The sequence below is a fragment of the Lissotriton vulgaris genome, chromosome 6 (genome assembly GCF_964263255.1).
Source record: "Lissotriton vulgaris chromosome 6, aLisVul1.2, whole genome shotgun sequence".
In the NCBI taxonomy this organism is placed as follows: Eukaryota; Metazoa; Chordata; class Amphibia; order Caudata; family Salamandridae; genus Lissotriton; species Lissotriton vulgaris.
The window spans coordinates 168,003,555-168,075,643 of record NC_141694.1 but is presented as its reverse complement, the minus strand read 5'-3'; the positions used below and the strand labels follow the sequence as shown (position 1 = coordinate 168,075,643).

At 47.1% G+C, this 72,089-nt stretch overlaps 1 protein-coding gene across 1 annotated transcript; it reads right to left on the bottom strand.

The window, feature by feature from the left end:
- Positions 1 to 15,537: 15,537 nt before the first annotated feature.
- Positions 15,538 to 20,377, bottom strand: LOC147706964 (uncharacterized). The gene is made up of 2 exons (XM_086925151.1): positions 19,636 to 20,377; positions 15,538 to 16,139 (listed from the first exon to the last, which is right to left on the bottom strand). Exons 1-2 carry the CDS (start codon positions 20,375 to 20,377, stop codon positions 15,538 to 15,540), a joined length of 1,344 nt encoding a protein of 447 aa, XP_086781277.1.
- Between the last annotated feature and the right edge of the window lie 51,712 nt (positions 20,378 to 72,089).

The window sequence follows — 72,089 nt, the reverse complement described above, 5'->3', positions numbered from 1 at the left end:
GAACCCGCTGGAGCTGCAGAAATTCTGACTGGTTAACCCCCGCCAGTAGGGAGCTGGCATAGTCTAGCCTGGACAGCACTGATGCTTGGACCACCAGCTGTCTTGTGGGTGCATCAAAGACTTTGAGGATCGGTCGAAGTCCTCTGATGATGCCATAGCAAGAAGCCGCCACCTTCTTGGTATGACAGATGAAACTCAGAGAAGGATCAAGCCACACCCCCAGGTTTTTTATCTCTGCCGCTGGGAGGGGAGTCACACCCAACTCCGAAGGCCACCATTTGTCACCCCACAAAGCCACCTGTATACCAACCACCGTAATCTCTGTCTTCTTGGTGTTTAACTGGAGACAGTTGGAGTTCATCCAGTTAGCCACTTCCCGCAGACCATCACAGAACCTGGGAGCCTCCAGGTCTGAGTCCCCACTCAGTGTGACCGCCAGCTGCGTGTCATCTGCGTAAGAGACCATGGTCAGGCCCCACTGCTTGACGACCGCAGCCAACGGTCTCACATACAGATTGAAAAGGGTGGGACTCAGTGATGACCCCTGTGGGACTCCCTGGTCTAACGGGTAGGATGACGACTTACCGGGCGGGATCGCCACCTGGAATTACCTATCCGTAAGGAAGGATCGAAACCAGTGCAAGGCGGAGCCAGAAACGCCCACCTCCTCAAGACGCCGAATCAGAATCCCGTGCGAGACCGTGTCGAAGGCGGCACTGAGCTCTAATAACAATAGTGCCGCCGTCCGACCAGAATCCAGCACGGAACGCAGATGCTCGACCATCAAGAGAAGGGCCGTCTCCGTGCTGTGACCCGCACGGAACCCGTTCTGGGTAGGGTCGAGAATGTTAAGCCTACCAAGATGGTCTGTAAGAGTGGCATTCACATGGGCCTCTGCTATTTTCGTGGCCCAAGGGAGAAGGGAGATAGGGCGGTATCTTTCAGGTTTAAGGGGGTCAAGGGTCGCCTTCTTCAGAATTGGCGTGACTACTGCCTGCTTCCATCTGACGGGAACCACTCCAGAAGAGAGGGACAGGTTGATCAAGGACAGCACCGGGGTGTGGCAAACCGGCCCCAGGGTCTTGAGTTGGGCCAGTTTCAGCGGGTCTGCCGGAGATCCAGACTTGATTTTGGCGCTGAGAGAGTCAAACACCTCCAAAGATAATGGGATAGCTTATCCCAAATTACAGTCCTCCCTGCTGACTGCATGCGTGAAGACCTCAAAAGGATGAAGCATGTCTGTCAGGCTTTTAACTAGCTCCCATTGCTTCACCTGTATCCTCAGGTCAATCATAGGTGTACCCAGTTTAAAGAAATACTGATCGACTACCGCATACTGCTCATACAGACGTTCAAGCATGTAGAAGGCTGAGTTCCAACGTGTTACCACCTCCTGGATGAGTTCTTTCACTGGCACTTTACATTCATGTTGCAGCCACCTCAGCTGCTTCCGGGCCTTAAAAGAATGGTTGAAATGTGTGCACATTCTTCGGCAGGTGGTCAGTAACTCGTAGACTGGACTTTCTTCACTCAAGAATTTTTTAACAACCAGGTTTATACAGTGCGCCAAACACAGCACTCTGAAATAGTTACCCTTATCCATGGCCTTAATTACATTGGCGCAATTATCCATGGAAACATAACCAATCATGCGTTTTCTTGGGGACAGCCATTGAAAGACATTTGTGTTAAACTCATGCAAAATGTTTTCTCCTGTATGATTTTTCTCCATGGCAAATATGGCTAGTGTTGCATGTTTCCAAGCAGCTTTATAAACTTTGTCCATTTCAACACCTGCGCTTAGCTTTGCTGTAACCACTGAAAAAGAGACCCAGTGTGCAGTGATGCACATGTAATCAAGGGCTTGGCAACTGGTCCACATGTCTATTGTCAGATGTATAGTGTGAACAGCACTCTTCTGCAAAGCTTCCCCAATCACCTCCAGCACATCTTCATGTAGTGCTGGAACCGCAACTCTGGCAAAATAGAACCGGCTAGGAACCTTCCATTTAGGGCAGAGCGTTGCCACTATTTCATAAAAACCCACCCCTTACACAAAACAGTAGGTGCGGACGTTTTCTCTGATGAGAAACACTACCGCCATTTTCTTTGTACAAAACAAAAAGGGTGAAGGTCCAGCGCTAGTATTTTAGCCAGCTTAGTGTTATACAGACGCGCCATTGGGTGGTTGTGTTCAAATGGCGCATCTGAAAACAACATGCTTCTAATGGTGGGCTGGGCCATTTTACGGGATGATGATGACTTCTTCGACCCAGTTACGCTCAGTGATGATAAACTTTTTCGCATTGGTGTCTCACTCTCTCCCACACTCTTAGTGTGGCTCATATATCTTGCAGGGGGTGTGCTGCTGACAGGGCTACTGGGTGTAACTGAAGAAATGTGTGACGCTTCTTCCTCCTCGTCATCATCAGATGAAACATCAATGGATACAATTTGCTGACTTGCAATTCTGGCTGACTTGATCTCCCTTAGGTGCGCATGCCATTTGACAGTGTGCTGTCTCTCAAGATGACCTCTCTGGCCTCCTGTACCATAGTTGGTACCAAGCTTACCACGGCTAACTCGAACCTTACAAATGGTACAAATGGCTATGTTTTCCCTTGTTGGGCTAACACTAAAGAAGTCCCAAACTGCGGACTTCAAATGTCTGTGGGGGGCGGAGAAGGCAATACTGGGAAGGCTAATGCCGGATGAAGTGGAGGATGTGTGTTGCCGAAATTTACTACGTTGTGCACTTACTAATTGAGGAAATGGAGGTCGAGGTGGATGGAGGTCCCTTCTGGCGAGAAAATATGGAAGCTGTAGGTAGTGGTGTACTAGTTAACTGCATTGGTGGTGGTCCCATTGACACGTCGCCAACATCACGCTCAGCAGCATTTCGGGATAGGGTAAAAATGTCTGTTTGCTGCATGCCCGCTGAGGCTGGAGTGGCGTCTATGATGACTGCGTCGTCGTCGTGAGAGTCTTCATCAGCAGGAGTATACGCCACTTCTTGTTCAGCGTCATCATCACACTCCATAACTATGAGACTTTCGGGGACCTTCCTTTTACGCTTAGCTACCTTTGTCAGATCATGGTGTGCCTCACTCTCAGACGGCACTGGTAGTTCGCAATTTTCATCCATATCATCAGACGGCTTGAAGAAGATGTAGCCACCATCCTTGATCTTTTCCTTGCTGGGGATCTGGAAGACAATGAATCATCAGGAGGAGTGGCTTCCTCAAATGATACCTCGGCTTGAATGTCGATTTCCTGATGTGCCCCTATTTCGGGAGGAACAACTATTGTGGGCACGTGTGCCGCTCCATGCACCTCTGCTTGCGCCTCTCCTTGCGCTGCCTCTCCTTCCACATGTACTTGGGCTTGTGGCACATGTGGTTGTTGTTGCGGCTGTGGTTGTTGAACATTCGTCAGATGAGTTACAACAACCTGTGTTGATTGAGGGATGCTGCTACTTTCTTGCGATGAGCCAACAACACTGGTCGATGGTGATTGAACAACTATACTGGCTGCCTCTGCAGCACTCAAGGGCTTGGACCTAAGTTGGCGTGGTGGTGGTGGCACTGAGCCCAATGGAGCTGAGGTGCTGCTCCCAGCTTGGTCTCCAGCAGACCCCGCTGCTGCTGCAGGCATACTTTTTCCCCCAAAAATGCGGCGGTCGGCACATCAGTCTCCTTGGTAAGTGGCGCCACTTGCTTCTTCTGCTCCTTACTGGCAACTTTGTTGCTAGAGGAGCTACGGGCAACTTTTTTTGGGGCCATCCTCTTCAGATGTCAGAACAGCAGGCCGCAGTTGCACAAGTTGCAGAGTTGTCTGTGGCCACACGTGACGTTGTGCTGCACACACCGCAGCAGGACTTGTTCCGGGCACTGATGAGGAACGATGAGGCTGATGATTCGTCTTTTTGCACCTAAAAGCAAACGAAGCCAGAGGAACATCAGTTAAATAAATGTTGCATTTGTAGTGCTTCGATTCATAGTTTGCAAGTAAGCATTTTTATTATACCCACCCCCCAAAATGGAAAGACCAATAAAATGCACAACTAACAGAGTACCCCTGGGCATAATGGATGAAAGCATGGCAGACTGGGTGCAGGCCTATGGCACAACAAAGCACACTGCCTGGCTTCAAAATGGCCCCTAGACCCCCCCACCCACATGGCCAGGCCCTGCCTGGACCAGGCCTCAAAATGCCTGGTCCAGGCAGGCCCCAACACCACCCCAAAAAATCGAAAAACACATAAAAATCACCACAATCCAATGCCATCCATGCCCTCAATGATGTGTACATTCAAGACACCCCACAGAAGGACTAGGCCCATGCACCACTGAGTAACCCTGGGCATAATGGATGAAAGCAAGGCACATTGGAAGCAGGCCTACGACACAAAGCACACTGCCTGGCTTCAAAATGGCCCATTGACCCACACCACATGGCCAGGCCCTGCCTGTACCAGTCCTCAAAATGGCCCCCACCCACATGGCCATGCCCCATCAACACCCCAAAAATCACCACAATCCAATGCCATCCATGCCTTCCATGATGTTTACATTAAAGAGACCCCACAGAAAGACTCAGTCCATGCACCACTGAGTACCCCTGGCCAAAAGGCCCCAACAGCCAAAAAATCGGAAAACACACAAAAATCACCACAATCCAATGCCATCCATGCCCTCAATCATGTTGAAATTCAAGACACCCCACAGAAAGACTCAGTCCATGCACCACTGAGTACCCCTGGGCATAATGGATGAAAGCATGGCAGACTGGGTGCAGGCCTATGGCACAACAAAGCACACTGCCTGGCTTCAAAATGGCCCCTAGACTCCACCCACATGGCCAGGCCCTTCCTGGACCAGGCCTCAAAATGGCCCCCACCCACATGGACAGGCCCCAACACCACCCCCAAAAATCTACGCCGCGTCTACGTGTTCGCAATTGTTTACTCCCGCGATGCGTGATCACGGGCCTTTATGACGTACTCGCGTTGACAAACTCTCGCTGTGCAAGGTGGCAAGCCACGATGACGTAATCGCGGTCGACAAACTCCCGCGGGATCCCGCAGCAAGATCCAAAATGGCGCAGCACACGCAAACATGGAGAAAAACAACTCTTCAAACGCTGAATGACGGTAAGTGAACGCCGCGCGCCGCAATATTGTATTTGTCAAGCGCGACCAAGCAAAAAAATCTGCTGCGTGCGAATTTGCGAATTTTCGGCAAATTCCCGAGAATTCGCAGATTGCGAATTTGCCGAAAATCCCCAAATTCCGCGAGCGGAACGGATTTTACGCTCATACTCTTTTCCTGAAGTTTCTTCCACTTCAAAATGGGCAGGAGATTATAAAAAGGACCTTCAGTCCCACTCTTCAGTACACTCCTGTACCTGTGGATACTATAGAAAAAGGGATGTCCTGCTGCTATAAGGACTACTCTGCTGCTTGAGGCCTTCCCAGCTTGCTGAGAAAAAAGACTTGACCTGCTTCAGGGACACAACAAGCTCCAGAGGCCTCTCTGTAACTACTCAGCTGACCTGCTGCAAAGGGGTCTGCCTGAACCTGTAAACAGACCTCTCCAAGCCCTGTTTACCCCTGCTATAGTGAGTTTCTGATCCCCGAAGGTGCTTCCCAGCTCCTAGACCCTTGGTGTGGCATCCATTGAGCTCCTCCTTGAAGAAAATGAGAAATCATGAAGTTTTGGGCTCTTTGTGACCACAAATGGGCCTGTTATTGCCAATAACTTGCCATCCATGCCACCTGCCAACGTGAAGCCCCGGCGAAACCGACTGTTCATGCTACAGCAACCACCAGCGATGACCAGCAATGTGAGATCTGCACTTTACACCACAGCATCGCCAGCCACACTGACCACCAACGGGAAGCTCGAGCAATGACCCTCTACAAAACAATATATGATCTTTGCCCTACAGCAACGACTGTCCGCGAGTCTCTCCCTGCTCCTCGTGGCCCCTTCTACCACAAATGGAATGCTTTATGCTGGACTTTAGAAGGTACCTTTTTCTGCTGGACAGACCTGGGCTTTGTATCCAGCTCATGCTCCATTGCTATCAGCTTGGACTTGGGACTTTCACCCAGCCTCACATTACCAGATAGCCGTGAGTGGTATTTTGTGCCTCCAAGCAGTATATTTACCATAAATCTTTGAAATTGCATATCTCCGGTTCTACAGATTGATGTTTGTCATTTTGCTGAGAAATACAATATTATATTTTACTCTCATTTTATGAATTGGTGTGGGATTTTCCTTGTGTTGTCTTTTCATTTCATTTCGGTTTGTGTTCTACATAAATACTTTACACATTGTCTCTAAGTTAAGCCTGAGTGCTTTTTTGTCAAGCTTACAGAGGGTAAAGCACAGGTTTATTTAGTAACTTTTGTGGTTCCCCCTGGGAAGGATTGCGGCTGTTGCTTGAATAGAATTTCACCCCCCTCAACTAAAACCTAGCATCTTACAGTTGTATTTCTTCACTTTATTATTGTTAGAACGATTGGCTACATTGAAATTAGAGAAGGACGAATACTCTGAATAAAGTTCAACATAATATTACATAAACTATATATTTTCAATTGAAGTGATCCAAATGTAATTCCTCTGATTGTGGGGCCACAAACCATGAAACCTCATGATTTTTAAAGATTAGCTGATGTTTTACCTGCTTTATCACCCTTGGATAAGAGTTCTACTTCTTTCCAGTGTTAGCAGTCCCCCTCGTTTGTCAATATATATAGATATTTTTCATAGTTTTATTATTTCATTTTTTTAATTATAAGCAGGACACTGTTAGAAAGAAAGGTATTTCGTAAGGTGTTTATTTTTTGTTAACAAGTTATGATTTCGGATTTGGTTTTTATGTTTTGTTCTACTGTTGTGTTGGCACAGGTTCCTCTGAGATGTGAGTTAAAGGCATCCATTCATTTTGTAGCAGCAGTTTACTAAATAAACATGTTTTCAAAAAAGTGCTGGCGGTTATATTTATTAGAACAGTTGTGGCTCTATTCCTCACCAACTTTTATCACTAATGTAGCAATTGCTTAAGCAAATATAGACTTACAGAATGTACCTACCGAAGCACCTTCTCTTACCTCTTATCTGATACTCTAAGACTGGCAGTGTTTTAAATGACTTCTCATCACCTGATTTATGCTGAAACTGGGCAGCCAAATGGAAGAAAGGATAGAGGGAAACTGCCTGCAAAATTCTAAACAACTACAACATACCAGCTGTATTTTCTATTTACAGTTCTCCACCACACAAAACTAACTGATTAATTATTTACAAGTCATCACCACATGTGACTAATTGAATTAGATGGTGTACCTTGCCCTAACCTGCTTTCAGCTGCAATAGTTTTGCCCATTCAGGAACATGAGTGGAACAATTAATCAGCACCCCACCACAACCCCCCCAGCGTCAAATTCATAAGCAACTTTAATGTTTTGTCATGCAGATTTGTAGAGCGCACTGTCACCCAGGAGGGTATCCTGGTGCTAAGGTATGAGCCTAGCAAAATCTAGGGCCTAGTGGAACTACTTTAAAAGCCAACCTTCAACCTATGGTGGAATTCAGAAAGTGAGGAGGAGGCTCGTACGAGTAGTAGAAGGTAGTTTCACACTTTAGAACCACTGGATCTGGTTTTCTATGTGTGTGGGATGTGTGCAAGTAGGAGTCCAGATTAGTGGTGTTGTCTGGAATGTTTTTGTGATCAGATTCTATTGTTGTGGTATTCTGGCTCAGTGCTATGTAGCACCTTGAAAGTGTGTCAAATACTGCAGAGAGGTCCAGGACGATGCCACTGTGTCTCCTCTGTCCTGAGTCATGTGGATGTCATCTGTGGCAGTATTGAGGTCAGTTTCTGTGCTGTGGTTAGGTCTAAAATCAGACTGAGTGGTGTTGAGTGGTTGGTGGTCATTGAGGTATTCAGTGAAGCATCTGTTGGTCATTATCTCTAAGACCTTGCCCTTGAATGGTAGCAGGGAGATCAGCCTGTAATTGCCAAGCGTTGAAGGATCTGCAGAGGCTTTCTTCAGTAATCGTCAAGTGTCTGTGAAGTTAGCAGAAGACCTGGATATATTTAGAAAGTGTGTGAGCATGGTGCTGAAGGGTTGGAGTCCTCTGGAGTAGGTGTGGTAGAGGCAAGGTTGTTAGCCATTGTTCTTGGTTTCTAACTAGTAAACTCAGGAATTTCAATTGAAGCCAAACTGAATTTGTAGATCACATATTACTTTCACTCTTCTTTACCTGAAAGTGACCCACAAATACTCCCCATTCTAAAGTGGGTTCTACTTAGACGAATGAGGGACAGGCTTATCTTTTTATGTGTGGAGTACTCAACCCTGACTGGAGTCTCTGCTCTTGTAAACTTACTATTACAATTAAAATGCAGTTATGTGAATACTGAAAAACCGTAAACTTACACAAATGTACAACTTTGCTTTGTGAATCAGGCCCTATATGTTTAACTTGGAAAAATCTCTCACACCTTCCCTCGCTAACACCATAATCCGATGCATGTTGTCTGAATGTAAGATGTATACAGACAACTAAAAGAAGACCCCCATTACACCGTTCTGACTCTTGTTGTGAATGTAGTCATGTTGATCGATCAATCATTTGGACTTTTTTAAAGGCAATTTCCCTTTTAACACCTTTTTTTGTTTCTTGTAGGGACACCAAAGGCTTCTATTCACGGAATTTGGCTCAGCCCACATGGTGGTCGATTTTTTAATTTGTAGCAATATAGAAGCAATATTCTTGTGCTATCTTGATGGTGTTTTGAATTCTTACATTTATTTTTACGATCCGTCATGGTTCAAAATAAACTATGTATTGAATTTGGTGGCCTGAAACTTCGCTTCTAGTAAAATCATGCCCTCTTTTTAACACTATCTTGACCAGGGTTGTGCATCATTGCAGTCGTGGGTGTATGAAAAGTTTACAACTGTGCAAATATTTCAAAGGTTTTTGCTTTACCACTTCTCATGATAACTGACCTAAATTATTTTGTTCACATTGTCATTTAACTCTAGGAAATTGGTTCTACATAGGATACACTTCACAAAAAAACATTAGTGTTCGTTCTGCTGTGCAATGCTATTTCTCAAAAACATTTGGCTATATCACAATGTGGAACAATGGAAAAATATGGAAAACTTACAAATGTTGAAAGGGTAATACTCTTGCACTTCGCAAAACTGCAAAAGAAAAGCGCATTTCATAATCCCAGAACTCTCAAATTACTTATTCCTCATGTTCTGACAAAGGAGAAACAATGTTTCATTGTATACTCTGTATTACACCTGACGTCCTTGGTGTGATATTACCCCAAACTATTTGCCTCCACTTCCCCTAGTTTTCTGAATTTGGTTTTGTTAGCTTTAGGACTCTGTGCACTTTAAAACTGCTAACCAGTGATAAAGTGCTTGTGCCCTCTCTTATAAACATGGTAAAATTGGATTATACACAATTGGCATATATACTTTAATTGTAATCCCTGGTAAATGGTACTACATATACCAATGACCTATAAATTAAATGCCACTAGTGTGCCCGTAGCACTCGTTGTGCCACCCACTAAAGTAGCCTTTTAGAAGATTTATCAGGGCTGCCACTGCAGCCTGTAGTGCAGTTTTAAAGTACCATCAAAACCTAGAAAAATAATAATTTTGTCAGGTCTAAAGCTTCCTTCTAAATACTTATAAGCAGGGCCGCTGGAATTATGCAATTCTGTGGCCATGGCGCTTTTCACATATTTGTAGATTTACTACATTTGCCACATAATCTATCATCAGCCACATAATTTGCAGATTTTAACAAACAAAAAATGTGTTTCAGCTCAAATGGTTCTAAAGTTACTAACCTACAGCGACACGTGTTGCTAAGGCAGTGCAAGGTCCTTTGCAAAGGTTGACTGATAACCTTTCTGTAGCTTATTGCTATATTTGAGTGCTAAACTAGTACGAATGAGGTTCAACTAAAGCCCAGGCAGTGTTAACAAGTATAAAAAGGACAAAATAATCAAGTAATGCTATCACAAAATGGGCTGCATAATGCCTTATAATTTGCCTTTTCTTGCCCATAATTTACCCAATGCTACCGCATAACTTGACTCTCCTCTGCCACATAATTTCAGTTGCCCTGCTTGTAAGTCACCCCTAAAGTAGGCCCTAAAGGCTCATAAGACGGGTGTATTGTATTTAAACAGTAGTACATATGGATTTTTCATGTCCTGACAGTCAAAAAAAAAGTCCTACTGAAGAACTGCCATTGAGGCTCTAACCGGCCCCTCTCCGCTCTGTTGGGTCAAACCGTTGACATTTCGCAAAACCTGGATTGGATTATTCTTCTATAAAAGGGGCAAGTGTGATTGAAACTATTACTCCTATACAATGAGATCACATTTCTGATGTACAAATAAATGTAACAGACAGGCTTCTATATAATGCCTATGTTATATGTATAACTTCCTCCTTTCATTCATTGACCAAATTTCCTAAACGGCCCCTCTTTTTGAACACATTCTCTCTCTTATCTTTCAATCTGGAGCGACCGTTTGCAAATAATGTAATTAAACTGTCAAGTTGCATATAAAAAACTCATACATCTTTGTGTATGATAAGTATTGTTTTTTTGTTGACTATTTTCCTTATTTACAGAAGTAATTGGTTACCCCCTATCTCAAGAGTGAGGGCGGTGGAAATTATGACAAGCTAATTAGTTTAGTCTTATCTTTTCTGTTGGTCTCTCCGATTGGACCACTGTTGCACAGTACCCAGATCCTTCGGGTTAGTGTTGGGTTACCCCATTGATATGTAATTGGGACTTTTAGAAAGTCGGGATTTGCTTGTCATAACCCTTAGTGCCTTCTGCCAGTCACCTAGGTCACGTGACTGTGAAGGGTTTGAGCATTCCTCCCATACAGTGACACAAAAGGGACTAGGGGCCTCATTTATGAAAAGTGACGCATCGCTGCGTGAAAACAGCGATGCGTCACTTTTCACTGCGCACTCCTTGCGACACCAATGATGCGTCATATTTAATGTATGACGCATCATGTCGCAAGGACTTACAGATACGTCAGTATTTCTGACGCATCTGTAAGCGCAAAAGTGACGCATTGCTGGAGTGTGTCACAAAAGTGACGCAACTCCAGCAATGCGTCCTTTCACATGGGGAAAGCCCCATGTGAAAGGGCTTGCGTCAGTCTTACGCCTGCTGTGAGGCAGGCGCCAGATTTTGACGCAACAGCATCATAAAAGTGACGCAGTGAAATCTCATAGATTTCACTGCGTCACTATTACGAGGCTTTTTGCGGGGGAACGCCCCCTCTGCATACATTACACCTGACGCAGGTATAATGTGGCGCAGGGGTTTAAAAAGTGACGCATCTACCTAGATGCGTCACTTTTTAAATATGGCGCAACAAGGCGCATTTTGTACGCCGCTGGTGCGTCACAAAAAGTGACGCACCGGCGGCGCAAAACTCACGCAAGGCCTCATAAATAAGGGCCTAGGTGTGGGTAGGATGGGTCATCCTGCCAGGATAGCTGGGGGCAGAGCTGTGCCCTGCCCCACTTGCACTTCAAAGGGCTTGCCTCCAGCACACACAAAGGAACCTGGCTCCAACCTTTTGTCACTCCAGGCGTCTTGACTCCTATACGGGAGAATGGAAGAACTTTCCAAAACCAAATGTAGGGCTTGTATAGGGAACTCCTACACACAAAGGTTGACTTCAGTTACAAATATTGGACATCCAAAGCCACTCTACAGAACACTCCTGAACTTGTGTCCTTCTTCTTGAGGACTGCCTTTCTGTCTGAGAAGGAAGACAGGACCTACATACCCTCACCCCAGGCTAACCAGAATGACTCCATGGGTCAGTTGGGTGACCTCCTGTATATGCTACAGGGACACACGAAGCTGCAGAGGATTCCCAGCAACTGCCCTGCTGAACTGCTGTAAATGGATCCACAACTGGACCTGCCTGAGCCCTGCTGTTCTCTGCCGGAATGAATCCTTGATGCCCACATGGTGGCTCCCTATGTACTGGACCCTTGGCCAGCATCTGTTAAAGCTCTTCGCATAAAGAAAAGGGGAAATCCTGAAGTATAGGCTCTTTGTGACTGTGAGTGGGCCCCTTGGCGCTGAGACTCTGCCACCCACGACAGCCACCAATGAGGGCTCCATTGGAAACCTTCTCTTCGTGCTACCGCGACTGTAAGCGACAACCAGCAATATGAGATCTGCACTTCACACTTCAGCAATGAAAACCCACGGTGACCACCAATGTGAAGTGCCAGCAATGACCATCTATTTTAATGGGAATAACCTGGTTCCCTGTATCCGACCCGAACTCCATTGAGTTTGACCGAAACTTGTGGCATTCCCCGGTACAGCACAACCACATGAAAGCAAGTTGCACTTAGTGCTTTTTGGTGGTATATTACCTTAAAACTTTGAAATTGCACATCTACGGTTCTACAGTTAGGTATTTTTTCGCTCTGCCATCAATTTATTTATTCAAATTAATTTATCTTATTTTTCAAATTTGGTTTGGGATTTTTCATGTATTGTGCGTTCCCTTCGTTTGTGTGCTGTATAAATACTTTACACATTCCTCGACGTTCAGCATCACTGATTTTGAGCCAAGCTACCAGAGGGCTAAGTATAGGTTAATTTACTGACTTTTGTGATCTTCCCTGAAAAGGTTTGGGCTTGTTGTCTGAGTGGGGCTTTCACCCACTCAACCAATAACCCCATTTCTTACTTTTTCACTTCCAGAATCCTTAAAGATGCTGCCTGATGAATACTCGTGCCCTGTGGTATGCCCTTTCTAGTCCCTCATTACGAGTTCCACACTCCACACAGTGGCAGGGTGCAGACTCATCAACTATACTTATCACTACCATAAAGTAACACCCTGTCACTGAAGTGCCTGTAGACCCCATGGAATGGGGAATAACGATGTCATTAATGCTGAGAGGTTTAACAATTTCCTTTACCACCTATTTTGAGCGGGTGGAAAATGGTAGTATGGGCTTCTTTGTAGGGAGGAGGCTGAGAGTGGGGTGTGGGAAGGCCTTGCATGCTCCCCCCTTACAAGAAAAGAAGGTCAGGCAAGGTGAGGGACAAGGCCAGGCTGCTGTAGCAGCCAAATGCAAATTCGATTTTAGCGGCCATTTTCTCCGGCCTGTAAAATTAGGTCTAGTGTACCTGCCCCCGGGAAAACCAGGTGCGAAAAAGCTGGACCGTTTGTGATTGTGGGTGGAAGAACCCTCGACAGGAATTCAGCTCTGCCCCAAGGGCTCTTCCAGTTTTTGGTATCATTTCATCCCGCCATTCCCATTCAGTGCAGGTGCCTCTCAACCCACCTTCAACCATTGTATGCTGCAAAAGTGCTACAGATGTGTTGTGCACCCTGTGTGGGATGAAACTTGTGCACAGGACTGTACAATTATGATACACATAAATGGAATCAAGGGCACTGCACATCCCTTCAATGTATTTTAATAAACAATGGTTATTAAACTCCCCAACCGCCGAAGTCAAAAAGCAAAGCGAACACAGGTACTGGGATGTGTGATCAGACATTTAGCGTGTTCACTTTGACATTGTAAAAGAGGTGGCTTGATTTCATTTCTTACTGTAGGCTGACTTGGTTTTGTATCAGAAACAATAATGCTGCAGCAACTGCTGAAGATCAAACGCTGCTCAGATCCCATTTACAGCAGGAGGAGCGCGAGGAGTGTCCCCGCGAACGACATGCAAATTAGCAGAAAAAGTAATTCAACTTCAGTCGGCTCCGCAGATGAATGGAGCATCCTTAATTCAACTTTCACTTGGAATGCGGATTCTGCCGCCTCTTGAAAGGGTTCTACTTTCATCCATTTCTAAAACGTCGCCTGTGAAGCTCCTCTCTGCACCCGAAAGTCAAATGCATTTGTCACCACCATGTTTCACTTGGGAGGGAGGGCGAGGGGTGGGAGAAAAGTAGACCAAAAGTTGTTTGTGTGTGTAAAAGGCCGCTTTATTAAGACACAGGTGCACATTACAAATACAAACCTTGGCAACGCCTTACAAAACTAAACCTCACTAAATAAATAAATAACTACAAACTCAGCCCCCCGAACCCTCCCCCACCCCTAAAACATTTGAGCCCTCCCCCTCCCAACAATACATCAATAAACAATATAACAGCATTATAACATTACATCATCAATAAAACATTACGTCATCAATAAAACATTTCGTCATTGATCAAACATACGTCATCGTTAAAACTTTATTCGTCAAACCACAATTGCAATAACAACGGTCAGGTCCTCCATAACCATAAACCCTGCCTGACCCTGCACTCCTGAAGATACCCCCCTCACAAAACTGAACGGTCAAACCATGACCAACATACCCCAGCACTTGTCAAAGAAATACTCGAACTAATACTCAACCAGCAATCTGCCTAAAACCGTAATGATACACAAAAACACCGCACAGCACCTGTGTGTAGCGACGAATACAAATACAAGAAAAAAAACCCTGCACACCGGTGGCCCACAAAACAGCCTTTTTCTTAAAAAAGAAAAATGGAACAAAAAACACCAAAAATGGGAAAAAACTAGGAAGCGAGGGGAAAAAAGAACATTAATGCAAAAAAGAGGGAGGGAGGGTGGGACAAAAAAGCTACAAGCCCTCCTAGCCACCAGGTCACCAAACCTAAAATGGTGGCTGGTAGGCAGTGGGAGGGAGATTTATAATTGGGCTATGCTGGTCCTACTAGACCAGCCCAAATCTGGAACATTCTGGCAACTTCTTAAAGAAAAACCCCTTGCAGCCCTCCCAAACCGCCCGGGGGAGGGGACCTCCCGGCGGTCGGCTCCCTCCCCCAAGCCCCCCTTGGGAGGGAGGGCGAGGGGTGGGAGAAAAGTAGACCAAAAGTTGTTTGTGTGTGTAAAAGGCCGCTTTATTAAGACACAGGTGCACATTACAAATACAAACCTTGGCAACGCCTTACAAAACTAAACCTCACTAAATAAATAAATAACTACAAACTCAGCCCCCCGAACCCTCCCCCACCCCTAAAACATTTGAGCCCTCCCCCTCCCAACAATACATCAATAAACAATATAACAGCATTATAACATTACGTCATCAATAAAACATTACGTCATCAATAAAACATTTCGTCATTGATCAAACATACGTCATCGTTAAAACTTTATTCGTCAAACCACAATTGCAATAACAACGGTCAGGTCCTCCATAACCATAAACCCTGCCTGACCCTGCACTCCTGCAGATACCCCCCTCACAAAACTGAACGGTGAAACCATGACCAACATACCCCAGCACATGTCAAAGAAATACTCGAACTAATACTCAACCAGCAATCTGCCTAAAACCGTAATGATACACAAAAACACCGCCACCCAGAAAGGTAGGCGGGGAAGACACGCCTCCCTTTCTGCCCCCCCAACCGCGAAGCGAAAGAGAAACGAGAAAATCAGCGCTGCATGGCCAATGCCCGGGCTAAGACCTCACGAAGCTCCAACAAGTAAAGATCCATGCCCACACGAGACAAATGAACTCCATCATCCCTAAAAAACTCAACAGACTCAAACTTAATGTCCCTGTGTGAAATCCTGCTGAAACCAAGGCTCCTACAGCAACGAGACACCGCTGAATTCACTTTCTTCCTAGCCCGATCGACAGCCCTGGGGTTCACAGCTCCTCTCCATATCCTACGAGGTTTCAACTCTGTCCAAAAAACATGACACCCAGTCCACAGGTCCTTAATGAGGCCTAAATCTCGCTTCATAGCTCGTAGCAAAACTACACCTTTCGTAGCACATAGGTCATTTTCTCCCAAATGAATAACTAAAATATCCGGGCATAAACCGCCCACCATGTTGTTGTTCAAACAAGGGATTAACTCTCTCCAGAGCATCCCGCCTTTACCCTTCCAAATAACGTTAAACATCCGATCAGTGAAACCAAGTAGTTCTCCAAAGTAACTCCTCGCTGCCTGGACTCTGGCCCACTTGACAAAGGAATGCCCCACTATCCAGACCGTTACCACCGAGGAGCGAGGCCCAGCAACGGATCCTGAAAAAGAAAAAAGAATTAGAATCATGTTAGGGAGGACGACGCATGCGCCTCCCCTGCAGAGCTACTCACATACCGCTGGAAACAATTGGAAGACCAGCGCCCCAATCGCATAATATCCCTCTCCGTCCAACCTCTGTTAAAGGCCTCAGTAGCTGCACCTATTCGGAAAGAGTGAGTCCCATAGAGATTGCCATCGAGACCTATGTGCTGTAGAGCTTTGCGCAAGACCATTCGTAACTGATAAGGTATTACAGGGGTGCCATTGATATGCTGGAAAACAAGAACTTCATCACCACCCCCACATAATGAACGCCAGCGCCGCGCCAGCAGTAAAGGGCAAGTAAGCTTCGGAGTACGTGCTTGTAACCACACACCTTTTCCCTTACCCGTCTGATCAGTTTTGGAGCTTGCCAACCATACATGCACTCCCTCATCATAACAAAAAACGTCCTTCCAAAACAATCCACACTTATATTTCGACCCCAACAACTCCGATACCCTAAAAGCTCCAAAAACATGAATGCCAACAGCATTGAGAAAACACATGCCTCAAAATCATCTAAACAAACTACAGGTAAAACTGTGATTAGTCTGGCAAGAACTTGCCAAGACAGGGGGGCCCTGGATCTACCAACGTGCCCTTGCTCTCTGGCCCAACCCTCAAGCATCCTCCTACCAATGTCCCCTGCTGACGGAGTGTAGCCCCACAACAACTTCCCCATGAAAGCAATCCCCGCCAGTTTCCCAGCAATGGTTACTTTGGTTAAACCTTTATCCATGAGGTCCAGTATGAAATTGACCACATCGTCCGACCGACGCGACAGATCCTCCCTTCTGACAGCACCAGAGTCCAGGAATTCCTTCCAAGCAAGGGAATACGCAGAACGCGTAGACACAGACAAAGAACCTACCACCAATTGTACGACCCGACCTCGCCGACGTGCCACAGATGACTCGGCATCGGACTCGGGGATCTGTCTGCGTCCCTCGCCAGTCCACGGAATCTCCCCCACTGTGAACGAGACAAAGCATCCGCAATGTCATTGTCCACTCCAGGAATGTGTAAGGCACGAAAATGAATATCGTGTTTCAAACAACCCAGCACGAAGACTCTCATAAGTTTTAACACTTGTTCGTCCCTGGCCGACTGTCGGTTCACTATCTCAACAACAGCCATGTTGTCTACACGAAACAGCACTTTCTTGTGTGCCAATTCCTCCCCCCAGAGGGTCAAGGCGACCAATAAAGGGAAAAGTTCCAGAAAAGTGATACCACGACCACCATTCAACCATTCATCAGGCCAACGTTCCGCACACCATTTGCCATTCCAAAAGAGCCCAAAACCATCGCTGCCTGCAGCATCCGAAAACATTTGTACATCCCACTGAAAGTCAACATCTCTGACCAAGGGGACACCATTGAAGAAAATCAGGAAAAACTTCCACATTCTCAAATCCTCCTTAACACCGGCAGACAGACGAACACGATGGTGCGGCAATTGATGACCTGCCAAAGCCCTGCCCAGTCTTCTACAAAAAGTCCTGCCCGCTCTCACCACTCTGCAGGCAAAATTCAAATGACCCAACAGCACTTGAATCTCTTTCACCAACACTTTTCTCTTTGCCAACATTACGTCCAGCAGTTCGACCATGTTGACCCGTTTGTCCTCGGGCAGGCGAGCAGACATAACCACAGAATCTATTTCAATACCCAAAAAGGAGAGGACAGTGGCAGGACCCATTGTTTTCTCAGGAGCCAAAGGGACTCCCAGATCCTCCATGAGCCCTTGGAATGTGTCCAGAGCCTTCTGGCACTCCGCGGAGCCCGGGGATCCGACAAAGAAAAAGTCATCGAGGTAGTGCGTTACCAGTGAATGACCGGACTGCTGGGAAAAATACCATTGCAGAAAAGTACTGAAACACTCAAACAAGGCACATGATATTGAGCAGCCCATCGGCAGAGCCTTGTCCACGTACCATTTACTTGCGAATTGTATACCCAGAAGGCACCAATCGTCCGGGTGGACAGGCAACAGCCGGAAAGCAGACTTGATGTCACACTTAGCCATCTCAGCGGCTGCGCCCGCGGTCACAACAAGTGACATGGCCACGTCAACCGAAGAGTAAGATACAGACACTGCCTCAGGGTCAATGAAATCATTAACAGACGACCCTTCAGGCCAAGACAAATGTTGAATCAGTCTAAACTGCCCCGGCTCTTTCTTCGGGACAACTCCAACCGGTGAAACAATCAAGTTAAGGATCGGCCAATCATGAAACGGGCCAGCCATCCTTCCTTCATGTACCTCTTTATCAAGTTTTTCTTGTACCACTGTGGCGTGTTCAGAAGCTGATTTTAAATTGGCAGACCACCTCCGTTCCCGAGAGCCTAGGTAACCTAACCGGAAACCAAACTGGAAACCTTCCAATAGTGTAAATTTTGCTGACTCGTCTTCGTAACCATGTAAAGCAATGCGCAGCCTCTCTAACTTAACTGGTGTACGAGCCCTTGGACCCAGCACCCTTAGCACCTCTGTATCCCCTTCCCCCTGAAAACTGTGAGGTCGTACTTGAAGTTCCTGAACCCGTTTGCTTCCCTTTGGGGCTCTCAGAGGGTTGGTTGTCCCAACATTTGGACAACGGATGTTTCCTACCACAACCTGAGCATTCATGTTTAAATTTACAATACTCTCTGGTGCAGGAGCCCCTGTTAAATTCCCAACAGAAACCAGACCCCGAGTGAATGGTTGCATTGACCCCCACCCCTCCCCGGGTGGGCTTCCCCTGAAAGGGCCGGTAAACTAACGGCAAACCACTGGCCGTGAAAATGGTTTTCCCCCCTGACGCTGACCCCATTGTATGTTGCCACAAGTCATTATCCAGCTCCCCCCACTTAGCCTCGGGATCCCAAGCCATCCTGGCCCTAAATTCCTCATCATACTGAGACCAAGCAAAACCACCCCCGGTGATCTGTGCCTTACGAATGACGTCCGTGTATTTAAAAAGGGACACGCTGCGCTCAGGGAACTTTTCGCAATATACACTGGCATAAATCAAGAATGCCGCTGTCCAGTTTTCGATAGTCAAGGGCACTCTAGGGCGTTTAGCCAGTTCAAACTCCTCCTCCTTAGATCCCTCCTTAGACCGGACTTCCCGGTGCAGTAGCTTAAGGAGTTCCACATACTCACCATTCCAAATGCGTTCCTTGGTGCTTAACATTAAATGAGCACCTAAAGGTTTCGTAACCCCCATATAAGGCAATTTTTTGATTTTTAACTCCTTACTGGCCACTGGCTCTTTAACATTGCTGGAAGCACCAGCCATAACACCACTTTCAACTTTATTTGTAACTTCTACCACATCATCTGTACCAACTGCAGTGTCTTGTACGTATCGACCTTTGACCAAACGGCTAGCACCAATATCTATTTCTGTGTCACCACCAGTACCCACAGACACCATCATAGGTTTGGCCTGTGTGGCTGATTGCTCACCTGGCAACAGAGAGACCACTCTCGATGGCTCCGCCCGTGGCGCCGAGGTCAATGCATCCGGTCTGCGAGGCGCCCTACTCGATGGGCCGTGCTCTCTTCTCCCTTGCACTTGACTCTGGACCACTGGAGCATGTAAAACACTACGAGAAGCATGAGAGGGCACCCCCCCTTCCGTATCCCGCAATTCACCTTCTTCAGGACTCTCTTCATCGTAGTCCAAAACCACTGAATCCACACTGGTATTCAACAAATCACCACGGGTCTTACCCAACCCGGTATCAACAACTTTACATTTCAAAGATTTTGGAACTCCATGAGGGGGAGCAGGCTGTACGCGCCTGTACCTCCCCGCGTGTTGACTCTGCAGCTCCATAGCCGCCGGCAAGGCCTGCCACCTATACCTGCTACTCGTTGGGGCCAGCGGGGTCACGCCAGACCCTCGTGTGCTGGCCGCGGCGGGATCCCTCGGTGGAACAGAGAAGGCCGCGCTAGGCATTCTCGTCGCTTCCCCTTGGCGAAAGTGGACTGGACCGCGCCCTGCCAAGTCTGGATCGCCGCCCCTATTCCTATCCTGAAAAGAAAAAGTTTGGACTGGTGTGCTAGGGTCCCTAAATGCAACACTCGAAACAGACCTTGACCTCCGTAAATTAGCATCAACAAACGTCCCCTGACACCTCTCCAAAGAACGTCCCCTAATGCAACCCTTCAATGGCACTCCCCTAACCGGAGAGTCGCCTATCATCTCCTCCTCATCACTCTCATCCAAGTTAGCGCCCGCTGCCGCTGAAGAAGAGGCCTGCAAAGGGACCCCTCGCGTGGCCCTCAATATCCTTGTGAAAACCACGCTGCGCCAAACCTGCCGTACCGAAATGCTCCCATCCAGGAGAACCGAACATGAGATAAGGACCTCTAGCATCCCCGTGCACAGGCCCTCCACTCACCTGCCTGGAATTCCCCTCACGCTCCAACAACGTATTTGATAAACCCACAGCCCCTGCAAACCTCACACCAGGGTGAGCCAACCCCACAAAATCATCCACCACAGCCCTACCAAGTCCCCCCAACCCTGGGCCATGCGCAGGTGCAGACCCCCGACTCTCACCATGAAAGGCTCCATGACCCCCCTGTGACAATCTCCTGTCATCCCTCCGCAAACGGACACTCCCCTCCTGAAAACCAGGAAACACAACAGCCCCTGACCTTGAAGAGTCCTGGCCCAAAACCTCACCAGACATAGAACTACTTTCACCCATCTGGGCCCACTCACCCTCCCCTCTGGATCCCCCTCCAACAGACAAAGCAGCACCCACATAAGAACCAGGGGTAGAGAATAATAACGGGCTGCCCACATTACTGTCCAAATCCCCATGAGCAGTACCAACATCCTGTGGAAAAACAACCTGACCAGCATGAGGCTCCATACCAACCTGTCTTCCCAACCCACCTGTAACAAACTGGCTAGAAACCCTAACATCAGCCACATCCATCCCTGATACAGCAAGGTTTGAAGGGGTTAACAACATCCCAGCGCGTGGGTCAACAATCAGCTGTGTCTCTGCCACAAAATGCTGTGCAATATCCAAATTCGGCATATCGTGCTGCTGCTCTGCCCCCTGCCAATTATTCAATTGAAAAGAGCCCCTGCGCGCCCCTCGCGCAGACACGACAAGCGCAGGCTCCACACGGCGCTCCCCTATGGGGTCAGAAGCGGAGCGCTTCTTACTCCCTCTCCGCCCCCCCCTCCCCCGCTTGGCCGGTAAAACAGGAGCGGACGCGAGCGCTTCTGCCTCCAAACCTTTCCCCGCCCGCCCCGCCGAAGAAATCACATGCGCGCCAGACGCCTGACCCGGCTGCATGCGAGCCGTCTGCCCTGCCGCCGGAGCGCCTCCCGCCCCACCCCGGGACTCAGTAACCGCCAAAGGGGCCGGTCCCGCGCCAGCACCAACAACTACGGGAGCGCCCAAAGTTACCGGCGCTCCCCCCTCCCCCGCCGCCACACGCGCCTGCCATGAAGGGGCCGGTTTCCTCGTACGGGACCGGCCCCTGTCGCTTACCTGGCTCGGGCGTCTCTTCTTCGGCGACGAGCACGCCAGTACCGCAGCGACCACGCCAGCCGAAGCCTGGCGCTGGGGACGCGCCGGCACTCCTCCTGCCAACAGATCCATGCGACCTGCCTCAGCTAGCAGGCGCATCGCTTTGATCACACGAGCATCCTCCATTTCAAAAATTGAAACTACAATAAGCCTCACACAAAGCCAATTAAACGCCTCACAAGTAACAAACCCTGACAAAAAAGCTACAAGCCCTCCTAGCCACCAGGTCACCAAACCTAAAATGGTGGCTGGTAGGCAGTGGGAGGGAGATTTATAATTGGGCTATGCTGGTCCTACTAGACCAGCCCAAATCTGGAACATTCTGGCAACTTCTTAAAGAAAAACCCCTCGCAGCCCTCCCAAACCGCCCGGGGGAGGGGACCTCCCGGCGGTCGGCTCCCTCCCCCAAGCCCCCCTTGTGATTTTCTTAGAAGAGTGCAGTGCAGCCAAATAAAATGCACACCTTAAGTGGTGTGGTGGTACTGGCAACATTGCTCTTCTATGTAGCAGAGTAGCAAATGTGCCCTGAGCCTCGAAGCAAACAAGGAAAATGTGCTCCCTTAGTCCTGCTTGGGAGAAAAATACAGCCATAATACGGGTTCAGTGGGCACCTCGCAGCCAGTGCCGAAGGACGTTAAGTAAAGAAAAAAGAAATAAAGCGAATTACATTGCGCGTGCTGCAACACCATTTGGCGACGCAGCGCGCGCAATGTTATTCGTTTTATTTATTTCTTTACTTAACTTCCTGCGGCCGTAGGAGTTTACTGCCCCCCCACCTTGACCTTCCGCCACCCTCCCCCGCATCACTCCCCCGAGGAGCCACTACTGTTCACAAGCCTTCATGCAAATTAACAGACTCTTTGGTGGTGCACTGAAAGGATTTTAATTAAAGCTTCTGTAAACATAAATCTGCTAGGCGGGCCTTTAACATCAGTTTCTTGGCTTAATTTCATGGACAGGCTAACAGAGTTTGTATGTTCTAAATTGCCGTGCATTTTCTGCTGCTACAGTAGTGAAAGGTAAAGATGAAATTTCTTTCTCCTCTAGAGTTGCCAGAAATCTGCTTGCAGGATGTCCTTGTGGGTATATTGCGTGTTGACTGAAACAAGAAACAAGCATTTGCAATGCAATAGGTCTCGCATTATTAAAGTTTGAGCTATTGGTGTTGCATTATTTACCAATGCCAATAGCTAAAACGTTAACCATGCGAGACCTATTACATTGCAAATGCTTGTTATTGTATGTGGGAAATAGTTGAGAGGAGTTTGTTTGCGCTTGGGGCTGCTAATGCGTGGCCATACACCTGTGTGGGGTTTTGCCCAGATGTGGGGTTGGCCACCGTTGGCAGTGGGTGTTGATGTGTGCTATGGTAGGGTAGGGAAATGGTTGGGGGAGAGCTTGCTTGGACTTGGGGACTGTTGAAATCTGGTTTGTGAACTGAACATCATCTGCGCCATCTTGTCAATTCCTCAGCCTCACGTACAAATATGTACGGCAGCCATTTTAGGCACCATGGTCTCCCTGCTCACGATCGATCGCCAGCACGTTCCCCTGGCGCTGCAAGCATCCCCCGCGCACTCTGGCTGCCCCCGCTCTCACATGCACGGGTCATAAAACCTCCCCTTCTGCGCGATTCTGCCCCTGGGAATCACACCCCGCGCCTGACCAACACCTCCCTGCCTTTCATGAATACCCCTCTTTTGATAAACTCTTCCTCTACGTTCGATTGTCCACGCAGATCATTCCTTTCATGAATACCTCTCCTTTGATGACCCCTTCCCCTTCCTGAGCCCGATTGTCTGCACGGATCCCAGGCCATCACCTAGCCTGAGGATACAGTTTAATGCCCCATACTGTATGGAATCGCCCCTCTTCAAAGGAGCCACGATTGATCATGGCCCCCACCCCCCCCCGAGATCCGATCAGGCGCACACATTCTAAGAATCGGCGGAACGTCCAGCTGTGTGATAGCCATCTCCTATTGTATGTGGGGTGGGGACCTCTACTGTAGATATGTGTGGGAACGGGCCTGAAGCGGGGATTCCGGGGATGCCTTTTCATACTTCAAGGTGTCTTTATTGCAATAAAGAATGCTCACATGTCATAAACCAGTGTATAAGAGGCCAGGCCTCAGAGAGGCTGTTAGAGCACCTCAAAACGATACCTCGTTGTCCGATCTGATGTGTTCTGCTCCGTCGGAATAAAACTTTGTTTCCTGCCTTCCAGCCTCCAGCGCCTGCCTCTTTGTTTGATAACCCTTGCATGGTATTAGAGGCGTTTAACACCGGGTAAATACTTGAGAGACATCGACCCAACCGCCTGACCATTTTTCATTTTCCTCAATTGGCGTCCCAAGCGTGGGGCCCATCAGCGACACGCGGATCCAGTGGGAGAGGTCCCGACGACAGAGTGAACGACTGCAACGACCGGAAGTGCACCTGCCCGATAGACCCTCGTCTGGCAGCCGGTCATCCGAACTTCACTGGTTCCGAGCAGACCTTTCTCGAGTGATCTACGGTCCTGACTGGGAACCATCAGGAGTGCCGCAGTAACAACAGAGAGTAGAGGATGATCGGGCGCTGGAAGCGGAAGACGAGAAACTGTCCATGCGGTCCGGGTAAGGTCGTGAAACACGACGAATTGCGAATTGATTGATTGTTTGACTGATTGAAATACTAGTATTTGCTTTGTCGCTCTTTGAGATATTCGCTGTCTGCAAACGGGGAGGAATAGAAATATTCTGTCTCCCTTTGCAGATAGTGAAGGGTAGGTAACGCGGACTTTTGTCCCCCGTTGTAACCCGTCGTGCCTATCTCTTCTCCCCACTGATTAATTGTTGGATTCTTTGGTTCTCTGGTTCGTTAGATTCGATACCTGAGATACTCGGTTGCTCCTTGAGACATTCGCTGCCTGCAAACGGGGAGGAATAGGAATATTTTGGCTCCCTTTGCAGATAGTGAAGGGTAGGTAACGCGGACCTTTGTCCCCCGTTGTAATCTGTCGTACCTATTTTTCTCCCCATTGATTGATTGTCCGAACATAGATTGTTTGGAGTATAGTTCTTTTGAGATATTCTCTGCTTGCAAATAACGTAGAATAGAAATATTCTGTCTAGTCTTTGCAAGTAGTGAAGGATAGGTAGTGCGGACCTTTGTCCCCCGTTGTAATCTGTCATGCCTGTCTTCTCCCCACTGATTGGTAGTTGGTACAGCCCGGACCGCTTATTAGAGATGAACCATCCAGCTCCACTGGAAGGCACCCCTAATAAGGACATGTTCACTAAGCATGGACTAGTCGCCGTAGCTTATAGTAAGTTATGGCATAAATATACAAAGAAGGACTCTGAAAGTCAGTGGCCACTGATAGGTTCCTTTGATGACCATAAAATAGAAACGTTAGAAGCAGCTCTTCAGAAAAATAAGACAACGCCCACCATGCTCGATAGTGTCGGCATGTGGCGCAAAGAAGCAGAGCAACGAAAGAAAAGAGAAGAAGCAAAAATAGGAAAAGAGTTACGAAAGGCAGCCCACCTGGCCGCTAAGAAACTAGAAGAAGAAATAAAAGAAAGAGAGGAAGCTAGACAAAAGCAAGAATCTGAATCGGCAGGCCAATGCCCTGTTAGGACCCCCTCTACGCTCTACCCTGAGCTGCCCTCCAAACAACGGGCGAACGATGAGTTACTGCTAGGTCCTCCGATCATCTACATGCCCCCTCCATATGCCCCCTCCCAACCTCTAGTACAGCACCTGCCAGCTCCGAGTGCAAACGAGAATGACCTTGGCGCTAGTGCCCCAGCCCTCACAAACCTCCGCACCGGTAGCATTAGTAACGACATCAGATGAACTCGAGACTAGCAAGCAGCCACCAGCCAGACCGAATAGGTTGAGCAAAGATGAGCGGGATGGAATTGACAAGATAGTAAAGACACTGGTAGAACGGAAGGAGAGCGAAGAATACACGATGGATATGCACAATTCACATGCCGGTAGCCACATGAGGATAGGTATCAGAATCAGGGTCCTGCTAAACTGACAGCTTTATATAGAAAGGTCGATGTTGGAGATGGGGCTGAGCACGACGTGACGGACCTCTTCATGCAAACGCTTGAGGTCTTCCGCCACCTCATGGAACAGAAACCAGAAGTTAAGATTACAATCCCTGAAACGACTGGGTCCTCATCAGAAGTAGCCAACACTATGATGCCTATCAGAGAAGCCGCCCCCTACTGGGTCCCCCCGCGAGGTCAGGGAACAAGCGACGATATCAACCACGCAGATGCGAAGGGGAGGGTTGTGTACAACTGGGTTTATCAACCATGGGATCGGCAAGATATTTTAACCTTTAGGCAAACCCTGCCCGATTTAAGAAAGAACCCGACAGCATTTTATACCGAACTAGGTACAGCCTTGGGTTCAACAATAATGACTCTAGCGGACATTGACTTGTTTTTCGGGTTATGTCTGCCGGCTGACGTGTGGAAGCAAATCCGGAAAGCCGACCACACAGAGCTGTTCGGACATACCTGGAATCAACTCAGTGAACTAGACAGACAGCGAGAGCCCGGAAAGAAACCTGTAAAAGACATACTGGAACTCCCGGACAAAATAGTTCAGAAGCTAAAGACATTGATCCCAGAGAAGAAGGTAGACTGGTCGATAGTCACGGCTTGCCGTCAGAAACCCCAGGAAGACGTATCAGAATACTTCTCCCGATTTGAGACGGTGTTCTCCGACTACAGTGGCCAAGACATGACCACTGCAACCGGACAACACTTATTCGTGCAAAACTACGTAAAGGGTCTATCGCAAGAGGTCTCCCAAAAGTTACAGACGAGCGAGAGTAGTTGGGGGGCCTCCAAACCCGCAGCTATCCTTCAGATGGCTCAGTACTACGAACACCAAAAGAATGAGGATGATAGGGCATCCGAGAGAAAGAAGAAAGATTTGAAAGAAAGGGTGATGATAGCCCAGATACAAGGGGTGGCGGTCGGAAGAGAACCCCACAGGGGGAGCTACCAATCAGCCGCCCCTAGAAATCCACCCCCAAAGGATCGCACACCTACTCCCTACTCTGGACGTAGGGACATAGAGGATAATCAGTGCGCATTTTGCAGAGGATTCGGGCATTGGAAGTCTCAATATCCGGTTCTTCTGGAAATGATTAAAAATAAAGAGACGAGGGACATGACGGATGGCCCCAGGACTAGAGGGCAGGGACGAGGGTACACAAACGACGCCAACAACGACAGACCAGGTAGATCGAACACGTTTGACCGTCCCCGACAGAACCAGTATCAACTATCTGACTGTGAGAACGCCCCTGACTTTGCATAGGACTGCCAGAGGCAAGGGAGGGATCCAGTCGAGCTCTGTGTTGACCAGCAAGGTCCTTACGTCACCGCTAAGGTCCTGGGTACAAAGTCTCCATTTTTGGTAGACACTGGGGCGACACGTAGTGTGTTATCAAAACGACTGATTCCAAGGGCACCCTTGTCTGGCTCACACATTACATCGATAGGTTTTGATGGGACGCCCTCCACTAATCCCCTGTCCGTACCTATCTCCTTCGACCTAGGAAACAACCCAACTGACACAACCTTTCTGCTCTCCTCCAACTCCCCTGACGCCATTATGGGTATTGACTTATTAAAACATTTCCGAGCTACCATTAGGTGTTCCCCAGATGGAGTCCGAGTCATCCTGTACGACAACCCGAACATGTCCAAATCCTGCCCCGCACGACATATGTACTCTATAACTGATGCTGACCTGTCCTTGCTCGACACCCTGCCTCCGTACCTATGGGCCAAAAACGACTCAGACGTAGGACGAATGATGATTGACCCTGTGCACATAACTGTTCGACAAGACGCAATGCTCCCGAAACTCCCACAGTATCGGATATCACCCGAGGGCGAGAAGGCACTGGTAGCGATTGTTCAGTCCCTGGTAGATGCAGGAGTGTTAGAGGAAGTAGTTAGCAATGTCTGCAACAGCCCTATCCTACCCATTGTTAAGAAGCAAGGCGAGGGAGATGAGAAAGCGTACCGCTTCATCATCGACCTGCGAGAGGTTAACAAAGTGGCTGTGCCTCAGTACCCCGTAGTCTCAGACATCACCACCATTCTGACCCTCATCCCGTCCACTGCTACCACCTTCACTGTTATTGACCTCAAGAATGCATTTTTCTCTATCCCCATCCACCAAGACAGCCGTTATCTCTTTGGCTTCACCCTAAAAGCCCGCTCGTACAGATTTTGTAGAGCACCCCAAGGCTACACTGAAAGTCCCAGCATTTACTGCCAGGCCCTCAAAAGACAGCTGGACGCCGTCCAGCTGCCAGATGGAGTGGTGTTGATCCAATATGTTGATGATATCCTTTTGGCGGCCGACACCACTCCACTTGCAATCACGGCCACCATCCAACTCTTACACTTTCTTGCAGAAAATGGCCACAAAGTCTCCCAAAAGAAATTGCAGTTCTGCCAGCCTCAAGTGACGTACCTAGGCCATCTCCTGTCCAAAGAAGGGAGGAAACTTACGCCCGACCGAATCCAAACCATCCTAGACACCCCCGTCCCAAAAACACAGAAGCAAGTCCGTTCTTTGGTAGGTCTTACCTCTTTCTGCCGACAATGGTTACCAAATTTCAGTCTCATTGTAAAGCCTCTACTTTCCCTGTTGGCTAAAGATGTCCCCTTCCCGCTCCCTTGGACCCCCGAATGCCAAGCGTCCTTTAAAGAGTTGCGAGATGCCCTTTGTTCAGCACCTGTCCTAGGAACACCAGATTACTCCAAGCCCTTCTCCCTCTTCACTCACGAAAGGTAGGGATGCGCGTTGTCTGTTCTAACTCAGCCTATCGGCCCTAAGCAACGCCCTTGTGCCTACTTCTCTGCCACTCTTGACCCCGTAGCCAGAGCTTTGCCCGCCTGCCTTCGAGCAGTAGCTGCCGCTGCTGTCTCTATCTGCCAGAGCGAGGGAATCGTACTTTCAAACTCCCTCACTGTGTTAGTACCCCATGCGGTCGACACCCTTTTGAACCAGACCAAGACTCAACACCTGACTAGTGCACGACTGACTGGGTACGAATTGACACTACTTGCACCCCACATCACTCTGAAAAGATGTACGACTTTGAATCCCGCCACACTGTTGCCCTTGCCTGAAAACAACCCCGATGTGCCCCCTATACACGACTGTGTAACCCGCACGGACGAACAGACTAGGAGTAGAGTTGACCTCCGAGACACTGCTTTCACAGACCCTGACGGAGAGCTATGGGTAGACGGCTCTTGCATCAAACTCCCAGACGGCACCACCTCAGCTGCCTATGCAGTAACGACAGCCCGAACAGTAATTGAGACAGCCCGCATCACACAACGATCCGCACAGGCGGCAGAACTAATTGCCCTCACACGAGCATGTATTATAGAGGCAGGGACCACGGCAAACATTTACACGGACAGCCAGTACGCCTTCGGGGTGGTTCACCATTTTGGGCTCTTGTGGAGAGAAAGGGGATTCCTGACGTCCCACGGCACGCCCATTCTCCACGGAGATCTAGTCTCCGCCCTGATTGAAGCAGTTCTCCTCCCCAAACAATTAGCAGTGATCAAATGCCAGGCACACAAGAAGGTGACGGACTTAGTCGGACAGGGAAACGCGCTGGCCGACATCACTGCCCGAACCACAGCTAAGAATAGGACGATGACACGCATGTATGTGACCAGGTCACAAGCAGAAAAATGGACTGACGCTAGGGAAACGATTAGGGACATCCAGTCGGCCAGCACACCTCACGAACTGACTGAGTGGGCACGGGTGGGTTTAAAAGACGATGAAGGCTGCTGGCGGACAAAAGACACAAACAAATGGTTGCTGCCTGACTCGTACCTGATTCCCATACTAACTATGGCACACTCCCCCGCACACATAGGATCTGCCCCCATGATCGAACTCATCTCCAAGGTCTGGCACAACGACAAAATCCCCGACGCAGCCAAACGCCTGGTCCAGCAATGCCTTATCTGCCTGCAACACAACCCTGGGAAAGGAACTGTGGTACCCCGGGGAGGGTTTGGGGTCCCCGACCATCCCTTTGAGGTTCTCCAGATGGACTACATCCAACTAGAAAGATGCCAAAGCCTGAAGTATGTATTAGTCATTGTGTGTGCCTTTAGCAAATGGGTAGAAGCCTATCCAACCCGTGATAACACTGCCATGACTACTGCCAAGGTACTACTGAAAGAGTTTTTCCCTTGCTACGGTCTTTGTCGAATTTTATGGAGCGACAACGGCCCCCACTTCATAGCTGAAGTTATCCAACTAATCTTGAAGGGGTTTGGTGTAAAACAGAGGTTTCATGCAGTCTTTCACCCCCAATCTGCTGGCTTAGTTGAGCGACACAACGCCACACTGAAACTGAAACTGTCGAAGATAGTGGCCACCACAGGACTTAAATGGCCAGATGCCCTCCCACTGCCATTGCTATCGATGCGCTCCACTCCCACTAAGCACCAATTTGACCCCCTACGAGGTTGTATTCGGGCGACCGATGAACCTCTGGACTGCCCCTAAACCGACCTCCATTCACGACGTCCCGGACGTCCTACTGTCTGATTACTTGTGCAAATTGACTAAAACGTTGTCTGTCATTCATCAGCAGGTGAAGCAGGCCATCCCCGATGCTTCCAGGGGTCCGGGTCACGACATCCAACCGGGGGATTATGTGCTAATCCGGAATTTCCAACGGGCGAAGAGTCTGGAACCCCGGTGGACGGGCCCCTGGCAAGTACTGATCACCACCCGGACGGCCCTTCGAGTGGAGGGGAAACGGCACTGGCTGCATGCACACCACTGTAAGAAGGTCTCCTCGACCCTGGCCACAACAGAAAACGTTGGCACCCAAGAAGAGCTCCTGAACAAAGACCGGCCATCACTGAACTGTTATCCTGATACCGAGGCACTCGAACTTGCAAAATTCTCTGATCCCACTGTGCCATCCAGGGAAGGGTATTTCCTGCGTCGAAAGGAGGGAGCTTCGGCTAAGTAGACCGCAGACTAAGTTAAATCTCAGAACGGTAGCCTAAACGCAACCAAGGGTTACCCGGAGAGAAGCTAAACGAAGTCTGTGGTTCTGCCCACTACCGAGCACCTCGAAGATGATGGAAGCGCCAGATAAGAAGATGATGGAAGCAACCGGAAATACCCACTACAGGAACCCAAAGACTGACAGTATGCACAAGTCAAAGACAATTGCCCTTTTCATTGTCCTCCTCTTTTGCCTCCTCCTCATGACTTCCTTCTGGATCGTGGAAGAGAGCGCACCCGCTCACCAGATATTGCTGACCACTGCACAGCCAACCACTATGAAAGAGCATCACCTGATCTCCCTTTCGCCTCAGCTCCGAGAAAGGCATAAGGAGTTCTGGAACAATTCCTTCGTGCAACTGTTGCACCAACACAACCTTGCCGCCAATGCCACAAACTGCTGGATCTGCGGGTTGCTCCCGCATGCCACCGGACACTCCATCCCTTTCATCCCCTCACCTTTCTCAGTTCACGGCTCCTGCCTTGCCTGGTTGATCCTCTTGCAAGAGAGCTACAAGGACAACGCCACTTCTGGTCAAACAGTGTCACACTTCTACTATGGGTTCTGGCTGAACAAAACCGGAAGGACATCTGCTCCCTTTTGTCCTTTGACCTCTGGTTCCTCCTTCCATATGGACATCCCTGCCAAAGAACGAGTTGAAATGCAGGTGTTCCATAATCCAGCTAGACCCACCTTCTCCTACCTACGGAAACGAACTGCTGCCACTCTGACTGTGGCTCTGTCTGTTATCAATGTCACGGGCCTTGTGAGCATCGAAGGCCTGGGAACACAGCTGGTGGGTCACAGTTCCTGCCACATCACCAGAACATTGGACTCAATTGATCCCCCCTCCTTTGTTGCTTCTCCGAATATGTACTTTGTTTGTGGCACCAAAGCTTACACTTGGCTTCCGAAAGGTTGGGGGGCTACTTGCTACATCGCCTTCATTCTCCCTCCAACGTACGTGGCCCCAGCAAACCATCACCGGCAGAAGCGCGCAAGAGACATTGAACAAGCCGACTCCACCGCAGCACAGTTCCTGGATGCAGTGAAGGGACTTGTTCCTCTGTGGGGCCCAATGGCAAACAGCCGCGCCATCCGACACCTGACCCAGGCAGTAGAAACGACCATGAACATCACAGCGGGCATCCTCACTAACAATACGGCCGAGCTTCAGGCAGTCCGCCTGGTGGCTCTTCAGAACCGCCTTGTTCTAGATGTGGTTCTAGCTGACCGTGGAGGAGCATGCCGCATCATCGGATCCAGCTGTTGCACCTACGTGCCAGATAACTCGCCCTCAGTCTACAAAGCAATCGAGCACCTCCACAGACTTTCCACAGAGGTTCACCAGGAGCAAGAAGGATGGTCGCTTGGGAGCTGGTTTTGGGGTGCTTTGAAGGACTGGGGATGGAGGTTGTTTACATTTATATTGATACCGGTCGTGGTACTGTGGGTGTTGCCTAGGTATTCAATGCTTGCCACCTTTGTGTTCACTAATTGCTAACTGCATGTGCCCTAAGACTTTGGACTTCGGAACTGAGCACACGAGTCCCCTCTATGAGGTAGAAATACATGGCCTTATGGGGATAGATCCGAATTGACGAGTTGGCGAGACATGTTAAAAGGGATAACTGTTGAAATCTGGTTTGTGAACTGAACATCATCTGCGCCATCTTGTCCATTCCTCAGCCTCACGTACAAATATGCACGGCAGCCATTTTAGGCACCATGGTCTCCCTGCTCACGATCGATCGCCAGCACGTTCCCCTGGCGCTGCAAGCATCCAGCGCGCACTCTGGCTGCCCCCGCTCTCACATGCACGGGTCATAAAACCTCCACTTCTGCGCGATTCTGCCCCTGGGAATCACACCCCGCGCCTGACCAACACCTCCCTGCCTTTCATGAATACCCCTCTTTTGATAAACTCTTCCTCTACGTTCGATTGTCCACGCAGATCATTCCTTTCATGAATACCTCTCCTTTGATGACCCCTTCCTCTGAGCCCGATTGTCTGCACGGATCCCAGGCCATCACCTAGCCTGAGGATACAGTTTATTGCCCCATACTGTATGGAATCGCCCCTCTTCAAAGGAGCCACGATTGACCATGGCCCCCACCTCCCCCCCCCCGAGATCCGATCAGGCGCACACATTCTAAGAATCGGCGGAACGTCCAGCTGTGTGATAGCCATCTCCTATTGTATGTGGGGTGGGGACCTCTACTGTAGATATGTGTGGGAACGGGCCTGAAGCGGGGATTCCGGGGATGCCTTTTCATACTTCAAAGTGTCTTTATTGCAATAAAGAATGCTCACATGTCATAAACCAGTGTATAAGAGGCCAGGCCTCAGAGAGGCTGTTAGAGCACCTCGAAACGATACCTCGTTGTCCGATCTGATGTGTTCGGCTCCGTCGGAATAAAACTTTGTTTCCTGCCTTCCAGCCTCCAGCGCCTGCCTCTTTGTTTGATAACTCTTGCATGGTATTAGAGGCGTTTAACGCCGGGCAAATACTTGAGAGACATCGACCCAACCGCCTGACCATTTTTCATTTTCCTCAGGGACCTCCTGGGTTTGACCTTACACAGATGTAGGTGCTTGTTTGGGTGATGCTCAGACATAGGGTGGTCTTCATTAGCTGTGAGCGTAGAAAGGTGTTATTTTGTTTTTATGCAATGAGTAGCTTGGGAAGAGCTTGCTTCGATGTCAGTCCGTTTGGTGGTTTGATCTTGTTTGAACGTGGAGTCACTATGGGATATTGCTTGGGCAAGGGGGCAATTGCGGATGGGAGTTCAGGCCGTTGGGTTTGGTGTACCTTGAAACTGAGTTTTGGTTGGTATTGCTTTGGTTGCATGTGGTGAAAAGCTATGAGGGAATCTGTGCTGATAGTAAGGTTTGTTTGTGAGAGGGTGGGTGGATATGGGGGCTGAGTTTACTCAGACACAGGGGTTGTTGGAAAGTAGGTGTTAATGGGTCTTATTTTGGTTGGATGTGGGGATTGCTTAGATCGACTCAGATGCCTGGAGAGTGGGGCTGGTTCCATGTGGCATGCACGGGCGCGGGGGCTGGTTGGGAGTTGGCCTTACTGGCGTCTCCGTCGGATCATGTGGGTGTTGATGGCACTTACTTTGTTTCTCTGCTGCTAGCACTTGTTGGTTTTCATGCTCGAAGGAGGGGTGTACACAGTGTATTGAAGTGGTTTTGCTCGTATTTGAGAACTTACCAGCCGGTGCCCTCGGCAGACACTGCCAGGGAGTGACAAGCAGACGAGAGGGGGGAGGGGACCGGAGCGGGGGTATAGACAGGGAGGAGACAGGGGAGCACCGGGGAGGGCAGAGACCGGAGCCGAGCTCTGTGTGGGGGACGAGGGGGCTCCTCTCCCCACACACCCTCGTCCCTCGTCCACCGCGTCGCATCCCAGGTAAGGGCTTAGCCGAACATTCATTCCATTTGAAGCCTCTGTCAGGGTGATGTTACCCCCTCTTTCCGCCGGTGCGGTGCTCGCTGCTGCTGCTCGCGGATTTTCGGATAATTTAGGGAAGCGACAGAAGAGAATGACGGAGCGAAGGGTCATCTGAGGTAGAAAGGAGGGTGGCAGGAAGAGGGGAAGAGGGCTCATGTGGATGATGGGGTTAGAGAAGAAGGAAGGGGTAAAAGAGGGAGCAGAGGGAAGATCTAAAAGAAGGAGAAAAGGAGACGGAAAGGGCGATATGGGAGGAATGAAGGAAGGAGTCTTAGAGAATGAACGGGAAAGGAAGGCGCGGGACGAATGAAAATAAGCAGAAAGAGGGAGAGGAGAAAAGATGCAGGGCATAAGGGGTCATCGCGCCGAGAAAGGACTTTGGAGAAGATGAAAGAAGAGGAAAAAATCAGAGAAAGGAGGGTCTTAGAGTCCAAGGTGACTGCTGAAACCCTGTTTTTCAACCACAAAATGCCTCGTGCTGCGCGACACACTGCTACGCAGTGCAACGCTAGGCGCGAGACCTAAAAAGGTACCACCTAGCAGCTTATGTTTAATTCCAAACACCAGTGGCTCCTCTACTGCGGAGAAGCGCTGCCCCACTTCTCTTTGAGAAGTGGAAAAAGGAAAAATAAAATTATAATAATACAATGTTTTTAGCATTTTATTTTTCCGAGGCAGTTTTATGGGGCGGGGCTGGACAGTCATCACAGAAAGCAGGGGAAGGAGTGGTTTGGGCAGGTAAGTGCGCATGGCGGTTTGGTCTTGGGCCAGCCAAACAGTTATGCACACTTAACATGTTCTTCACCAGGCTGTAATGCACAGCCTGGGTGGAGAACATGCACAGGCTCTGACTCCCTGTCTGAGCGCCGAACCACATTGCTCTGACCAATCACGATTTTTATTTATTTATTTATTTATTTATTTAATGGTTTTGTAAAGCGCGTAGTAACTCCGAGGAGCATCCCAGCGCTGATCTGCTTCTCCAGGGGTTTTTAGCCAACTAGGGGATTATATTTGCGGGAAAAGGAAGGTTTTCAGGGTCTTTCTGAACTGGAGATAGTTCGGTTCAGTCCTAAGTTTTCGGGGTAACTGGTTCCATCGTTTTGCCGTGTGAACCGAAAAGCGGCGGCCACCGGTCTTGGCTTTTCTCACTCGATGCTGCTGTCATGCTGTCATGCTGGTGACCAAAGCGATACCAATGGGGATGATGGACGGAGCATTTGAGCAAATCAAACACTCACCCCCAGTCAACTGATCTGGGTTTAATCCATCACCATTCTTTAGCATCCTCCACCACCCCAGTACACACATGGCCATATGCAAATCAGTCTGACCCTGTGCCTCATGGGAACAGTCCAGCCCGAATTGCCAAGCCATGTCTTCCCTGGACCGGGAACAAGCATCCTGGGGCCGGTTTCGGATTCATGATCCTCATCAGCCAGGCTATCTTGAATCCAGTGGTAGAGTGACAGGGACCCACGTCTGGGCATCCCCTGCCAACTTAGGGCGAACAAAGCGATACCAAAGGGGATGATGGACGGAGCGTTTGAGCAAATCAAACACTCACCCCGAGTCAACTGATCTGGGTTTAATCCATCACCATTCTTTAGCTCACTCCACCACCCCAGTTCAGACATGGCCATATGCAAATCAGTCTGACCCTGTGCCTCATGGGAACAGTCCAGCTTGAACTGCCAAGCCATGTCTTCCCTGGACCGGAAACAAGCATCCTGGGGCCGGCTTCGGATTCATAATCCTCATCAGCCAGGCTATCTTGAATCCAGTGGTAGATTGACAGGGACCCACGTCTGGGCATCCCCTGCCAACTTAGGGCGAACAAAGCGATACCAAAGGGGATGATGGACAGAGCGTTTGAGCAAATCAAACACTCACCCCGAGTCAACTGATCTGGGTTTAATCCATCACCATGCTTTAGCTCACTCCACCACCCCAGTTCAGACATGGCCATATGCAAATCAGTCTGACCCTGTGCCTCATGGGAACAGTCCAGCCCGAACTGACAAGCCATGTTTTCCATGGACCGGAAACAAGCATCCTGGGACCAGTTTCGGATTCATAATCCTCATCAGCCAGGCTATCTTGAATCCAGTGGTAGAATGAGCAAGGGACCTACGTCTGGGCATACCCTGCCAACTTAGGGAGAACAAAGCGATACCAAAGGGGATGATGGAAGGAGCGTTTGAGCAAATCAAACACTCACCCCCAGTCAACTGATCTGGGTTTAATCCATCACCATTCTTTAGCTCACTCCACCACCCCAGTTCAGACATGGCCATATGCAAATCAGTCTGACCCTGTGCCTTCTGGGAACAGTCCAGCCCGAACTGCCAAGCCATGTCTTCGCTGGACCGGAAACAAGCCTCCTGGGACCGGTTTCAGATTCATAATCCTCATCAACCTGGCTATCTTGAATCCAGTGCTAGAGTGAGCAAGGGACCCACGTCTGGGCATACACTGCCAACCTAGGGCGAACAAAGCTATACCAAAGGAGTGCTTGCAATGTTCAACAGTTCCTCCATCATCCCCTTTGGTTTTGCTTTGTCATGCTGGTGACAGCAGTGTCGTGAGTGGCTTAGGGGAGCTTGTGTGCTTCCTGCTTCCGGTCCGGGAGGAACAGAAGTGGAAGGAGGGGAGGCGCCAGCCAGCAGTCAGGTAAGTGACATTTTATATTTTTTTCTAACCCCCCACACCTGCCACACCCATACTGCTCTGTGGCAGCCGCCACTGGTTTCAAATAGACTAATAGAATCCCTATCTTTGCTCGCTGTTGCAAATGTAGAAGGGGAGTGGAAATTGGCCCCAGCTTGCTGCTTAAAATGTGTGACAAAAAACACTAGCAACTGGGACAGAACATGTTTTCTGACTGGTTCCTAAGGAGGCATGCCTTTAACCCCCTGATCAAGCTCGGGTTTAGTAATTTACTTTCTGGGTTTTGAAAAGCAGAGTGCACCCAAAGGGGTATTTTGGCAAAAGTAACTGCACACCATAGCAAAACAAAACAGAGTGTCAATTCTGATTCCTCCTGAATGAGAATATCCAGTTTTTCAAAGACTTTCTAAATTTCAACACGTTAGCTTCCAAACAGGAGATATTGTCAAAGCACTCCTTGTATTGTCAGCACTCCATGTGATGTCAGCATCTACTAAAAAATCCCTGCTGCATGTTTCACCCTGGGAATTTGATGAAAGAAATTCCCCAATTTATATCAGTTGAAATGGTGGGAAAAGGATATCGTCTGGGGTGGTATAGAACTTTTTGCACCACAAACAGAGTTGTAAAAAAACTGGAAGTGTAGGGAAGCCAGGTAATGCTCACTCCAGACCATTTGTGAGCCTGAAGGCTGAGTTCTGAACCAGCTGTGATTTTTGTTTAGCATACTGGGAAGTACTTGGTAAACCATGTTGCAATAACCCATGTGTGCAGTGATAAAATCTTCCCGTATCCGAACTTATTGCAAAAAAGAAAAAAGAAAAATGAGGTAGGATCCCTTTCGGAAGATAAAGCTGAAAGAGACTACATTATTTACCCGAATGTACAGATTGATTTGAGAGTCACATTTTAGACCTAGATTTCTGACACCTTGTGTGGTCTTGGGCTCAGGACGCCCTTTGTGTTTCTCTTTCTTTACTCCAGTTAATGTCTTATACATTTTTGTCAGTTTTCCATCTTTCTGAATGTTAGTGCTCAATAAAGTAAACAACAGCCCACTGCTGCTGTTCACAAGGGGGCACACCTAAGGCTCAGGGGGGCATAAGCGCTCCCCGGTCTGTATTTGCTTTGCATTCTACCAAGTCTAGCATTTATTGTCAATGAGGTCTTTGGAGTATCAGGGTGTTAACGCCTTCAACGCTCATGACGAACTGAGCTCGTCATGAGCCACGGCGCTCCAGTGCTCATGGCGAGCTCAGCTCGTCATGGCCCCTGGAACGCTCAGGTGCGGGGAAAATTCCCCCGCTGTGCTGAACGTTCCACGGAGCCAATGCACCTGTGACGAGCTGAGCTCGTCATGAGCACAGGAGCGCCGTAGCTCATGACGAGCTCAGCTCCGTCATTAGCATGCGGGCGCTGTGCGTGCTCCCCTCCCCACCCAGCGCTGCGGGGGAATAAACCCCGCAGCGAAGGGGTTAAAGTTTAAGGCTTGCATCTGCAAGTTTTGGTTTGAGCGAGGGTTTGCATGGTATTTCCAAAATGCATTGCATCTCAGTCCACCAACACCTAAAGGGCTTACAAATGCTCAGCATCATCTTCATTCAAATGGGCTTGACTTTCTGGCCAACAGAAATTAACTCAAAACCGCAGAATCAATTAATAGGTTGAAAAGAGGCCCGTACTGCTAAGAAAATTAATAGGGATTAAGCATGACACTCTACGCTACTCCCACAGTGATCGATTTATATAGCAGAATATCCTGTATCTTGATACACCCGACTTCCCTTTACAAATAGGACCTATTTACAAGAATGCCGCGCAGTGCATCACATCAAATCAATTTGCTGCACTGCATGACAGGTAATGGGTGGTAATGTGCCGTATTTAAGGCAATACAGTGCATTCCTGCCTTTTCCCCTGTGGTTGCGCCTTTTTGGCAGCCTAGCGCCTATGCAAACACCCGTGCACTGTGGTGCAAGGGTGCCTGTGTCGCATCTGGGATTGTTTTTGTGCAGAAAGGGACATCATTCTGCACAAAAACAATCCTGAGAGGCATATTGCTATTTCCATGTGTGCTGCAGACTTGAGCACACATGGAAAGAGGAAGTAACAAGGAGAAAAAAGATATTTCTCCTCTTTATGCCTGACCAGAGGAGTATCTTTTTGGTGCATTCCCAGATCTACCAGTTCTGGTAAATCTGGGAATGCATCAGAAACCATGGAAGTTGCATGGGAACACCCATGCAACACCCATGGAAAGCTTGGCGTAAGACAATGCAGCGATTTGCTATGGATTGCCTAACTCCAGATTTATGGAGCCTTTCAGGTCTAGGTACTATGGCCTTGCCTGGCTTCTTAAATCACATACAAGGTTTGCATTGCTCTTGCACCACGTTGCGTGGTACAAGAGTGATGTAAACCAGCTTAGAAATTGGCCCAAGATTGTCCAAGCCCTGTTGGAGATCTCGCAAAATCATAACTCTCATAGAGATCGAAATGCATTGGCACAGCGGCGGAGTGTTTTCGTGCCATATATTTAGCTGAATAAAACCCTACCTTAAACACCAAATGAGGCACTCAAGCAGGGGGACATATCATAACTGAATCTTGTCTATACAGAGATCTCGTCCTGCATACTGATATCCGCAAAATCATAAGTCAGGAACCATTGTCAAGTCGGCAATAAGATGTATTGCATGCACACCCATGTTTTGTGTATATAAAATCACTTGGTGTTAAATGTGCATATAGTTTTATTGTCATGTTCTATGTCTTGCATTTGTCTTTGTGTGTTTTAATTAAAAACTTGTAAAATCATTTGGTGCTAAAGGAATACAATATTCGATGTTTTTTATATAATAATTTATATGACATAAAGAAACAAACAATTTGGCCTGCATAATTAAAATTAAAAATCAGTTGATTAAAATAATGAAATGTGACTGCTGAACCAGGTCCACATTACTGTTCATGAGTATTTGAGAAATTTATGGTGAAGGAGGGTTAGCCCATTATCTGTTTGATGATAAGTTACTCCATCACCATTAGTCTTAACATGGTCAATCCCCATAACTTTAAAACACTAAAGTAGCCGCTAGGGTGGATCCAGCAAATGCAAACAGACCTCGCCCGTTTTATCTGGCAGGGTCGCAGGCTGAGAATGAAGAAGGCTTTAGCAATGCTGAGTCCGGAAGCAGGAGGACTAGGGATACCGAACCTGCTTAAATACTTCCAGGCGGCACAACTGCGCTATTTAGTGGAATGGAGCAGGTGGGAGTCAGAAAGGCACTGGCTCTTTCAGGACCAGGCGATTGCGGGGCACCCCCTCCAAGAGATACCTTTTCTTCGTAAAGCCCACCGACCTGCCAATCTTTACGCCTCGTTCGTCACACGGGTCCCTTTAAGAGCGTGGGATGCCACTAATATCGAGCACGGCCTTACCACATTTCCCTCCCCACTTACCCCACTGGTCAATAATCTGCATTCCACTCCGGGCCTGGCGCCGGGGGCATTCACACACTGGAGGCCCGCGGGGTGCAGAGTCCTCCACCATGTCTACGGCCCGGACGGGGTGCTTCCCTTCTCGCTCTTAAAACAGGAATATAACCTCTCGGAGTCGGACCGGCTGCGTTACATGCAGGTTCGACATTGGGCGCTCCAGCCACAGGTTCGGGAGTCGGCGGATAGGAAACTCAGACCCTATGAGCGATGACTTCTCTCACGCACTTCGGATTCCAAACTGATCTCTGACCTCTACAAATTCTTACAGCCCTCCGCAATACACTTCTATAACCCGGGCAGGGAACGCTGGGAACGTGAATTATTTACAACAAGGGGTGGTGAGGGACAGAGTCTCTGAATTAGGCAGAAAGCTCTCACCCAGTCAAGAGATCAGGGCGAGATCCAACACCGTTTTCTAGCTCACTGCACCATCCCAGTTTCAGAACCTGGCTGTATGCAAATTAGTCTGTTCCTGTCCCAGTGCATGATGGGAACAGGGCAAACCAAACTACAAAAGCCAATTCTTACACTGGGAAGGAAACAAGCTCCCGGGGACCGGTTTCTGGCATTACAGCCGTCTTCGGCCCGGTTTGCTTGAATCCTGATGGTGCAATGAGCAAGGGACTCATGTCTGAGTATCCCCTTCCACGCTTAGGGTGGACAAAAATATTTACAACAAGGGGTGGTGAGGGACAGAGTCTCTGAATTAAGCAGAAAGCTCTCACCCAGTCAAGAGATCAGGGCTAGATCCAACACCGTTTTTTAGCTCACTGCACCATCCCAGTTTCAGAACCTGGCTGTATGCAAATTAGTCTGTTCCTGTCCCAGTGCAACACCATCACCACCCCCTTTTCTGAATCAGGAACGTGAATTAGGCAGGACACTGAGTCACAGCGAATGGGACCAGATCTCATACAGGGCGCGCCACTCCGCATACCACACCGGGCTCACAGAGACACTCACTAAGGTTTCCACGTACTGGTACTATACTCCGGAACGGCTGCATGAGATTGACCGCAACAGAGACAAGCACTGCTGGCGGGCCTGCAGACACACAGGCACTTTATTGCATCTCCTGTGGGACTGCCCGCTCCTCCAGGATGACTGGAAGCAGGTGATAGATGAAATTGACACTCACTTTCAAACGGAACTGCCCCGTTTCCCTGCCTATGCCTTGCTGGGGCTCCCTAATCCACTGACATATCCCTTGCGCTCACGTAGGGGACGCCAGATGTCCATCGCTTTGGGTTCTGCTGTACAGAACATTCTTACACACTGGGGAACGGCTACAGTCCCCTCCACTACAGGCTGGTTGCAAAAATTGTGGTGTGTGTTAGGAATGGAGAAACTCTCGCTCACCCTGGCGGGAGACATTGACCAATTTGACGACCTCTAGCAACCGTTTCATTCTCTGTTAGTCACTGAATTCAGGGAGCTCACCTGCCCGAGATACCTTTGCCTGCTAAGACTTACAGAGCCCAAAAAGGCAGACTCCTAAGGAATACAGAGGATGGATCGCTCAAGTTCGGATGTGTGGGAACAACGAGTTGGCAAATATGAGCACTGGACAAGGGGGTGGGGTGGGGGGTGTTGTGGGGATTGAGGGAGGTAGGGGGGAGGGCTTTCTTGTTGGGGATAATAGCTACACAGATAGTCTTTATACACCTTTGCTGGTCCAGTTGGTCATTGATTATCACGTCCGCCCCCCTTGGGGTTGTACTTAACTTCCATTCGCTTTCTGTCGCTACTGAACCGCATAACCTGTGCAATGTATGTTTTGTCTTGATGGTGCTGCTCTTATTAAACATATTTAAACCTACAACACTAAAGTAGATAAAGTCATTGTAAGTTTACTCACTTTTTCCTGTTGTATTTGGCCATTTCTGCAAGGTCACCCCCAAACGTTCTGCCTTCATTCTCTTCTGAATCTTCTTTTGTTAGATTTAGGACTCTGCATACTTTACCACTGCTAACCAGTGCTAAAGTTCTTATGCTCTCTTCTTTAAGCATGGTAGAAATTGTTGAGACCCAATTGGCACATTTAATTTACTTGTAAGTCCCTAGTAAAGTGTTACTACGTGTGCCCAGGTCCTGTAAATTAAATGCTACTAGTGGGCCTCAAGCACTGATTGTACCACTCACTTATGAAGCCCTTTACACATGTCTCAGGGCTGCCATTGCAGAATGTGTGTGCAGTCTTAAACTGCCATTTTGACCTGGAAAAAGAAACCTTTTGCCAGGCCCAAACCTGTCTTTCGAATACATATAAATCACACCTAGTGTAGGCCCTGAACAGCCAAGGGGCAGTCCAATTAAAATGTTGGACATCTAATTCTAAGTTTTACATGTCCTGGTAGTAACAAACGTTCAAATGCGGTTTTCACTACTGCCAAGCTTGTCTTTCCCATGGGATAACATTGGAGTTACCTTCTTACATTTAATAAGTGATCATTTTCAAATGGGAGCAGGTAACCAGTTCATGTTTGGTGTCTTTGAAATTGTAATGAAGAATCCTCTCTAATGGTGAAGTCAGATTTTAAATTACAATTCTGAACATGCCACTTTTTGAAAGTTGGCATTTTCCAGCGTTAGCCATTTAGTGGCCTATATATGAGGCCATTTGCCTCGCTCTTGCACCACGCAAGGTGGTGCAAGAGCGACGCAAACCATAAGACAGATTTTTGAAGCCATATAAAGCCACTTTGCATTGCTCTGAGTGGCTCCAATCTGGTGTAAGGCACTATAACGCAAATCGATGAATTGCGTTACTCTGCCTGGGAAGGCGTTCCATAGGCATTGCATGGGTGTTCCCACGCAACTCCTGTGGATTTTGACAAATCCCCAGATTTACATAAACTGGTAAACCTGGGGATGTGGCAAAGTCTTACACCTTCCCGGGGGAGGCATAACGAGGATTTCTCCTCATTTATGCCTCTCTCTATGTGTTCTGCAATCTGCAGCACACATAGAAAGGGGAATATGGCTCCCATGATTGTTTTTGTGCAGGAAAAACAATCCTGGATGCTACACAGCTATCCTTGTACCATGGTGCAAGGGTGCCTGTGTTGGCACCAGGCTGCCAAAAGCGCACCGGCGTAAGGGAAAAGACAGGAATGCGCTGTATTACCTTAAATATGGCCCATTCCTACCTTTTTGCTGTCACGCAGTGCAGCCCAGCAAAGTGACTTGCTGCTCAGCACTGTTTGACTTTCCCGTTAATGAGCTCCATAATGACTGCAACCTCTATCTTGGATCACATGACTGGATGTAGTCAGCATTCAGACTATGTGTATTCCTCCTAGACAGCCTCAAACAACAGAGAGTTTAAGTGTGCCTGGATGGGCCGTCACTGGCTGGATGGGAGGGGAAGGGGGCAGAGATGGACCCTGTATCCGACCCATGTTCAATCATGATTGGCCTCAACTTGTGACTTTTTCCCGGTCTTGCACAACCAGATAGCCGCGAGTGGCACTTTGGGATTTTTGGTGACATTTTCACTTAAATATTTAAAATTGCATATAGTGGGCACAATATTACTGATCAGATTTTTGTCATTTAGATCTTGATTTATCTATTCAATTTTTTCCTATTTTTCTAAATTAGCATAGGATTTTATTTGTATTGTGTTTTGACTTTATTACTGTTTGAAATGCTGCATGAATACTTTAACCATTGCTTCTATGTTAAGCCTGACTGCTCTGTGCCAAGCTACCAGAGGGTTGAGCACAGGTTAATTTGGGGTTTGCTTGGCCCTCACTCTGACAAGGATTGTGGTTTCTGCTTGGTAGGGGTTCATTCCCTCAACCAGTAATCCAATTTCACACATTCGATCTTCACAAAACTGCAATTCAATAGATGGTTTACGACTGTAGAAAGTCTACAGTCAGGGCAGAGAACTCTGCAGATACAAAGATAGGACAAGACTAGCAAGGATATGTGCACAATGTAAAGCGTAAAATGCCACCAATACATATGATTAAGACAAAATTCTTCCTTATAGTCTTGCTACACTCAGCAAAAGTAACAGCTTCAATTAGACTATGCTCCATCACACCTGCAGGTAGCACATAAAACCGTCCATTCCCAAAGCTATGAGAGCACTGAGTTCAACTGTGGAGTCCATGGTGTCTAGGACTCCATTTTGTCATGCCCTGGGATTTCTTGTTTGCAAGAACTCCAGCCCCCATGTGTCACTAATGTCCTGGCTGTAACTTCTCTCCAGCATCAGCAGTGGCTGCAGGGGCAGATGACACCATTACCTCCTTATCAACAGTACCTCCCTCGTCTTCTCCTGCAACAGGAATTTCCTTTGTCACCTCAAAATGAAATATTTTACCATTGAAGTCTAAGAAGTTACTTTAAGGAAGTTGTCCAAGAAATTGCAAATCTGAAGCTCCATCTAACTGTTAACTGTTGTGGATAAGGTGTCTACACTTCTCTCTATTTCCCATATCAGCTCCTCATAAGTCATTTTTAACAAACAAAAGAAAATGATTTTCAAGGAAACACCTTACATGAAATGGATGCATAATTAAAAAAGAAAAACACAATTAAGTTAAAGTAAAACAAACTATTCTAAAGTATGATGACAATACAAATGCAGAAAGGAAGCCCTGTACAGAACACATAAATACATACCTCTTACACAAAAACAGCAACAATGGGCTAACATTGAAAAATCTATTAAACCGTACTTAATCTTCCAACAACACCATACACTACCAACAAAATATTAATATAAATAAAAAAAATACCACAAATAATTGTTGTGTATGTATATATATGTACACCTATGTAAAGAATTCTAATATCAAGCATAACATGATGACCGAAACAAACTAGTTGCAGTTGCAGGTTGTGCCTGCCCTCTCCTGCTGTATCACAAACCACACAAAATATATGAAGTGCCTAATCCCTTTCTCAAATCTCTAGTCCATGACCACAGCTTTGAATATCTCTCAATAGTCCCAAAGCCGTTGATACCTGATTGGCCGGCTAAATTTTCAATGGAGGTTCAAGACCACCTACCATGCATCCAACTCCTGATCTGATCCATGAAATCCTTGAATTAAATTAAAATACCAGGAGGGACACACAGACACAATGATTTGACCTAGGATTTGCAGCAATCTAAAGTTTCTATCAAAATTGATGACTACATGCCAGCAACTCAACAAGAATATTCACTCTGCCCATAGGAGAATATTGAGGTTGGTCATGCTGAGGAAACAATAGTCACCTGTGAGCTGCAGACTGCCTGTCTATGCTGACGTTGATAGCTTTATGATGTAAAAAGTTGCCATCCAACAGTGGTAATGGGTTGTCATCATACTAGGTACATTAAAGGTTTTTAGGTTGTTCAGGACCATTCTGTAGGAAATTGGGCTTTTGTTTCAGTTATCCCCCCACTTGTTGCCCCTTTTTTAGCTACTAGATGCTGATTTTCGACTATGACAGTGTACTGAGGCCTGCTAGCCAGACCTTAGTGCCAGTGCTCCTTTCCCAATACAAGTTGCTGTCTAATTGTGCTACAATTGGCTAAGGACTTTAGCACCCCTGTATGTCCCTAGTAAGTGGTACCCCAGGTACCTAGGGCATGAATGCCAAAGAGGATTCCAAAGAGCTGCAGCATATCTTATGCCACCATAAGGGACTCCCACACAAATTCCACACAAACTGCTATTGCAGCCTGCATGATTTGGTGCAAAGCATTCGTGAAAACATGACATGGAGCACACCTGTGTGTCATGCCAAAGTTACAGCATCTAATATATGTAAGTCACCCCTGCAGCAGGCTTTTGAACCCTGAGGCAGGGTGCATTATATTTTTCTGAGGACGTATCTGCGTGATGTCTAGTTCTATTACTGGAAATTACAAGTGAGCAGGGAAGCATCTTAAGGTATCTCATGGGCACTGATCAAAACGATTTCCTCAGCTACATAATGGCTTCACTGAAACATATGGTGTTTGGTATCAAACACCTGATTTTAATATACCCTCACTGATTCCAGTGATGGATTTATTAATGCATGCACCTAGAGGGGACCTTAAAGGTACCCCCTGATACCTACCAGCCCTTTAGTATGCTGGCTGACTGGTCCAGTCCAGCCGGCCACCACAGACACATTTCTAACCCCTAGGGGTGAGAATCCACGCTCTCAGGAGGTCAGGAATAATGCCTGCTCTGAAGTGAGGTGTTTTACAACTCCTGAAGGAAGTCTGGTAATTTAGCATTCAAAGGCAGAGAGCTTCAAAGTGTCCACTGCTTTAGGTATGATCTGGCTTCCCTCAGATGTGAGGGGATGCCAAGCCACCCTTACCAGGGCTAATTAGTAGTCAGAGAGATGTGTCCACCCCCAGGCTAGTTCCACCCCTAAGTTGGGCTACCTGATGGGGATAAGAAGTTTAAAAGTCTGCCATCTTGTTGATGGCAGAATTAGGAACTCTGGCTAGGGTTATGCCCACTTCCCACAGGAAGTGGGCATATAGTGGGCACAGTGACACCAGGGGTAAGTAGCCCATTGGATACTACTGTATACTCACCCAGCACCCCTAAATCTAGTATTTAGGGGAGCTCCTGGCACCAGGAAATCAGATTCCTGCCGACCTAAAAACAAGGACCCCAAAGAGCCATGAGAAGCAAGAACTGTGGAGAAGCAACTGACACGGCACAACTGTGTCGGCCTGTTTGCTGTTCCAGCCAGATTGAGCTAAAGTCATCTCGCCCTGCAGCTGCTGTACTTTCAAAAGCCTGGCAGGGCTGCCTGCCCCCAACAAAGACCCAGGAACTCCCATGGAGTGGCGGAGCTACTTCCCTGTATCCTGCAGGCACTCCAAAAGAACTGTGAGGACTCCAGACTGCCACAAACCCAACACTGGAAAGCACTTCTGCACCCATGCCTCCTAGCCCAAATTGAAGTTGACCAACAGTGCCAGCGGGATACCTCAACCCTCCAGAGACAAAGCCCACCTTGGGTTTGCCCACAGTGGACTCGCCGTGCCGGCACCTCCTGCAGCCTCTTTGATTAATAGTTCTCTATTGTGCGAATACACAACTGGCGTCTTGCGCTAGTTTAATACAAAGTCCTTCAACCTCGAACCAGCTTAGTTAGCTATAGGGGTGCCAAAAAATGCCAGGTTTCTAATAGCTTGCGAAAGCAAAGAGAATTATCCAGATTTTTCGGAGAAAAGGGCAGGTCGTTCAACAACACGCATGAGGAGTGAACAAAACTGCGACCACCTCATGCCACCTTCTCTATCCTTGAGACAATCACAGATCTGGTGGTGGTAGATCGCAATGTTGTTTTGGGAGAGTACCACTGAAATTTCCTTTTCAAATACTACGGTCCTACTCAATGTACCGCTTCATAAGCTTGACATAACACTTTAAAAACAATCCTTTTTCTGACAGAGATCCAAAAGAGCTCCTCCAAGGCAGCAGATACAAACTTGAATTTTGAGATTTTCTTAATTAAATGACAAGCTGTATTCTGTAGCATCTGAAGCATGTTTAAGGATCTCTGATTAATGTCTAAATAAAGGGCATTGAAGTAATCAAGGGTAGAGAAAACTAGGCAAATTGAGCAAAGAGTGGCCCAGTACTCAAGCATGTAAATTAAGTGTGGGTGGAGCTTACTTATTATCTACAAGCACAATAAAACAGAAAAACACAATATGTCAAGATCTTCACAATTAAAAGACACTGATAGACTTTGATTGTAGGTGAGTAAATTCTTTATTCTGTTCCAATTGACAAATTCAACGACGCGTTTCGTCCTTATGCGGACTTCTTCAGGGCTAAAATATATGCAAACAGACAAGACACTATTTACAACAAGTATTCATGTACTAAACATTGGTGCATATGAACCAGGCAAAACAATTAACTGAAAACACATTCAATAAGATAAACGATTAAGACATAACTGTTCTGTGATATTGATGGGAAGAGCACATCTCAACAAATACATATCATGACAGCGGAAATGGACATGAATCTATACTAATATAATAAAGAGAGAGCCCAAACCTTTGAGGCGGGTAATCTCAGGAACCACAGCACCAATCACTACACCCAATACAGTGTTGGAAAGGGCAGTTGCAGCAGAAGGACATAGGCTATGCAAACGCCCACCATATACATTTAAATGGTAAAAGAACTGTGCCAGCAAAGTAGTCCCTTGTGGGCGTGTCTGCATTGTGCTGTGGGCGTGTGCTGGGGGCGTGACAAATGCTGGGGGCGTGTGGTACGTTCCGCCCTTCATGCCATGTCTCATATTGTGTGCTGTGGGCATGTGCTGGGGGCGTGTGCGTGTTCGAGGCGCAGGATTACGGAAAAAAAACAGCATTGTGCCCAATATTTCATTGTTTTTTCTTCCCAGGTTCTGTACATTCCAGCTCCGGGTGTCCCCCTGCTCCCTTTAAATACCCCTGCACCCCATTATCATAACCCACCCATACTCCTTAAAATACCCCAACACCCTTAAACACTAACCCATCTTAACCCTATTAATATACCCTGTACCCCAAAACCCAAACCTATCCCTAAACCCTAAAAATACCCCTGTACCCCAAAATCCAAACCTAGCCCTGAACCCTATAAATACCCCTGTACCTCAAAACCCAAACCTACGCCTGAACCCTATTATTTATTTATTTATTATGCAATTTGTATTGCGCAGACTCAACCCGAAGGTGTCAAGGCGCCTATCAAAAAAGGTCAGAAAATTGCACAGCACCACTACAGGTACGCACGTACAAAGAGGTGGGTCTTTAGGGCAGATCTAAAGGCTTGGAGAGTGGGGAGAGACCTTACTTCAAGAGGGAGAGCATTCCACCATTTAGGGGCCAGGTTGGAGAAAGCCTTACCCCTCCATCTGGTCTTCCGGACACGAGGGACAGAGAGAAGAAGTCTATTTGAGGAACGGAGGTTCCTACCAGGATTATAGTAAGACAAGATAGATCCAATGCCAGTGGGGCTGGTTTTAGCTAAAGCCTTGTAGACCATACACATGGACTTAAAAAGGATATGGTCCACAACGGGAAGCCAGTGAAGCTGCTTCCGGGCAGCGGTGGCAGAGGCACGTCGGGGTAGATCGAGAACAAATCTGGCTGCTGCGTTCTGGACCACCTGCAAGCGCTGCAGCGGAGCTTTATTAAGTCCAGCATACAGCACATTGCAATAGTCCAGACGCGAGCCCAAGAGGGCAACAGCCAATTGCTTTCTTGCCTGTAGGGAAAGGTAATGCCTGATTTTCTTTAGAATATGGATGATCCCCCAATAGGTCAATACAGTCCTGTTGACCTGTTGGTGCATACTAAGGATCGGATCGATCATGACCCCCAGATTTTTAGCTGAGGAGGTAGGATCGGGGCAGGTACCCAGTGAATCCGGCCACCATTCAGCAGACCAGATCTCTTCCCTTCCTCCAAACACCATCACCTCAGTCTTCTCCCCGTTCAGTTTCAATGAATTATGAATCATCCATTGGCCGACTGCCTCCATGCAAGATCTAAATTTGGCGGCAGTCGACGTAACTGACTGGGAGAGAGAGACGAGGATCTGGGTGTCGTCCGCGTAGGAAACTACCTCCATCCCATAAGATCTAATAAGTCTGGCAAGGGGGTCACGTAGATATTAAAAAGGGTAGGACTAAGCGCTGACCCTTGAGGGACCCCACATTGCACAGACAGGGATGGAGATAGAAACTGACCCAGCATCACCCTTTGCTCTCTATGATCGAGAAAAGAGGAAAGGAGTCCCAGGGCCGCCCCCCGAACCCCAATATCCCTCAGTCGAGATGTTAAAACCGAGGGAGAAAGGGTATCGAAAGCAGCCGTGAGGTCTAAGAGGATCAGGAGGGAGGTCTGTCCCCCATCAACCCGTGTGCGGATGTTATCAAGCACTATGGAGAGGGCAGACTCGGTGCTATGTTCCCTCCTGAATCCATGCTGGGAAAGATCCAAACAGCCGGAACTCTCCACGAATGCAGCAAGATGTTTATTTATGTGGGCTTCTAACATCTTCGCGGGAGCCGGAAGCAGTGAAATGGGGCGGAAGTTTTTTAATACCCCAGGGTCAAGAGAAGGCTTCTTGAGCAGAGGTTTTACCACAGCATTTTTCCACTGCTGGGGAAAAATGCCCTCCTTCATCGCCCTATTCATGATGTCAACCAGAGGGGGAATGAGGGATTCTCTGCACTGCTTAAGGATCTTTAGCGGACAGACATCTAACGGAGATCCAGATTTAATTTTGTTGAGAAGGATCTCAAGATCTTGGCAAGAAAGAGGGGGAAAGGATTCTAGACCCACGAGCCAGGGTTAAGCATGGGCGGAAAATCTGTTTCGCTCGCGGATTTTGCGGATTTTCGGTAAATTCGCAATCCGCGAGATTCGCGAATCTCCCGCAAAATCCGCAAATCCACGAGCAGCGGATTTTGCTCGCACTGCTCGCACTGTTCGCGTGAGTTCGCGGCTTCCCAGTACAACTTCGCGCCCCGCGAATAAGTGCAAAATTACAGAAATACGATCTTAGCAAAACTGAAACTACTTACCAGGTTCAAAAGTTCAGGCTCATCATTAGTAGCCATTTCCTGTAGTGCTTCCTGAGGGGCCCCTCCAGAGTTCAGTTGCCAGTTGCAACTATTATGTGACCCTGCTCTGACCCTCAGAATAGTTACACAAAGGTCCTGAATTACAGCTAAGGCAGACAAGCAGGAGCCAGGCTGGAAGTTCAAATCCAGTGACACATTAATCAGCCCCTAATTCATTATTGTCAGTTGGGGCAGGGCAGGTGTTGTAACTAATTTTGCAACAATGAAAGCACTTAGCAAGTGCAAAAGATCACTAATCAGGAAGCACTAAGGAAGCAGGTGCCAGCTAAAAAAATATTCTGTGACACATTAATCAGCCCCAAATTAATTCAGGTCACTTGAGGCAGGGAAGGTGTGCTTGCGTTGCCACAATAATGTACACTGACTGGACAACCAGAATTTGAATTTGAATTTGAAGGGATTTGTATAGCGCTCGTACACCTGGCGGTTTCTTGGCGCTCACTGACAGTTGCTACTAGGCAGGTCGGAGAGAGGGGAAGGTGAGCGTTTAAGATGGGAAGGCTTGGGTGAAGAGGAAGGTCTTCAAGTCTCTACGGAAGAGGGGGTACTGGGTACAGGTTCTGAGGTGCAATGGAAAAGAGTTCCAGAAGACTGGACCCGTGGTAGAAAATTTAGAGCCACCCCACTTCTTCCGTTTAAAACGGGGAACCAGGAGAAGGTGGTGAGAGGCGGATCGAAGGTCTTGTGAAGGCGTGTAGGATTGAATAGTTGAATTGATGAAGGAGGGGGCAGATCCTGTCCGGGCTTTAAAGATGGTGCAACCGAGCTTGAATAAGATACGTTGTCGGACAGGGAGCCAGTGCAGGGTAAGGAGGAGAGGGGTTACGTGATGTGACTTAGACAGGTTAAAAACCAGCCGAGCAGCCTGGTTTTGGACAAGCTGAAGGCGTCTCAAGAGGTAGTTGGGCATGCCATGGTAAAGGATATTGCCATAATCTAGGCGAGATGTTACCATGGCTAATAGAATTAGTTTGAGCGCTTCCGGGGCGAAGAATCGAGAGACTCTGCAGATCGTCCTAAGTGAAAGGAAGGCTGAGGAAACCACAGCAGAAACTTGAGAGTGTAAGGAGAGTTGATTATTGATTTTGAATCCAAGGGTTTTGACAGAGGGTACAGGGGTGGGAGGGTGGCCAAGTGAGGGGGGCCAAAAAGAAGATGTCCAGGGACTGGAGCAACCACCCGTTAGCACCAACTCCGTTTTGTCGGGGTTGAGCTTCAAGTGGTTGAAGTTCATCCAGTCCTGAATAAAGGTCATGATGGACTGGACATTGGACATAGACTCAGGGGTGGAGGAAAGGGAAAAAATGAGCCGGAGGTCATCTGCGTAATTGTACACAGAGACCTCCAGACGCTGTAAAGCAAAAATGAGGGGGGCAATGTAGAGGTTAAACAGAAGGGGGGACAGAGAGGAGCCCTGGGGAACACCACACTGAATTGGTTGAAAATCTGCAGAAAACTCTCCCAGACGAACCGCTTGAGTCCGACCGTTCAGAAAGGAGGATAACCATAGTAGCGCTGTGCCTCTGATTCCCGCCGCTTCGACACGTGAAAGTAAGATGGTGTGATCCACCGTGTCGAATGCGGCGGAGAGATCTAAGAGGATCAGGGCCTGATGTTGGTTGGTGTCCATTCCTTGTCGGAGATTGTCCAGAACCGATGTTATAACGGACTCAGTTGAGTGGGCTGGGCGGAAGCCGGCCTGTCTAGGGGCTAACACGCCGTGACTTTCCACGAACTCGCTCAAGGTTTTAACCACATGCCGTTCTAATACCTTTGCCAGGTAAGGCAAGAGGGAAATTGGACGGAAGTTGACTGGATCGGAAGGGTCCGCTCCAGGTTTTTTTAGGATCGGGACAATCACAGCCGATTTGAGTGCAGGGGTAACAATGCCCTGAGCCAGCGAACTGTTTAAGAGCACTAAGGGTGGTGAGGGACAGTGAGTGTAAATCTGCTTTAAGATATAAGCGGGGCAGGGGTCCAGCGGGGAGCCGGATTTGACCAACGGGAGAATAGAGAGAAATGAGTCTGTCGAAAGAGGAGGAATTGAATCCAAATATGCGGTGACTGGAGGGCAGCTGGGGTCAGTGAAGGTCTGGGATGGGGAGGGAATTTTACTTTTGATTTTATTAATTTTGTCCAAGAAAAAGAAATTGAGCGAGTCACATAATGTTTGAGAGGGTAATGGTTTGAGCGATGTTCTGTCGGAAAAGGCAAGATCCTGGATGATAGAAAAGATTTCTCTGGGCCGATTTTCCGCAAGCTGGATTTTAGAGGAGAAATAGTTTTTCTTCGTGTCAAGTATAGCTGTCTTGTACTGGGTAAGAAGTTCAGTATAACGATTTTTGGCAGTGGGGCAGTAATTCCGTCTCCATTTTCGTTCGGCTTGGCGGAGAGTGAGTTTTTTGTTTTTTAGATCCTCTGAGAACCAACGATTTGCGTCTTTGGGGCGTTTGGTTGTGATGCGTTTAAGCGGAGCGATAGCATCGCACCCGACCCGCAGCCAGTTGGTAATTGCTTCTGCCTGGCCAGAGGAAGGCAGCGCAGTCAGTTCAGGGCTGGAGGAAGAAAGGAGAGACGATAGGGCTACGATGTCAACTCGGTTCCATGAGCGTACCCAGACATTTTTCGCAGAGGTAGGTTTGGGTGGTGGAACAGGGGATAGGGAAAAGGTGATTAGTGAATGATCTGACCATGAACATGGGGAAACTGAAAGGGAGTTGACCGGGCAGTCACGTTGCCAAATTTGGTCCAGGATGTGTCCCAACCTGTGTGTGGGAGTATTAACAACTGATGTGAAGTTGAGCGACCCAAGAGAGTCTGAGAACTCCTTGGACGTGGCGCATTCCGCAGGGTCGGAGGGCCAGAAGTTGAAATCTCCCAAGACTAAGATGGAGGCGTGGTTAACCACCAAGGTCGCCATTAGGTCTTGGAAACAGGGGAGGAATGTTTGAGGGGAGGACGGGGGTCTATACACCAGGACACAAGTTAACGGAGGGGTAAAGGAAAGGGAGCGAACCACTAGGCAGTCTGAGATTCCCATGGAGGGGGAAACCAGAGGCTGGAAAGTGAGTTCTTTGCGGGCGATCAACGCGACCCCTCCGCCGGGCCTGCCAGAGGAGCGATCAGCTCGAATGGCGTAATAGGCCGGGGGGAGTATCGCTAGCAGGGAGGGAAGGGAACTGTCCGAGAACCAAGTCTCGGTAAGAAACAGTAAGTCAGGTTTATGAACATCGAGTAGAGTGAAAAGATCGAGCTGATGTTTTACAGCCGATCTTGTGTTTAAGTATAGAGCAGATATTGCTGTGGGGGGAAGGGCATCAGGGTGCCGAATAGAGGGACTGGTGTTCAGAGGCGTAGACAAGGTGTTAATATGGACGGAGTTCTGTGAGGTTAATAGCCCTAGGTTGGAGATGCGAGCTAAGGTAGCAGCCGGTGGAGTCCACTTGCCCTGGAGGCTGGTGAGTTGCGAGCGGGAATATTGAGTGCGTGAGGCAGGGTGTATGGCCTCTGGTCTCGATCGGTCGCGGACGGGCGCAGACGGGCTTTCCTTAGGCGCGCCTTCGGCGCGCAATCGGCGCGCCCGCTGCGCTCGTCCGCTGCGCTTCCTGGGGAGGCACATACTTATGGGCTAGTGGGTCAATGGGCGGTGGGCATGGCCTCTGAAGGGGGCGTGGCCTGTCGATCGGCCGAGGCGCTGTCGAGCGTTTTACACGCCGGTTTCTGGGCAGCGGAGGGTCCGCTTTGAGTTCATAGAGGCTTGGGTGAATGAATATTCAGTTAAAAGCACAAGAAATTCAGACAAAAGTAATTTTAAAAGAACGGTGCGCTCTCCCGGCTTTCCGCCTCAGGAGCAGCGTTTGTCAGGTGGAGAGGCTGGTGAGCAGCGTCTCTTTTATGCTGTGGGCGGTGGGCGTGGCCTCTGAAGGGGGCGTGGCCTGTCGATCGGCCGAGGCGCTGTCGAGCGTTTCACACGCCGGTTTCTGGGCAGCGGAGGGTCCGCTTTGAGTTCAGAGAGGCTTGGGTGAATGAATATTCAGTTAAAAGCACAAGAAATTCACACAAAAGTAATTTTAAAAGAACGGTGCGCTCTCCCGGCTTTCCGCCTCAGGAGCAGCGTTTGTCAGGTGGAGGGGCTGGTGAGCAGCGTCTCTTTTATGCTGTGGGCGGTGGGCGTGGCCTCTGAAGGGGGCGTGGCATGTCGATCGGCCGAGGCGCTGTCGAGCGTTTTACACGCCGGTTTCTGGGCAGCGGAGGATCCGCTTTGAGTTCAGAGAGGCTTGGGTGAATGAATATTCAGTTAAAAGCACAAGAAATTCACACAAAAGTAATTTTAAAAGAACGGTGCGCTCTCCCGGCTTTCCGCCTCAGGAGCAGCGTTTGTCAGGTGGAGAGGCTGCCAGAGGGTGCTGTGATGAAACAGAGGGTGGCATGGGTGGGCCAGAGGGTGGCATGAGTAGTCAGAGAGTGGCAGTGGTGACAGAGAGTGGCAGTGATGAAGAAGAGTGTCCCAAACAGGCTGGACACGTAGAAACAACAAGTTCGCGAAACTTGCGACCCGACAGGAAAGTTCGCAATTTGCGAAAGTGTACAAAACCCTCGCGAACTGGCAGAAACCCGCGCAAACACAAAAAAAAAAAAATCTGCAAATTCGCGAGAATTCGCAGATTTTGCGGATTGCGAGTTCGCAAATCCGCAAAATTCGCAAACGCGAGATTCGCTAAATTCGCCCATGCTTAGCCAGGGTAGTTCTACACCATTAGATTCCAAGATAGCGGGCACCGGAGGCACAACGGTGGAAGATCTTTGGGACTCCAGGGCAGTGTAGATGTCCAAAATTTTGGACTGAAAGAAGGAGGCTATTTTGTTGCAGAGCTCCTGGGATGCAACCACCGGATCTGGGGTCTGAAGAGAAGTGAGAGAATCAACAATCCTGAAAAGCTCTTTAGGAGACGAAAGTGAGGATGTGAGGGCCGTAAAGTATTCCTGTTTGGTCTTAATCACTTCCAGCTTGTATCTTTTTAACAAGATCTTATGGGCTTCTCTATCCTTAAGGTTCCAGCTAGAGTGCCATAAAAATACCCCTGTACCCCAAAACCCACACCTAGCCCTGAACCCTAAAAATACCCCTGTACCCCAAAACCCAAACCTACCCCTGAACCCTAAAATACCCCTGTACCCCAAAACCCAAACCTAGCCCTGAACCCTTAAAATACCCCCTGTACCCCAAAACCCAAACCTACCCCTGAACTCTAAAAATACCCCTGTACCCCAAAACCCAAACCTAGCCCTGAACCATAAAAATAACCCTGTACCCCAAAACCCAAACCTACCCCTGAACCCTAAAATACCCCTGTACCCCAAAACCCAAACCTATCCCTGAACCCTAAAAATACCCCTGTACCCCAAAACCCAAACCCAGCCCTGAACCCTAAAATACCCCTGTACCCCAAAACCCAAACCTGCCCCTTAACCCTAAAAACATCCCTATACCCAAAACCCAAACCTTGCCCTGAACCCTAAAAATACCCCTGTACCCCAAAACCCATACCTATCCCTAAACCCTAAAACTACCCCTGTACCCCATAACCCAAAACTATATCTGAACCCTTAAAATACCCAAACACCCCAAAACATATACCTCAGTACCCCAAAACATATACCCCCTATACCCATACTTACCTTATCCAAACATTAAAAAAACATGCTTTTACCATTCAACCATTTACAATGAATTTTGTTGTAAATGTATGCGTGGTAAAAGCATATAAAATGTAATGCCATGCGTTATAATGGCATTGCGGAGTCATGGTACTTTCGTAATGAAAGTATGCGGAGTGGTGGTATGCGGAAAGAAAGTTGCGGAATAATGGGTGTTTACCCTCCCCCGGTAAGTACATTGGTGGCATGGCGGCCAACATCTCCAGCAACCTACTCATATTTTTTCACCACCGATTTGAAAAATGCACAGGTCTCTCTCATTGATGGCCAGCAAAGACATACACTTTTAGCCACACCTCCACTAGAATTGCGAACTTCAGAGCTGGGGAGCTACGTTCGAATCTCGGCATCAGCTCAACATCCTGTGATTCCAGGCAAATCGCTTTGTCTCCCCGTGCCTTCCACAAATGAATGTGTTCTTCTGTAATGTAAATTGTGCTCATGCCATGTTGTCGAGTTTGCGCTATATAATATTGCATGGAAAATAGAGTAGGGAAACTCGAGTTCACACACTACTGAACGCACACTCTTAAGTGCATCAGCAGTGCACTGTGAATCGGAGCGTTTCACAGGCCTGTCACAGATAAGAAATGCTATCAAAACAAAATCCTACAAAACAATATACTACTGGCCGGCAGCAATTCATACCCGGACAACGTTGGGACGGGCTGCTAGTATAAATATACATAGATACCTCCAAAATGGAAATGCTCACAACGTCAATGTTAATGCAATTGATGTTATTGTCAAGAACATGGCAGACAAGATGTGTCCCATTGATAGTGAAAGACATAACATATACATTTAAATGCAACCACTAATGGCCATAAATTCACATACAAACTATCTAAAACACCAAGGAAAATATATGTATGGCAGATGGTCAAAAATCTGAAATTGAAAACAACTCCAGAATAGAGATGCTCTCAAGTTCAGCAATAATAAATGTAATGTTATTATAAAGAGCATGATGGATACATGTAATCCCAAAGTGAGAGAAAGACATAACAGTTAGATGCAAATCCATCCACTAATTACCATGGATTCGCATACAAACTTCTTTTTTTTATTTTAAAAACACAGCATGGATATATGTAAAGCAAATCCTCAAATTCAAAGGGGACACACTTTAACTCCCATGATAAATGTGTGTCCCCTTTTAATTAGGGTGTTACAACAACTAACTATTGACATTGTGGTGGTTGGAGTGATAAAGATCTCTTTCTCTGACACTTTTTCTTCACAGACATTACCACTGTTATAGAAATTTAAGTAAAATACGATCTCCTCAGATCAAGAGGAGTGACCTCGGCACACACATATTTGTGTGATTCGTTCCATGTAAGTTTAATTAAGAAATGTACTACCTTGGGAGTGTGCGATTGCACTACTTAGTTAGAGCTCATTTTGCTTAACATTCTTATGCTGTCATTGGTCACACTCTTTTTAGGATATTTTGTGGATTTACTCCAACAAAGCCTCATCTGTCCCTTCACATCTTAGCATCACATACTAACCAGTGTGGATCAAATGAGTGACATAGTACCTAAAAAAGAAGGGGACTATATGATGTTCAACCGTGGTCTATAAAATCTTACTGGTTTAAGCGACTTATGATCATTCAATGCAAATTGATATGATTATGGGACATGACTATTAGTCCCCAAATATCATGAAATAGGTTTTCTGGTATTAACTTAGGAACAGGCGTATAATAGAAGATGACATCATTTGTTCACAATTGAAGGATAGTTTGTGTTCTATTATTTTTTCAGATTAACTTGGTTTGCTATTTGATCTTAACACACTTTAGAAATTTCATGTCAAGAAAAGCTTTTTCACTAAAGCAAAGGTATGCCAGTACAACTTAACGGTAGCTGTAGAGATTGTGTTATTTTTTAGTTTTGTGTCTCTTTCTCTCTTTGAATATTTGCTTTACATATAGCCATGCTGTGTTTTAAAATAAAAAAAGATGCTTGGATGTGAATCCATGGTAAATTTTGGATGTATTTCTCTCACTTTGGGGTTAAATGTATCTATCATGCTCTTTATAACAACATTAAATGTATTATTACTGAACTTGAGAGCATCTCTATTCTGGAGTTACTGATGACCATTTGCTGTACATATATTTTCCTTGTTGTTTTAAAAAGTTTGTATGTGAATTTATGACATTTAGATATTGTATTTAAATGTATCTGTTATATCTTTCACTGTCAATGGGATAAATCTTGTCTGCCATGTTCTTGACAATAACAGCAATTGCATTAACATTGACCTTGTGAGCATTTCCATTTTGGAGGTATATATGTATATTTATATTCATATCTATTCCCGCTGTCATGATATGTATTTGTTGAGATGTGCTCTTCCGATCGATATCACAGAACAGTTATGTCTTAATCATTTATCTTATTGCATGTTTTTTCAGTTAATTGTTTTGTCTGGTTCATATGCACCTATGTTTAGTACATGATTATTTGTTGTAAAGTGTCTTGTCTGTTTGTATATATTTTAGCCCTGAAGCAGTCCGCATGAGGACGAAACACGTCGGTGATCTTGAATTTTAAGAATGTGTCAATGGTAAAAGAATAAAGAATTTACTCACCTACAATCAACATCTATCAGTGTCTTTCAATTGGGAAGATCTTGACATATTGTGCTTTTCTATTTTATTGTGCTTGTGGATAATAAGTAAGCTCCACCCACACATAATTTACATGCTTGAATGCTGGCCCACCCTTTGCTCAATCTGTCCAAGTGGCATGTGTGCCATTTGTTTGGTACATATGGAGGTCATGTCCCAGGTCCCTTGCACCAATCTATGAAGCGATAAATATTGCCTAGATGGGTATCTTGAGTGGCGCAGGATCTTTAGCCTTTATCCTCCTTCTTTTTGAACTTCTTAAAACTAGGGAAATGACGAACGACTTCTGCAAGTCCAGTGGAATAAAGGGTAACACCTTCTTTAAAGTTTTAATAATAAAGAAGGCAGGGGATGTTAATTTATTGACCTGTTCCACAAATGCCAACTCTGAATCAAATGTGATTCCCAGATTTCTAACTTTGGGAACTGGGGAAGGAGCAGAACTAAGTGACCAAGTCCACCAGGAGTTATTGCAGAAAGTGAAATCTTTCCCAAAAAGAAGACCCTGTGTTTTCTGGGTATTTAATTTTAAACAGTTACTACTCATCCAGTCTAAGAAAGACTGCATACAGTTGTTAAACCGATCTACAACTTCTTGAATATTGCTAGGGATTGACACCACAATCTGGATGTCCTACACATATGCAATAGTGGTGAAGTCAAAAGAATGGATAGGTTTGGCAAAAGAAGCCACATAGATATTAAAAAGCGTAGGACTAAGAGACGACCCTTGGGGAACCCCGCACGGCAGAGTAAAAGGTCTTGAATTAAATTTCCCAGAGATCACCTATTGCTCTCGATCTGCTAAAAATGAGGAAAGAAGATTGAAAGTGGATCCTGAGATTCCAACTGTGCCATCCTCTCCAAGAGAGCTGTATAGCTCATCATGTCAAAGGCTGCGGATAGTTCCAAAAGGAACACATCAGCCCTTCAACCATTGTCCATGGTGAATCTAATCTCTTCTGACACTGCTACTAAAGCAGTCTCAGTACTGTGGCCCACTCTAAAACCGAACAGTGCATCATTCAAGATATTGTTACTCTACAAATAATCTAATCAAACACCATTAAGATACTTCTCGATAACCTTACCAGGAAAGAATAATCGAGATATTGGTCTTTAGTTACTTTTTTTCACTCCCTAGGAAAGCAACCTTCCCTTATTGTATTGTTAAATAGTGATGTAAGGATTGGCACTAATTTAAGGGCCAATGTATGCATTATCTTAGGTGGAACAGGGCCGGAGGGGCCCTGATATAGTGTGTGAGTTAGGGTCAATCACTTGATTGTCAGAAAGCAAAGGAAAATCTGAAAGCCTATAATTCTTTTAGTCTTGAGGGAAAGATGTGAGGCCAATTTATTGCAAAACAGCTGGCTCGGGGAGGGCCGACCGAAGGACTGAATCCACTAGCATCTGAACAGTAATAAAAAGTTATTTTGAAGAATAAATAGCATTATTATTTTCTCTGCATAATTTTTTTTTCTTCATTGATAAGTTTCTAATACACCAAAATAGTGCTTCTATACATGATTTTATCATCAGTCCTATAGCTAGATCTCCAGATTTATTGTTGTCTATGGCAGTTCTGCTCAATTTGTCTCAGCTTGTAGAAGAACCAAGGTGCAAATGGACTATTTGTAAATGTGCCATGTTTTTTCTCTGGGACAAAGCTGAAAACAGCATCTAGTAACCACTTATTATATACTGCTACTGCATCATTTGACATTTGATGGGAGTAACGGTCTTGAACCAACGGTCTTGAATCATTAAGCTGTTCTTCAACGCCATCAAAATTTAATTTGTTCCTGGCGCAATACTTTTTTTGTAATCCTGGACGAGTTCACTTTAGGCTTTTGTACTATTGAATGTAATTTTAAAAGGACTGCATTATGATCAGACCAAGTTAACGGAAGTATTGCTTCTACCTTAAATGCAGGATAGTTTTAAAAAATAACAACTTAAGTATGACCTGCAATGTGCGTAGCCAGGGTTACTAACTGGTTCATGTTAAAACTAAAAGTTTCTGATAAACATAAGATTCTTTGTTCTCTGCATCTTCTACATGATAATGATCTTTGTGCAGGTCACTTCTACCGCAAGTATTTCCGGCAACGAAAACCCAACGCATCAGAGCAACTCTTCACCCAGCTGCCCTGGCCCAAGGAGGAGGACCAATGGTGTCTCCACATCTCCGAGCATCCTGAGACCTGAGCCCCCTTGGTTGTTCAGCCTGACTGGTCTCCCAGTCCCAGCATGCAGCCTCTTTTCAATTGCACCATTACCGTTAAAGTGAATGGGACACCCGACACCGTAACACACCCCTGCACCCAGACACCCCAGAGCTTCCCGGGGTGACCTGTTGGTGTGGCCTTGGAATTTGCCCCATACTCACCTTACTTCCAGGAATTGGTCCTGTAAGTCGCTGTGAAGTGCCAGAAAGCATTTAATGTTTTTTCCCATTAGATAACATTGCGCACCCAATGCTGAAAAGGACCTCTGCACCCTGCTGCCCCAGTGCCACCCAAGATGACTTGCTCATGCTGCCATGGACCTTCCCCCACACTCACCTTAAGTCCAAAAGATTGGTCCTGTTAGTCGTTGTTAAGTGCTTGAATGCGGTAGATATTTTTCTCCCATAGGATAACATTACTGCCCTCAAGAATTGCACTAACTTTTGAAAACTGTAAAAATGCATAACTCAAAAAGTATTTGCCTGATTCTGATGATCTTGGTGTCTAAATTCATATAAAAGTATGTGTAGTGTTTTTTTAATTGATGTTGCATTTCTTTAGTGAGTGTGTGTCTCACTAACTGCTTTTGTGTGTGCAATACATGTTTAGCACTACCCTCTGATATGCCTAACTGCTCGCCCACACTACCACAAAAGAAACCCTTTGGGGTGTCATTTGTACCTCTGTAATTCCTTTGGGGTATGTTTGGACTGTTTACACAGAGTACCTCTTTTTGGTCCACTATATAAAGAGCCAGCTTCCTACGCAGTCCTATTGACTTTAGTTTTGTTGAAAGCAGTTGTAAATGGCTCCACATTTGGCTTAACAGCATACACAGTAAATGCGAACTGTGCATCACCCTCCCATGAACATAGAACTTGTTCAACCTCTTGGTCTTCAGACTCTATTGTAGCAAGTGCAATGGAACTGGGGTTCAGATGCTTGCAGCCAACTGCACTGCAATTATAGCTGAATTTTACTACCCAAATAGTGGACAGGGGGACCCATTTTCCTTGGTTACATCAAATGTCAATACACTCTAGCTACACAAGTGCTCCAGAAGCAAGATCCTCTAGTGTTTTGGCAGCAGTCCCAAGTAGTGCTGCCGGCCACGTCAGACAACCGGCACTTCCAATCATTGGGATAAGGTCCTGTATGGAATATATTCAGGTAGCTCAAGGAGCAGCTCCTATAGAGTCCTCTGGTAGACAAAGCCATGTCTACCTTTACTCTTACTTTTTCTTTAAGGCTAATTCTCAGGTGCCAGTGTGCCAAGCGCTGGCTTTTAAAAGCAAAAAGAATGCCTTTGGTATGGAATCCAAATCCAGTCTCTAAAAATATCCCACACTCTCCCTTGCTACTTTACCTACTGTGTGATGTTATGTTATGTTATGTTATGTTATGTTATGTTATGTTAATGGCATTTCTAATGCGCGCAGCTGCTCCAGCGAAGGAGCGTCCCGGCGCCTGACAAGGAGGCCACACAACATAACTGAAAGAAATAAGCGTTTAAGAAGGAACACTACGGGAACAAAAGAGTCTTGACCATGCTACGGAAAGAAAGCAGGTCGGCAAGGGTCCGGATTTCAAATGGAAGGGCATTCCATAACACAGCCGCCCGCACCCGAAAGGAGCGTCCTCCAGCTCGGCTGCATTTGAAACGAGGAACTGCAGCTAATTCGCGGTCCGAAGAGCGAAGAGAGCGCCCAGGAATGTAGAAACACAGAAGATTGTGAAGTATCTGGGCAGAGGGACCCTTTAAGATCTTAAAAGACATACACAACACTCTAAAATGAATCCGCTGCCTGATGGGTAGCCAATGGAGAGCACGCAGGGTGTGAGAGACAGAACAAGCCCTAGGAAGGACTACTACTGCTCTGGCGGCTGCATTTTGCACTCGCTGGAGGCGGGTGAGCTCAGCCTGATTTAACCCTATAAAAAGGGAGCTGGCATAATCCAGCCGAGACAACACCGTCGCCTGAACCACAAGTTGACGGGTCGCAGCGTCAAAGAATTTGAGTGCAGGTCTCAAGTTGCGCAGAATGCCGAAGCACAGGCCGCAGTTCTTTTAGTATGGCCAACAAAGCTAAGAGTAGGGTCCAACCATACCCCCTGATTTTTAATCTCCGAGGCCGGAGTAGGGGTGGGGCCCAACTCGGGGGGCCACCAGGTGTCGCCCCAAAGTTCCGTCTGTTTGCCAAAGACCATAATCTCTGTCTTTTTGGCATTCAGTTGGAGACAGTTGGACGTCATCCAACTGGCTACCGCCCGCAGTCCATCTCGGAATCTTGGGGCTTCCACCCCGGAATCCCCGCTGATCGTGACCGCTAGCTGAGTATCATCCGCGTATGACACCATGGTCATACCGCAGTGCTTTACAACCTCAGCCAGCGGCCTCACGTATAGATTGAACAACGTGGGACTCAGCGAGGACCCCTGCGGGACCCCAAGTGTCAGAGGATGGAATTTGGACTGGTGGGGCGGGGCAGCCACACAGAAAGAACGATCCACCAGAAACGATCGGAACCACTGCAATGCAGTGCCGGTCACACCTGCCTCCTCAAGGCGCTGCAGGAGGATCCCATGCGAGACGGTGTCGAAGGCGGCGCTCAGGTCTAATAAAACAAGCGCCGCCGTTTGACCCGCGTCGAGCACCGCCCGCAGATGCTCCACCATAAACAGGAGTGCTGTCTCCGTGCTGTGGCCAGCTCGAAAGCCGTTCTGTGTATCATCCAGAACGTTAGTGCGCGAGAGATGGTCAGAGAGGGCGGTGTTAACATGCATCTCCGCGACTTTGGCTGGCCACGGGAGAAGCGAGATCGGCCTATAATTCTCTGGTTTACTAGGGTCGAGAGATGGCTTCTTCAAAATGGGCATTACTACTGCCTGCTTCCATTTCGAGGGTAGTAGGCCAGACGAGAGCGAGATGTTGATCAGATCGCAGACTGGGTTAGAGGGTGTCAAGTCTCTAAAAATTGCAGGCTTGAGCGGGTCAGCCGGAGATCCCGACTTAACCTGAAGAGCTAGAGTCTTAAAAATCTCTGGTGTGAGACAGGGGAAAGAGTCTAACACCACCTGTCTGGGGGGATTATGCAGCCCGACACCGGTAGGTGCAGCCGTGGGAAAAGCTCTATAGATGATGTTCTTGTTCTGATAATGTGCTTAGTTAACATGCAGCACTGAGTATCCTTTGCATGTAAACTTCTAACATGGCTGAGGACATGCTTGTGGCTAAAGAACTTCCTTACGCTTTACAGCCCCACCTAAATCTAAACACTTCGACACAGTCAACTTCAGAATCCTTCCAGCACCTAGTCCTGGCACTATCCGAAGATGTCTCACTGAGCATTGGGAAAAGATTTTCAAGTAGACCATTTCTTGAAAGAAGCTAGGGGAAATCGGGGTTAATCAATGGCTATTGTCCTGGTATTATGATTAGTTGTATCTGTTACTTCCTTTATGAGGCAATGTTGCAAGGTGGTGTGAATGGAGAGAGTCCTCTGCTCACAAGTGAGAATGTTATTAAGACACTTGTGCTGGATCAGGAAGAAAATAGTCAATAGCTCACGAGTAATAGAAACTTAGACACAAAAGGAAAATATGATCCCAAATGATGCCTTTCAAGACGAATGACAATAGGATATGATTTTCATATTAATTGTGTACACCATTCAGAAAATCCATATTAGGAATTAATATGTATTTCATGAGACAGGAGTCCTGCAGCAGGACTAGAAGTGGTCCGTGCAGCTTTTTAAACTATGTGACATTCATTTTGAATGTGAAGAAAAGTTCCAGCTCTGTAATACTTGATTCAAATGCAACAGACAGTTTTGTCTTACCTTAGTCTAGTTATTAATATTTACTCATTTTGTCATGTTCACTCTGAGGCCCTGCGCGTCATCCAGGCCAATCTCACATTATCAGGGCTCTCTCATTAAAGCAATGCCTTTTGAGATGTTCCCTATATCTTGAACATAATTAGCAACTCTCATCTTACTGATATCTTCCTTGAAGATTGGTTAAATCCACACTCTGCTAAAAAAACAGGCTTTTTTCATGATAAACTATTGCCCTATCACTCCAGTTCCCTTCCTTGGATAAACTCGAGAAAAGGAAATAGCTAACCAGCTTCAAGTGCACATGAATCCCCAAAGCATCCTCATGTCTGTCGTATCTGACATTCATTCAAGTAGGAGCATAAGGACTGTCTCGATCCATTTTGTAGAACGAAATCATTGTATAACTGATTATGCTGATCTACGTCTCCTGGTATTGCTTGTCCTGCTGACAGCATTTGCACTTTGATCGCCTGCTCTTTTTTAAACATCCAACTTTCTCTGACTTTGATTTAAATTGGTACCACCTGGGCAGAAGACACTTGTGTATACAGATCTCCTGCAATCCCTGTCTGACAGAGTCCTACTCTCAATCCCATATTTTTTACCTCAACATGGAATCACTGGGAGTACTCCTTATCCTACAGGACATTAACCTCCACCAATAAGTTGATGACACCAATTGCACTGAAAAGCGTTAGCTAAAAACATCCTTAAATTCAAATCCTGCCTGGACCTCTTATAGATCCGGAAGTTTTCAGTGTTTCTACAACCCAGTTTAACAAAGACTTCTCATGGACTCTATCCACCTTGAGGACCATACCATTAAAGGTGCATGAGCAGTCCGGATCTAACTTAGATTACTATGCATAATGGTATCCTTCCTCCACTCTAAGAACTTCAGATGTGCAATCAATGCTTTTGCCTAGTAAGACACAGATAGATGTGAAGCTCTACTAACTCCACAATCTGCCTTCCAGATATATCATTGCAAGTTTTATGCACCGTTGGCAACATATTAAAAACAGGGAACAAGTGGTTTATCATGTCTTAAATAGCCATACTATTCTATGTCTATTAAACCTCTGTCATCCCAATCCTTAACCTACTCACTGGTTGGTTTGTCAGAGGTCTTTTAGACTCAGAGACTGAGGAGCATTGCTTAGTAGAGGCTACTTCTACCTATGTTAATCATTTTCTGTTTCCATTTGTGTTGGATCTCATTTCTTACTGCCGGACAGCAATGTCTTCCTCAGAAAGATATGAAACATACATTGGGAGCCTGCATAATACTTATTAAATTGTATGTAAATTCACTTTATACATGTATCCAACACAAGGATGGCATGGGGTCATGTAGGTATTGCCTTAATAAACGTTCTGTAAAGTTTTATGCCGACCAAAATATGCTGATACGGGCGATCAGATTTATAGTACATAATTACATCTTCATATTTAACAATGCCTATTACAGACAAAAGTCAGGAACTGCATTGGGCCCCTGCTTCACTGCCAGTTATAAGACTTTATAATTGGGCTGGTGGAATGAGCGGGTGGCCCGGGCAGAGTCAAAAGAACAATACATGGATCATGTTTTACTCAAAATTTGTTATATTTATGATCTTTTTTGGATCTGGCATGGAGAGAAAGCGATGATAGAATAGTTCATCAAATCACTCACCAACACTGAATTGAATCTAACATTTACCAGCTGCATCAGTAAAAGTAACATATCAATGCAGAAAAACGCAGGCTAAATACCAGTCTATACGATAAGGAAACAGACTCTTGCATGCGAGAAGCCTCCGTCCACCCAAGCAGAAGAATAGCATACCATATGGGGAGCACATTAGGACTAAACTCAGTTGCACAACACAGGAATCATTTCAACTGCAACATAAAAATTAGCTAATGAGATTTAGAGGGAGAGGCTATCCAAAATGCATCAAGAAATTGCCCAAAAATTGCGATTTCTTAAAATTCCTTAATTGGGACTCGTACATTGCGAGTCGCAATTAAGGAATACCTCCCCATTCATTCCTATGGGCCTAGAGGCCCATAGGAATGAATCGGAAGACAATATCAATTTGCGAATCGCAAATAGTGATTTGCAAATTGAGATTGAGGGTGCAGGGGTGTCCAAAGGAAACCCTGTTGCACCCCCTGAAAATGATCTGTGCACATATGTTGCGCACACACATGCCCTACGGGCATGTGTGTGCACAACATGAAACTTTGAAAAATGCACTTTAGTGCATTTTTCAACGTTTTTGCAAATTACCATGAAGTTGTACTTCATGGTAATTTGCGTGCCCTATTAGCGAAATCGCTATTTTGAAAACATTAATGCATTGCATTTAAGGAATCTCAATTTGAGATTCCTTAAATGCAAGTAATCGCAATTTAGCAAATTCTCAATTTGCGATTTTTGCATTTGGGATGATGCATCCCAAATGCAAAAATACCAGTCGCAAAGGGGCAGATTCTGAGAATCTGCCCCTTTGCGAGCGGATTTTTGTTTGATGCATTTGGGCCTTAAAGAGGACGAGGGGGAGGGGGAGCCAAATTTGGTTTCACCCAGGAAGTTTTCTGTGCAAATACCAGCTATGTGAACATGGATTATCTCCTCATCACCAACTAGCGTCTGTCTGTCTCCAGTGGCGACTGCTCCCGAGAAGAAGCAGTGGGGCGGGAAGAGGGCGCTCAGCCCGGGAATGGGAGCCTGGGCATATTCTCCTCCCAGGCTGTAATGCCGCCTGGGTGTAGAACATGCACAGTGCGCATGAATGTTTGGCCGGCCTGTGACGGCCGACCAAACATTCATGTGCACTTAGGGGGTGCAAACCACTCCTCCCCTGCTGCGACAGCAGATCAGATCCACCCCACCCGCCAAAATACCATGGCAGGAACAATAAAATGATCATAATGTCCAGTTTTTATCATTTTATTTTTCCTTTTTTACACTGTTAAGCAGTGGGGTGATGCTCCTCTGACTTAGCGTACGAGCCGCCACTGTATGTCTGTTCATCCCCAGGGCCAGACTGAGAATCAAATGCAGCTTTGGCAAAATAATCCATGCATCCGTCCATCCATCCATCCATCCACTCTCTCCTGAAGCTCTTGCTGCAATTAGTCTCATGGAAATATAGAAAGTGACATAGCACTGGCATTGTGCCATGGGCCATCAAAAAACGGCCTCCAGTGGCTTTAGTCTCCCCCTCCCCTCCCAGTCAAAAGCATCTCCCCTATCGGAAAGGCTAGCTTGAATAAATTGCTGGTCAGACACCGTGCATCCCTGTCTTTACACCAGACCAGTGTGTGTGTCTATGTATGTCTGTCTGTGCTCTGTCTGGCCATATGTATGTTGCCTGAGTGTGTGAGAAAGAGCCTCTATGTGTTTGTCTATGTCATGGGTACCCACAAACTTTCTCTCGGGGGCCAAATTTACAGTGTGGTTTGTGTCCGAGGGCCGCATCAGTGGGAGCGGGTCAGTGGGGGAGGGGGCGGGGCTAGAGCAACAAAAAATACTGTGACCATGAGGTTGATCACAGGTCCCTGCAGCGGACGCCTTCGTCCACTGAGCCACCAGACCCCGCATACACACATCTCTCTCTCTCTCTCTCTCTCTCTCTCTCTCTCTCTCTCTCTCTCTCTCTCTTTCTTTACCTCTATCTCGCCCTATCACTCTCTGTCCTCCCTCTCTCTAGCTCTCTCCCTCCCTCTCACCCTGTCTCCCTCTGTCTCACTCACTCTGACTGTCTCACTCCCGATCTCTCTGACTGTCTCACTCTGACTGTCTCACTCCCTCTCTCTCCCTCTCTGTCTCACTCACTCTGACTGTCTCACTCACTCCCTCTTCCTCTCTGTCTCACTCACTCTGACTGTCTCACTCCTTCCCGCTCCCTCTCTGTCTCCCTCTGTCTGTCTCTCTCCCTCTCTCTGTCTCCCTCTCTCTCTGTCTCCCTCTTAGGTTCCATTATGTGCTACTAGCCACAAGTATACGCCCACTCCCACCCTTCAGATAACAACTTTCATACACCCACAAACATATCCATACACACACCTGCGAATGCTGACACATCCAGCCTCATCATAAACACACACACTCATCATCATATGCCAGTACAATGATGGTCAGCATGTTCCTGCACAGTTTTTATTTACCAGTGCTGACGCTTTACCTCTCTGAGACCGAAGTCAAACAATCATACATTATTTTAAAAATGTATAAACATAATCAATGATTCTGTCAAACACGTCTCATTTTAAGGTTTCTCGAATAATATAACACGTGGAAGTTATGACTGAATTAGTACAACGGGCCATGACGCCCCTAGTGCTCTTGCAATCTTCTTTCTAAAAATGATTTTGCTTCCTCTGTTGGGATACCCGATGTAAAACGTCTGCAGAAATGCAAAGTGTGACTTTAGTTTATGCCACGTGGGAAGTCCCACTACCTCCCTCTGTCACCCTCTTCACCTCACCCAGCATGTGTCAGCCCGGGCTGAGACAGCCTCCTGGCACACACAGCTGCCCCACCCGAGCACTTCACAGGTCTTTAGAAAGACCATTTGTATGTTAATGAGGCCTTGCTGTACTTAACCTCTTCTTAGGCCCCTGCAGCTCCACTATTATTGGAATCACCCGGCGGCCGGCCCCCACAGAGCAGCAGAGTCTCTTAGACTCGCGCTGCAGCAACCAGCAGTGTTTGAAGACACGATTTCCTTTTTTTTTTAAATACAACACGGGTACGATGTCTGGAAGGTCAGCGGGCCGCCAGGGAAGGCTTGCCGGGTCGCCAATGGCCCGCGGGCCGTACTATGAGTACCCGTGGTCTATGTGCATGTCGATTTATGTTGGTGTCTGCTCTGGTGGGTGTATGACTGAGGTAGGGTGACCAACTGGCATAGGTGCAAATTCAGGATGGTGAGTGTAAAAATTCAGGACAAAGGGTCAAAATTCAGGACAAAAATTCAGGACAAAAGGTCAAAATTCAGGACAAAACTTCGGGACAAAAGGTACGTTTTATAGATACGTCAGAGGTGGTCGAGCAATAGTATATATGTAAGTAAATAGACAACCATCTAAGTACAAGTCAAAATAGGTTTATATTAGGTTGAGACAATCGTGCACTTCACGGTTTTTCAGTATGGCTGCAGCTTGCTGCCTTAGACAATTCAAAATTCACATCTCACTCCAGCAGGTACATTAATCATCAGACAATGGTGAACCACACCTGAATATAAGTGAAGCTGCTTTATTGTTGATTGAAAACTACTGGATATATAAGGAACTTTGGAGTGCCAGCCCCCTGTAACAAAACCGCCCCCCCCCCCCTTTCCAGCCTCCCAGGGAAACACCCGATGCCCAGTCCGGCCAGTCCTGCCTTGCTATCACCCTTCAATGGTGCCCCTCATCTTCACTTAGACCGTCTCTCATGTGTATTTCATTTCTCTTATAGTGTTACTCAATGTAGTAAATGGATTCCAGTAGTAAGGTAGGTAGAGTTTCAACACTTCTTTATTTGAGATGAAAAGTAATGCAAGAGCGAACACAACACTGCAGCATCGACCATTAAACTGCCACAGAGTAGAATACAGAACATAAGCAAACACAGAATACAGAATACACAAGAGGTAAGTTCCATAAGTAAGTTCCATAAAGACTGGAGAGATAACCTAGACAACTTACATTATACTAATGAACTACACTCATCCCAATTATGTAGTGCAGGGTGTCAGAGTGCGTTACATCACACACATTATATAGAGACAATGACTCATATGAACACGAAAGTCAATTTATAGGAAATGCTTCTTAAGATAATGGGTGCTACAAGGTGTAATCATTCTTTTATCTATTATTCAGTCTTTCACCATTCATTCTGTCCTTTCATCTATGTGCCCATTTATATCCAAACATATTCAACCATTTGCAAACCTATCCACCATATATCCTTCCATCCATCATTACACTCATCCATCCCTCCATCCACCCTTTTCAGTCATACATCCATTATTCATCTACCCACCATTTCACCCCATCCTTCCGTACAGTCATCCATCCACTCATTCACCCATCCATCTATTCCCTCATCCATCCAGCCATTTACCCTTTCACCCATCCAGTCATTCATTCATTCACTTACTCATCCATCCACCCAGTCCCTTATCCTTCCACCCATTCATCCTTCCAGTCATTCATCCTCCCTTTCTCTCTCCATCCCCCTTTCACTTATCCATCCATCCATCCATCCATCCATCATCCACCAATCCATCTACTCATCCATTCATTTATTCCATCCATTGATCTTATTACTCGTCCATCCTTTCACTCATCCATCTGTTCTCTCATCCATCCTCCCTTTCACTTCTTCACTCATCTATTCATCCTTTTGTCCATCTACCCCTTTCACTCATCCGTCCATACATTCACCCTTTCACTTATCAATTCAACCCATCCATCCTTTCACTCATCTATCCACCCATTCACTCGCTCATCATCTAAGCTTTCACTCATCCATTCATCCTTTCTTTTATCTATCCATTCACCCTTTCATTCATCCATTCATCCTTTCAGTAATCCATCCA

Bases quoted from the DNA above. Each gene is read 5' to 3' on its own strand.
- LOC147706964 (XM_086925151.1), bottom strand. From the start codon at position 20,377: ATGATAGGCGACTCTCCGGTTAGGGGAGTGCCATTGAAGGGTTGCATT. The intron at 16,140-19,635 runs GTGAGCAATCAG...TTTCTTTTTCAG, and splicing joins AGTGGTCTCTCTGTTGCCAG to GATCCGTTGCTGGGCCTCGC.